General features: G+C 46.9%; 1 protein-coding gene across 1 annotated transcript in view; it reads right to left on the bottom strand.

Moving 5' to 3' along the window:
* Positions 1-125, bottom strand: part of LOC125510170 (proteasome subunit alpha type-7-B-like) — a 3316-nt gene extending 3191 nt beyond the window's left edge. Inside the window, exon 1 of the mRNA XM_048675270.1 lies at positions 1-125. This exon is cut by the window's left edge and continues 196 nt beyond it. The gene's annotated coding sequence lies outside the window, so the exon portion shown is untranslated.
* Between the last annotated feature and the right edge of the window lie 71964 nt (positions 126-72089).

Genomic DNA, 72089 nt, shown 5'->3' with positions numbered 1-72089 from the left:
TTAGGGTTTGTTTTGGGCTTCCCGGGCGGCGGGGGCGGTCGTGTCGTGCCTTGGCTGGGTTGCTCGATTGTGTGCGCGCAGGCAAGCTCGGCGGCTTTGGGGAGAAGTGGTGTTTCGGGCTGGGCTTCGGTGGTGTTTACTTGGGAAAGAAGAAGAAGGCCTACGTGTGATGGTATGGGCCGATTGCTTTATTGCCTCAGAAGAAAAAAAAGGTCTTCCGATCGCTTTATTGCCTCCCAAAAAAATCTGCCGAAATCAGTATAATTAAAAAGAAAGGGTGTCAATTGCAAAAGTCATTCTCACATTTTCTGATGACAAATTGTGCATCACGACACTTGTTGCAACACGGGTATTTCTTCCACGTACGGAATGTACGCGTGGGTTTTTCGTGTTTTCTAGAGAGATTTATCCTTTCAAGACAACATACTCTTGAATCGTGTGTCTAAATCACGATAAGTGTTCATCGTTGCATTCTTTGTGTCAATATTTTTAAAACTAGATTACATGTTGAAGGTTTGGATGAACATCTTTTTTTCAAACTAACATGTGCTTCCAACCAACACGTGAACTAACATGTGCTCCCGCCTAATATTAACCTGTACTCCCACTGTCCCATATAGTATTAACTCGTGCGCCTAACACGAAGCAGAAAATTATGTTTCCACGTGAGGTGCATTGTATCCACGGAAACCCAATAAAATGAGGGAAACCAATAATAATAATAATAATAATAATAATAATAATAATAATAATAATAATAAGGGTTTTTATCATTTATGCCATTCATTATGTTTACTCAGTTTTGCCATTAAGAATTTCAACTGCTCAAAAATACCACGCTTCGTTAGACGCATCCTCAAAAATGCCACTAGACACCATTATTGTCAGCTCAAATCTCGTTTTCATGTTATAATGACCAAAATTCCTATAGACCAACATGTCAGTTCTCCCTCTATCTCACTACAATAAAGTGTGGATCCCACTTGATCCAACAGCGTTTTTATTTTACTCTAAAATTATTTGGTTACTTACTCCTGACAAATGAGGTCCATACTTATCATTGTGAGATGGACAGAGCTGACATGTGGGTATAGGAGAATTTTTGTCATATAACATTGTCAACATGTTTGACCTCACAATGATGATGTGTAATGGCATTTTTGAGCAAACATCTAATGAAAAGATGGCATTTTTTAGATATCTAATGGCATTTTTGAGCAAGTATCTCAGAGCATCTCCAACAACCGCGCTAAACAAGTGTCGCGCCGCAAATTTGGCCATTTTAGTGCGCGCGCAACCCGGCGGGTGGCTCCAGCGGGCGCACAATAACCGCGTGCGCGGTATAAGGAGTTGGGCGCGCGGTTGGATTCGCTATCTTGCGCGGCGTATTTAGGGCGCCCGCTTCCGCGCGCGGCACACTCGAGCGCTCACGCCGCACTCTCTTCTCTCCGCCTCCTACGCCCCGCGCGCGCCGACGCCGGCGAATTGCACCCATGGACGCACGCGCCGGCACCCTGCTCACCCCATCTTATAGCCGCGACCCCTCCACCGTTGTCGCCGCCGCCGCAAACCCTAGTGCGGGTGGCGTTGGCCTCGCCTCCGCCGGAGCTCCTCCGACCATCGGCCTCGCACGCGGCCTCTTCATGCCGCCGCGGATGACCTTGGCGGCGGGTAGCGGCGCGCCGGCGCCGACTCGAGCCGCCGCCCCCTCCTCGAAGCTCCCCAATGCGGCGCAACCAAAGAAGGGTAAGACATCGGCGAAGAAGAACAAGGCAGCGGACGGCTCCGGCACCTCGAAGGCGAGGAGGAAGAAGCTTGCAGGGCGTGCGACGGGCGCGACGGCTACCGAAGCGCCGACGAGCTCACTCGTTGAGCCGGCGGCTGACGTGCGCAATGGGTGGCGGTGGCCTTGGCGCCATGAGTGGCATGGGTGGCTTCGGAGGTACCGTGGGCGGTTTAGGTGCCATGGGAGGCATGGGTGGCTTTGGAGCACCCCCCGACTCTAAGGCCGCCATGGGAGACATGAGTTTTGCTTCTCTCATGGGAGGCATGGGTGCACCTCCGGCCGTCATGGGCGAAATGTCTTTTGATGTGCCTCCTCACACACATTTCCATGAAGATGCCGTTGAAGATCTTCCAACACCGTCAGAGCTTCACGTGATGCGGTGCGCGATGAGGAGAGGGAGGAAGATTCATCTTCGGAGGCGGAAGAATCGTCTTCTGAAGATGAGGACGAAGACGAGGACGAGGATTGATGTGTCTTTCATTTGTGTCTTGAACTTGGTTTGCATTTTGAACTTGGTTGGATGAACTTGTGGGCATGAACTTTTATTCATCAACTTGTTTGTGTGAAATTTTATATGTCATGTTCATTGCATTTTGAATGTTTCAAATTCATTTTGTGTTCAAAATGCCATATATGCAATGCCCCGGCGAGTCGCGCTCGCTGCATTTTAGCGCGGCTGTTGGAGCCAGCGCAGGCGGCCGCGCAAAACAAGGCGAACGACGCGCGACAAACTATTTTTTAGCGCGTGGCGCGAAGCGCGGCTGTTGGAGATGCTCTCACAAAAATGATGGTATTTTTGAGCAGTTGTAATTTCTAATGACAAAACTGAGTAGTGAGACGCAACTAATGGCATAAATGATAAAACCCTAATAATAACTAGAGAAATTTGCGCAAAATCTGTAAACTTAATAAAAAATCCAAAAAAAAACTAGTAAAAAGATTACTGTGGAGGTGAGCGCCCTATGTGGCGACAGATGAACGCACCACGTGGCGTGGTCGCGCGCTCACACCCAGGAAAGTGCCCCTTGGGGGTACCCCTAATTTCGCTGCTTTGTAAGTAAATATAAAACAAATATAATGGGCCCATTCAGATCTCATCTAGCTCGAACTCCATGCATGAAGCCAGTTTGAACGCTCTAACTTTGTGGAGCTGGAATCCATCCTTTGCAAGAGGCCTAGTGCAATATTTTTGAAGCTAGTCTTTTCTCGTGATTTCAAATTCACTATGTTGTTGTACAAACAACTTTTTTTCAACCGGACAACCTCTTTTCCATTAACCGCTCAACAGAAAGATGACAACATCAATCTAGTTTTACAACCAAGCATCATTCACGACCACAGAAATACCAGGAAACTAGGAAAGAGGGAGCGCGTTGGGACACTGTCATGAAATCCGCTATAGAAGATCAACCTCGAAGCATCTATCATGGGGCAAAAACCTTGTACCACCACACCTACCAAACTAATAAGGCAATCAGACATCAAAATGGTAAATTTGAAGGCCCTAGAGGCAATAATAAAGTTGTTATTTTATATTATATTTTCTTATTCATGATAAAGGTTTATTATTCATGCTATAATTATATTGATCGTTAACTTAAATACATGTGTGAATACAGAAACAAATATTGTGTCCCTAGTAAACCTCTACTAGACTAACTCGTTGATCAAAGATGGTTAAAGTTTTCTAACCATAGACATGTGTTGTCATTTGATAACGGGGTCACATCATTAGGAAGATGATGTGATGGACAAGACCCATCCATTAGCTTAGCATTTTGATGGTTCAGTTTATTGATATTGCTTTTTTCATGTCAAATACTTATTCCTTCGACTATGAGATTATACAACTCTCGAATACCAGAGGAATACCTTGTGTGCTATCAAACGTCACAACATAACTGGGTGATCATAAAGATGCTCTATAGGTATCTCCGAAGGTGTTTGTTGAGTTGGCATAGATCGAGATTAGGATTTGTCACTCCGAGTACCGGAGAGGTATCTCTGGGCCCTCTCGGTAATACACATCATAAGCTTGCAAGCAAATGACTAAGGAGTTAGTCACAAGGTGATGTATTATGGAACGAGTAAAGAGACTTCACTGGTACGCGTCGGTGCTATACAAACGGTTTTAACCCCTTTCCACGATGGCATTTGGAACCGTCGCCTAGTGAGTGACGGCGATAGGGGGGTCCTTCCCACACGACCCAGAAAGACAGAAACCGCCGGGGAGATAGGGACCCTACAGTACTCCTACTCGTTTGTGCTCGCATTGCCATCATAGTCGGTATTCTGTGGTGCTACATTTACGATGCGCGGCCCATCACAAATGGTTCACTATTATAGAACGTGTATGATAAGCATACAATCACACACATTCACTTTTCTCAAATCATATGCGATAACTAATTAAGAAGATTAGCTAATCGTCGTACGACTGTCCGACAGGATTACAAAACGTCGGACCATCGTAACATCGTCATACACGACAACTATCGCACACACTATTCTATGATGCAACATTTACGATGCATACTTCATCAGAAACGATTCATGGTTGCGAATCGTGTACGATAAGGCAACTAACACAAACGTTTAGTTTGCCCGCATCGTTTGTGATATTGTTTGACATTGCACATGCTTTGCAAACGGCAATTGTGTGCATGCTTGCACATGTTTCCTCTCTATGAACCGTCTCAGATTATGGTGTACATCGCAAACGTTTGTGTTTTACCAACCGTGTGTGCCGTAACGACCTGGAGAGCATAATTTCACCGTAATTTAATTGCTGCTATTTCAAATTGTACCGGGTTTGAATTTGAATCTATGCTACAACTTTATTCATATCCATTAGGTTCAAACAACCAATGCATTATTCGATTCATAGGTACATATGTTCAAAAATTACATAAGAACCAAATAAAGAATGATGAACCACAATTGTATACTTGTACTATTAAAGACGGTAAAGAAAGAGGCGAAATACATTCTGGTTGCTGAACAAGGTGAATCGGAATGCCCATATTGTGCCCTCCTCCATGTAGAAGGCATGCACGACTCTAGTCCAACCCCTTATGATGGCCGACCGCCCATCCTTCACGGTCTTCATAAAAACATCTAGATAATCATCGTATTCTGGTAGAAATACTTTAACCTTTGCATGCCTACCAATCATGTAGTTTGCGAGGTAATCTTGAGTAAAATGTTTTGGCAACCACTGCAAAGGAAAAAGATTCAGACATTGTCATCTAGCACAACTCATTATGGGCAGTAAAAAGAAGACTGCAGAGTTCTTACTTACCATCCTGCAGTTCGTTGTTATCTTGGATAAAGTGTAAACAAAAAGTTTAATTGCATCTTTGGACCCATTTTACTAACAATCTTTATCATCTTCCTCACTTGATGCTGGTTCATCGATATCTCATTGCCCCATACGCAGAAAGGGTCGAAGCGCGGATCTTTACCAATGACATATGTACCTAAAAGCACCAAGTTAATATTAGAAGCTAAACAACAATTGCACAATGATGTAGCACAACACTCTTTTATAATATCTTATAACATCCAATATACTCACATATTAGATGAATAAACATCTTATATTATGGGTCGGAAGGAGTTTAGTGCATTATTACAAATTATCGGCTGATTAACTGCTGTTGTATCCATGGGTTACAGTTAGTTTGAGCTAGTTTGGGCTCAAATAACCCTAAAGTATATCTAAACATGGGGGCTAGTTTGAGCTAGTTGCATCTATAACCCACCCAAAAAAATTATCCAACCCAAGAGGCGCTAACTGGAGCTAGTTCTCCTAGTGCATTTATTGTCAATCTAACCTTGTCATTCAAACAATTGTATGGATGGAGTTAGTTCAGGGTTAGTCATGAGCTAGAAACTAACTCTAACCTCTAGCTAAGTTGAGTATCCAAATAGGGTCGTGTTGTTGTTGTTGTTGTTGTTGTTGTTGTTGTCGTTGTTGTTGTTGTTGCTGCTGCTCTTCTACGTATATCTAGACATCATCAAAACATTAATGTAACACACTTCCTTGTTGCTATGTAGCCTAGGATTGCATATTTAGACATTAAGTACAGTGCATGTTGCTATGTAGCCTCAGATATATTACATATGGTCCTAGTTAACCTAAAGATAAATGGGTTGCAGATATATCCAGTTAAAAGTCATGGTACCAACTACCGATATCCTGAACAGTGAGCATATATAAGCCATGGGATGAAACTAACCTCGATGGAAAACAACAGTCGTTCCCAAAATTGTCCTGTGTAGGTACATCGAGAAGCATGTTAAGCATAACAGGCTAAACATCAACCAAAATTATCCATGACAGACAAAATAATCTCCAAAAGATAGCTTCAGTGTGCAGGTTTAAGCACACTAGTAAAGCAAAACAAGTGGAAAGGTGTGTTAACTGCAACAGGCCTAACATTTAACAACAAGCAAATATAGTCATTCAAACTGGTATTGTGCCGGTCTAAGTACACTGGTTATTGTTAGAAAAATGAAAAGACGTGTTAACTACAAGATGCAGCAACCAAATGTAGTCATTCATAGTGGTATTGTTGAAACTGGTACTGATGAAATTGAACTGCATAGTTCATACTTGCACATATAGAACATCACGTTGTGAATAAACGAAATGAACAAGGCATACTATGAACAACCAAATATAGCATTTGAAACTGGACATATGCTAACTACAAACAACCGACAATCAAAAAACTTTAAAAGAGGCATATGCTAGGTATAACAGGCTTAACAGCAAGCAAATATATGCATCCCTATCGGTATGTTTAAAACTAGATTGATGAAATGTACTGCACAGTAAATAATTGCACATATAGAGCATCACATTGTGAACAACTGAAAAAACAAGGCATACTGCAAACAACCAGATATAGCAATTAAAACTGGACATATTCTCACTACACTACAAAAGGGACTCGGCAAAACAAATCATGGGTTTCCCCATGTGAAGAGGCACGACAAAACAAATCATGGGTTTCCTCACTTGTCACAGATGGGCTTGTTCCCGTGGGAAGAGCACGGACCCTGGATGCGCTCCATGTTGACGCAGATGGGCTCCTTCCCCTTGGAAGAGCACGACTATAGGGTGCCCTCCCCGATATCGCAGACGGGCGCTTTTCCCTTGGAAGAGTAGATGGTCTCTTTCCCCTTGGAAGATACGGAGAGGGTGCCCTCCTCGTGGTCGTCGTCGATGAGGTCTCACTTGGAAGCTGTGGATCCCAAGCCAGCAGCACAGAACGTGTCCTTCAGAAATGACAAAAGGGGCTCGATGGCAATGTAGGATGGCAAATTGTTGATAGCGAGCCAGAGGAGATCAGCGGCGGGGCCATGGATGAGATCGACGGCGGTTGAACCCGAGGGGTTGGGGGTGATGAAGACATGTACCTAGGGTAGGGGCACGGACCTGTCCAAGTAGCCCTACCCTAGGACATCCCTAGGAGAAGTCACCTTTCAATCGACTTGAAGGTATCCCACTCGATGGACTTAAGACACTCGACCAGAAAGCTATCACTCGACCATGGAGCCAACCACTCGACCGCCAGGAGACCTATAGTCACTCCGCAGGCAAACGGTCAGCTGTTAAATAGTCTTTATGGTCATTATAGCACTTTATTAGGGGCGTTACCAGTAACGCCCAACCTTGAATGTACCTTAATCCCTGCATTACTGAGGGTAGGAGGGGGCCGGCGGACTCTATATAAGCCACCCCCCTCCTTAGTATGAAGGGTTCGCACCCCTGTTATTCACACGCCAGTAATCCAGTCGACCGCCTCCGGGCACCGAGACGTAGGGCTGTTACTTCCTCCGCGAAGGGCCTGAACTCGTACATCTTGGTGTGTTTACAACTTCCCAATAGCTGAGATCTAGCCTCTCCATACATACCCCCCTACATCACTGTCAGAGTTAGAACCACGACAGTTGGCGGACTCTATATAAGCCACCCCCCTCCTCAGTATGAAGGGTTCGCACCCCTGTTATTCACACGCCAGTAATCCAGTCGACCGCCTCCGGGCACCGAGACGTAGGGCTGTTACTTCCTCCGCGAAGGGCCTGAACTCGTACATCTTGGTGTGTTTACAACTTCCCAATAGCTGAGATCTAGCCTCTCCATACATACCCCCCTACATCACTGTCAGAGTTAGAACCACGACAGTTGGCGCCCACCTTGGGGCGGGAACCTTAGCGCCTGATTGGAGAAGTTGCGATTTTTCCGATCCCTTTGATCATGGTTTCGTGCGGAGTTTTGGTGGAGGGCCGCGAGATCTGCCTCGGCGCGCTCACGTTCATCGCCGACGACTTCGCCTGGCTTCAGGAGGCGCCACTCGACATCGACGCGCTCCCCGTCCGCGGCGCGACGCATTTCCGCGCATGCGTTCGTGGCGTCCTCCTGCGGCAGCCGTCGACCCAATATCGGTCGGCCCCCGTATCGTCTCCCCGCTCTGTCTCCCACCGGCGTAAGCGCTCCGGTCGGTCGAGACTGCATAGGTGGGTGAGGCATGCCATGGCTCGCCAGTCGGCCGCCCCGCAAGTCACGGCAATCGAGCCTGACGAATCCCTCTGCGGCCTGTTCGACTGGCTCCGCGGAGACCGCATCTGAGTGCGACAGCAGCGACCCAGCGGCTGAGGTCCTGGCGGTCGATGGAACGCACAGTCCTCCCGGTTTCCCTCGCGCTGATGGAGGCGCGGGTGGGGGCGACCCGTCGCATCCCCACGATGAGTATCTCCCCGAACCTCTCACGTCATCACAGAGAGAGGAGCTTCCCCGCCGGAACACGGACACCCTCCGCACCCCTATCGTCGGAGAGTCCCCCGAGGCCCGGGCCTTGGAGGACGCACGCTTGGCTAATTTGGCCGAGCGCACTCGACTGGAGAATCTCCAGCGAGCACTCGACGAGCGAGCGCGTCAGCGGGCTCCCGAGTCTAGTCGACGCCAGCTCTTCCCGCCGACGCAGGTATATCGAACCCCAGTTCAGAATTTGGCCGCTGCGGCCCGTATAGCAGAATCAATTCAGCCCTCCCAGTCGGAGGCTGGCAGGGGCTTGATGCAGATCAGAGCGTTGCTCCGGGCGGCAGGAAACCAGAATTCCGCTGTCTCTCAGTCGCGGGACAGGATCCACAGTCGATCCGTCGCAACAGATACAGTCGAGTCGGCTCACAGCCCGAGATCGCCCCTGAGGCGCAAGGGACGTGGTGACCGGCATGATCAGTACAGGAGGAATGAGCAGTATGATCACCGATTCGATCGTGATGATCGACGTCGAGTGCCAACCCCTCCCCCGAGGAGTGGGTCATATGCGCCTCGACGGCAAGATGACAGACGCCCTCATAGTGTTGGGCAGAGGATTCCAGTCGACCCCAGGGACCCAGGCTTTGACGCGAGATCTGTCCTCGTTCAAGGCTTGGTTGGCAGGAACAGGGCTCATCGGGAAGGCCAAAACAGAGATGCGCCCGCCAGCAGCAGAGTACGTGTTTCAGGGCCAGAGTGTTTCAGTCGAGCCATCAGGGCCGCAGTGATTCCTCCCAACTTTCGGTTGGCGACTGGAGTCAGCAAGTTCACCGGTGAGTCTAAGCCTGACACTTGGCTCGAAGATTACCGAGTGGCTGTACAGATTGGCGGTGGCAATGATGAGGTGGCCATGAAGCATTTGCCTCTCATGTTGGAGGGCTCAGCCAGAGCGTGGCTGAATCAGTTGGCACCCAGCAGCATCTACACTTGGGAGGACCTCTCCCGAGTGTTTTTCACAACCTTTGAAGGAACATGCAAGCGACCTGCAGGCCTTACAGAGTTGCGGTCTTGCATGCAGAAGCCGAATGAAACTCTGAGGGAATACATCCAGAGGTGGATCACACTGCATCACTCGGTTGAGAATGTGCCAGACCATCAAGCAGTTTGTGCCTTCAAGGAAGGCGTTAAATACAGAGAGTTGAATCTGAAGTTCGGTCGAACTGGAGAGATGTCTCTGAATCGGATGATGGAGATTGCCACCAAGTACGCTAATGGTGAAGACGAGGACCGACTCCGGAGTGGCAAGCACAAGGCAGCCGCCCAAGAAACCGGAGGAAACTCCAGTCGGAAACAGAAGCGGAAGGCCGAGCCAGCCGCTCCTGGGGAGGCCCTGGCCGTAGCCCAGGGAAACTTCAAGGGAAAATCCAAGGGTGCCTGGAAGCCCAAGAAAGTCAAGGATCAGGATGGAAATGATGTTTTGGATCTGCCATGTCACATCCACACCAAGAAAGATGAAGAGGGTAATTTCATTTACCCAAAGCATACCACTCGACAGTGCCGGCTCCTGGTCCAGCAGTTTCAGGGCAAACAGTCCAAAGATAAAGAAAAAGAGTCAGACAGAATCGAGGACAAGGAAGACAATGACGATGGATACCCCCAAATCAATTCCACCCTGATGATTTTTGCTGATGTCGAAAGCAAAAGTCGACTGAAAGTCATTAACCGTGAGGTGAATATGGTTGCTCCGGTGACACCCAGTTATCTGAAGTGGTCTCAGACTGCCATCACATTCGACCAGTCCGATCACCCTACGCACATTGCCACCCCTGGGAGGCAAGCTTTGGTGGTCGACCCAGTTGTCGAAGGCACTCGACTGACCAAAGTCCTGATGGATGGTGGCAGTGGCCTGAACATGTTGTATGCTGAAACATTGAAAGGGATGGGCATTCCGATGTCCAGGCTCAGCGCCATCAACATGAGCTTCCATGGAGTCATTCCTAGAAAGAAAGCCGAGTCACTCGGCCAGATTGCTCTCGACGTGGTTTTCGGTGATTCAAAGAATTACCGCAAGGAAAAGTTGACATTTGAGGTTGTGGACTTCCAAAGTGCTTATCATGCTATTCTGGGCCGGCCAGCTTATGCACGCTTCATGGCTCGACCGTGCTACGTGTATCTCAAGTTGAAGATGCCCGGCCCCAAAGGTGTGATCACCGTTACCGGCAACAGGAAGAAAGCTGAAGAATGTTTTCAGAAAGGATCGAAGATTGCTGACGCTCAGATGGCAGTTGTTGAGCTGCAAGAGTACCAGAAGACTGCTGATCCGAGTGAATTGCTACGAGCCAAGAAGCCTGCTTCAGAATCTGCTTTTCAGTCGTCCGGCGAAACTAAGACAGCTCACATTCACTCGGCCGACCCCGACGCTGCTCTGACTCACATCTCGACGACGCTCGACTCCAAATAGGAAGAAGCGCTCATCCAGTTCCTCCGTGAGAACTGGGACGTCTTCGCATGGAAGCCTTCTGACATGCCCGGAGTTCCCAGGGGGCTGGCTGAGCACCGTCTACGAGTCGACCCCAAGTTCAAGCCCGTGAAAGAACATCTTCGACGGTCCGCCGTCCAGAAGAGGAAAGCTATTGGCGAGGAGGTGGCTTGGCTCTTAGCAGCGGAGTTCATCCGAGAGATTTACCACTCTGAGTGGCTCGCCAATGTTGTCATGGTCCCCAAGAAGGACAAGTCACTTCGCATGTGCATTGATTTCAAACATGTCAATCGGGCCTGCCCGAAAGATCATTTTCCTCTCCCTCGCATCGACCAAATAGTGGACTCGACTGCGGGGTGCGAGAGATTGTCTTTTCTAGATGCCTATTCCGGGTACCATCAGATCCGTCTGTATGGACCCGACGAGATCAAAACAGCTTTCATCACTCCATTCGGATGCTTCTGTTACGTCACCATGCCGTTCGGCCTCAAGAACGCCGGAGCAACGTTCATGAGAATGATTCAGACGTGTCTACTCACTCAAATCAGTCGGAATGTAGAGGCATACATGGATGATATTGTGGTCAAGTCACGGAAAGGTTCCGACCTGCGGGCTGACCTTGCTGAAACCTTTGCCAACCTCAGGAGGTATGATATCAAGCTCAGTCCATCAAAGTGCACGTTCGGAGTTCCAGGTGGAAAGTTACTCGGTTTTCTTGTTTCCGAACGGGGGATCGATGCCAATCCTGAAAAGGTTGGCACCATACTCCGGATGAAGCGTCCTGTACGCGTGCACGATGTCCAAAAGCTTACAGGCTGCTTGGCCGCTCTAAGTCGATTCATTTCTCGTCTCGGTGAAAAGGCGTTGCCTCTTTACCGACTGATGAAGAAGTCTGACAAGTTCGAGTGGACTCCAGAAGCTGACGCAGCATTTGCAGAGCTCAAAGCTCTGCTCTCCACCCAGCCGGTGCTTGCTGCCCCAATCAGCAAAGAGCCTCTGCTGCTTTACATTGCAGCCACAGGACAAGTTGTCAGTACAGTACTTACGGTCGAGCGGGAAGAAGAAGGAAAGGCCTTCAGAGTTCAGCGCCTAGTCTATTATTGTTGGGGAACGTAGCAGAAATTCAAAATTTTCCTACGTGTCACCAAGATCTATCTATGGAGAAACTAGCAAGGAGGGGAAGGAGAGTGCATCTACATACCCTTGTAGATCGTTAAGCGGAAGCGTTCAAGTGAACGGGGTTGATGGAGTCGTACTCGTCGTGATTCAAATCACCGATGATCCTAGTGCCGAACGGACGGCACCTCCGCGTTCAACACACGTACAGCCCGGAGACGTCTCCCACGCCTTGATCCAGCAAGGAGGAGGGAGAGGTTGATGGAGATCCAGCAGCACGACGGCGTGGTGGAAGTAGCGGGATTCCAACAGGGCTTCGCTAAGCGCTGCGGGAGGAGGGAGATGTGTCACGGGAGGGAGAGGGAGGCGCTAGGCCTTAGATTAGTTTGCTCCTCCTTTTCCCCACTATATATAGGGCCAAGGGAGAGGGGGAGGCGCAGCCCTTGCCCCTTCCTCCAAGGAAGGGTGCGGCCAAGGGTGGGGAGGAGTCCATCCTCCCCAAGGCACCTCGGAGGTGCCTTCCCCTTTTAGGACTCTCCTCTTTTTCCCATCTCTTGGCGCATGGGCCTCTTGGGGCTGGTGCCCTTGGCCCATATAGGCCAAGGCACACCCCCTACAGCCCATGTGGCCCCCCGGGGCAGGTGGCCCCACCCGGTGGGCCCCCGGGACCCTTCCGGTGGTCCCGGTACAATACCGATGACCCCGAAACTTGTCCCGATGGCCGAAACAGCACTTCCTATATATAATTCTTTACCTCCGGACCATTCCGGAACTCCTCGTGACGTCCGGGATCTCATCCGGGACTCCGAACAACATTCGGGTTACCGCATACTAATATCTCCATAACCCTAGCGTCACCGAACCTTAAGTGTGTAGACCCTACGGGTTCGGGAGACATGCAGACATGACCGAGACGTTCTCCGGTCAATAACCAACAGCGGGATCTGGATACCCATGATGGCTCCCACATGTTCCACGATGATCTCATCGGATGAACCACGATGTCAAGGACTTAATCAATCCCGTATACAATTCCCTTTGTCTAGCGGTATGTTACTTGCCCGAGATTCGATCGTCGGTATCCCATACCTTGTTCAATCTCGTTACCGGCAAGTCTCTTTACTCGTTCCGTAACACATCATCCCGTGATCAACTCCTTGGTCACATTGCGCATATGATGATGTCCTACCGAGTGGGCCCAGAGATACCTCTCCGTTTACACGGAGTGACAAATCCCAGTCTCGATTCGTGCCAACCCAACAGACACTTTCAGAGATACCTGTAATGCACCTTTATAGTCACCCAGTTACGTTGTGACGTTTGATACACCCAAAGCATTCCTACGGTATCCGGGAGTTGCACAATCTCATGGTCTAAGGAAATGATACTTGACATTAGAAAAGCTTTAGCATACGAACTATACGATCTTTGTGCTAGGCTTAGGATTGGGTCTTGTCCATCACATCATTCTCCTAATGATGTGATCCCGTTATAAACGACATCCAATGTCCATGGTCAGGAAACCGTAACCATCTATTGATCAACGAGCTAGTCAACTAGAGGCTTACTAGGGACATGGTGTTGTCTATGTATCCACACATGTATCTGAGTTTCCTATCAATACAATTCTAGCATGGATAATAAACGATTATCATGAACAAGGAAATATAATAATAATCAATTTATTATTGCCTCTAGGGCATATTTCCAACAATTATCTGTCTGAAGTTTTGACCCCTTGAAAACAAAGATACCCTCACTACCATAAGCTTGTATATGGGATTTACATGACCACGAGAAAGGTTGCACATTACTTCTCTGACCACTCCATTACAGTCGTCAGCGACGCCCCACTGTCAGAGATTCTGCATAACAGAGATGCAACGGTCGAGTGGCCAAGTGGGCGATTGAACTCCTTCCCTTAGATATCAAGTTTGAAGCAAAGAAGGCTATCAAGTCCCAAGCAATTGCAGATTTCGTCGCCGAGTGGATTGAACAGCAACTTCCGACTCAAGTTCACTCGGAGCACTGGACCATGTTCTTCGATGGATCTAAGATGCTGAATGGTTCCGGTGCTGGGGTAGTTCTAGTCTCCCCCCGAGGAGATAAGCTCAGATATGTTCTCCAGATTCACTTCGATTCCTCCAATAATGAAGCAGAATATGAAGCACTTTTGTACGGGTTGCGCATGGCCATTTCACTCGGCGTCCGTCGCCTCATGGTCTATGGCGACTCAGATTTGGTGGTTAATCAGGTGATGAAGGAGTGGGACGTCAGAAGTCCGGCTATGACTGGTTATTGCAACGCAGTAAGAAAGCTAGAAAAGAAATTCGAGGGGTTAGAGCTTCATCACATCCCCCGACTGAAAAATCAAGCAGCAGATGATCTGGCGAAGATAGGCTCCAAGAGAGAAGCCATTCCCAGCAATGTGTTTTTGGAGCACATCCGCTCGCCGTCAGTACAGGAGGATCCCTTCGCAGAAGAAGCCCCGCAACCAAAAAGTGCCACAGATCCGACTGAAGTCGAAATTCCTGCCATGGTCGACCTAGTCATGGAAGTCTTGGCTATCACTCCTGACTGGACGGTACCATACATCGCGTATATCTTGAGGAAAGAACTCCCGGAGGACGAGGAAGAGGCTCGACAGATCGTCCGCCGATCCAAGGCTTTCACAGTCATAAAGGGACAGTTGTATAGGGAAAGCGCGACTGGAACCGGTCAGAAATGCATAACACCAGAAGAGGGTCAGATGATCCTTAATGATATCCACTCGGGGACCTGTGGTCACCATGCGTCCTCTCGGACCATTGTGGCTAAAGCATACCGAGCAGGGTTTTACTGGCCAAGAGAAAATGAGATGGCAAACGAGGTAGTCGACAAGTGTGGAGGTTGCCAGTTCTACTCCAATATGTCACACAAGCCTGCATCAGCCCTGAAGACCATTCCACTCGTCTGACCCTTTGTTGTCTGGGGACTAGACATGGTGGGTCCACTGAGAACAGGAAGAAGTGGTTTCACTCACGTGCTTGTGGCAGTCGACAAGTTTACCAAATGGATTGAAGCTAAGCCTATCAAGAATCTTGATGCTTGCACTGCTATCAGTTTCGTCAGAGGGCTAACATTCAGATATGGAGTCCCACATAGCATCATCACTGACAATGGGTCAAACTTCGATTCGGACAAGTTCAGAGCTTTTTGCGCCTCTCAAGGCACTCGAGTCGACTACGCATCGGTTGCCCATCCCCAGTCGAATGGACAAGCTGAAAGAGCAAATGGTCTGATTCTCAAAGGACTAAAGCCTCGACTGATGCGTGATCTCAAGCACGCGGCAGGTGCTTGGGTCGACGAGCTTCCGTCAGTTCTGTGGGGATTGAGGACCACCCCTAACCGGTCGACTGGAAGAACTCCATTCTTTCTGGTTTATGGAGCCGAAGCAGTTCTGCCAAGTGATCTTCTTCACAACGCGCCCCGAGTCGAGCTTTACACCGAAGATGAAGCAGAACAGGCCCGGCAAGACGCAGTCGACCTCCTAGAAGAAGAGAGGGAGATGGCCATGATCAGATCGACCATTTATCAGCAAGACTTGCGTCGATTCCACGCCCGGAACATGAAGAGTCGAGCCTTCCAAGAAGGAGATTTGGTCCTCCGAGTGGATCAGCAGAAACCACACAAGCTTGCTCCTACTTGGGAAGGCCCCTTCATTGTCACCAGAGTCCTCCACAATGGAGCATATCACCTCTACAATGTTGATCACCAGATCGACGAGCCACGGGCTTGGAATGCGGAACTACTCCGCCCCTTTTACACTTAAGTGCTCCCTTGGACGAGATGTAATAAGAAAAAATTTCTGCTGTTCATTTTTACCAAAGACAAGAGCGTCCCAATAATTGCTGTCACTCTTGTTTGCATACGAAATCCCCCAGTGGGTGACTTAGCTGCGAATCCGTTTCACCTAAGTTTGAAAAAATCCTACCGAGTGGAGAGCAATCCTCCCACTCGGGGGCTTAGCTGCAGTCCAGTACTCGCCTAAGTTCTCCCACTTAGAGACTTAGCTGCAGTCAGGCACTCGCCTAAGTTTGAAAAAATCCTACCGATTGGAGAGAAATCCTCCCACTCAGGGGCTTAGCTGCAGTCCAGTACTCGCCTAAGTTCTCCCACTTAGAGACTTAGCTGCAGTCAGGCACTCGCCTAAGTTTGAAAAAATCCTCCCGAGTGGAGAGCAATCCTCCCACTCGGGGGCTTAGCTGCAGTCCAGTACTCGCCTAAGTTCTCCCACTTAGAGACTTAGCTGCAGTCAGGCACTCGCCTAAGTTTGAAAAAATCCTCCCGAGTGGAGAGCAATCCTCCCACTCGGGGGCTTAGCTGCAGTCCAGTACTCGCCTAAGTTCTCCCACTTAGAGACTTAGCTGCAGTCAGGCACTCGCCTAAGTTTGAAAAATCCTCCCGAGTGGAGAGCAATCCTCCCACTCGGGGGCTTAGCTGTAGTCCAGTACTCGCCTAAGTTCTCCCACTTAGAGACTTAGCTGCAGTCAGGCACTCGCCTAAGTTTGAAAAAATCCTACCGAGTGGAGAGCAAACCTCCCACTCGGGGGCTTAGCTGCAGTCCAGTACTCGCCTAAGTTCTCCCACTAAGAAACTTAGATGCAGTCAGACACTCGCCTAAGTTTGAAAAAATCCTACCGAGTGGAGAGCAAACCTCCCACTCGGGGGCTTAGCTGCAGTTCAGTACTCGCCTAAGTTCTCCCACTAAGAAACTTAGCTGCAGTCAGACACTCGCCTAAGTTTGAAGAAATCCTACCGAGTGGAGAGCAAACCTCCCACTCGGGGGCTTAGCTACAGCCCAGCGCTCGCCTAAGTATTTAAAAATCCTATCGAGTGAGAGCAAACCTCCCACTTGGGGACTTAGCTGCGGCCCAGTGCTCGCCTAAGTACAGACACAACCCAATCCGAAAGGACGATGAGGCGCAAGTCGACTGCTACCTTCTCCTTCGGAGTTGCGCTGCAAATACAAGGTTATTCCGAGTGAAGATCAAGTTCCACTCGACGAATCAAACCATGAAGGTATCCAACGAAAAATCAAGTTCAGATAAAGCCTAAAAGGTCCCAGACCTCAAAGTACTCGAGCCCTCGGCTCGGCAGAGTTTAACTGTTACAAGTCCACTCGGCATCCCGAGGCAAATTTAAGGCAAAGTTTAAACGGTTACAAATCCACTCGGCATTCCGAGGTAAATTCAAAGTTTTTCACTCCTCAGGAGGAGGACTGGAAGGGGCGACGAACTCATCCAAGTCGATCCCGTCGGCAATACGGGTGGCAGCGGCGATGAAGGTCTCCATGAAGTCTTGAAAGCTGTGCTTCCTGGTATTGGCAACTTGGATGGCCGCCAGCTTTTCTTCCCGCGCCTCCTTGCAATGGACGCGGACCAGAGACAGGGTGACATCGGCACCACATCTAGCAGAAGATTTCTTCCATTCCGCCACTCGACCTGGGACTTCGTTAAGTCGAGCCATCAGAGACTCGAGGTCGTTCTGAAGCGTCGTCCCAGGCCAGAGTGATGTGTCGATCCGTGACATCGCAACTTTCAGCCGAGCCAGATAATCAACGACGCTGGCAGTACGAGACTCTAGACGGAGCACGTTCATTGCAGCCTCGTCCTTCACAAGAGAGTTAGCAGGGTCCAAGCTTGGCTCCTCTCGACTGGTCTCCTCTTCAAAGTTCTGGCAGAATTCTGCAAACACGATTCAAGAGTAAGACAGTGGCCCTACGCAGGCTCGGTAAACTGCAAGACAGTCGGGGCAGAGTACTTACCTTCGAGCATGACAAACAGCTTCTTGGCGAGTCCACCGAGATAAGCCTCCAGGTCTTTGCCTTCCCCGCCAGCTCACCCACCTTGTCGTGCAGAGCCATCTTTTCTTTCTTCAGTCGACTGGCATCTCGATTAGCTGCCTCGAGAGCAGTTTTCAGTCTGGAGTTCTCCTGTTCAAGGGCTCCGACCGAAGCCAGTTTCTCTTCTGCGAGCTTCATTTTGCTCGAGGCCTCCTTCTGTGCCTCTGCAAGATCTTGGTCCTTCTTCTTCTTCAGAGCTTCCTCTAGTTTATCTGCGGCGCGTCGAGTGGAACCAACATCAAGAATGGACAAGAAAGAAAAGCCACCCGTTAAGAATGAAGAACCTCACCAGCCATACCTTTTTCTTCCTCTTGCGCACGCAGTACGTGGCGAAAAAGGCGACGCGGGGATCGAGGAGCTTCCGCTTTATCGCTTCCGATTACTGCGGTCGCTCTCGTCCCGCGCGCTTCCCAAAATCCGAATCCCGCGGCATCCGCGGGCCACAGAACAACTTGTCAAAACAGAAGACCCCGATCGCGCCGGCGCTCAGTATGTCACAAGCAAAGAAATTCACTCGACGAAAGGCCTGGAATGTATCAAGGCGACTGAAAAAGGTTGGCAACGTCATCCGTGACGATTGACCCAAAACGAGGCGCTCACGTCGCCCAAAGAACCAGTCGGAAAGGTCTCCAACTCTTTCCCCACTCTAACCTCGATCCATTCGGGGGCTACTGATGAAGACATGTACCTAGGGTAGGGGCACGGACCTGTCCAAGTAGCCCTACCCTAGGACATCCCTAGGAGAAGTCACCTTTCAATCGACTTGAAGGTATCCCACTCGACGGACTCAAGACACTCGACCAGAAAGCTATCACTCGACCATGGAGCCAACCACTCGACCGCCAGGAGACCTATAGTCACTCCGCAGGCAAACAGTCAGCTGTTAAGTAGTCTTTATGGTCATTATAGCACTTTATTAGGGGCGTTACCAGTAACGCCCAACCTTGAATGTACCTTAAACCCTGCATTACTGAGGGAAGGAGGGGGCCGGCGGACTCTATATAAGCCACCCCCCTCCTCAGTATGAAGGGTTCGCACCCCTGTTATTCAAACGCCAGTAATCCAGTCGCCCGCCTCCGGGCACCGAGACGTAGGGCTGTTACTTCCTCCGCGAAGGGCCTGAACTCGTACATCTTGGTGTGTTTACAACTTCCCAATAGCTGAGATCTAGCCTCTCCATACATACCCCCCTACATCACTGTCAGAGTTAGAACCACGACAGGGGGTGGGCCACTTAACCCGTGACATAGCCCGCCTCAAGCCGTTGCTGCCGATGACTGATACGTCTCCGTCGTATCTATAATTTTTGATTGTTCCATGCCAATATTCTACAACTTTCATATACTTTTGGCAACTTTTTATACTATTTTGGGACTAACATATTGATCCAGTGCCCAGCGCCAGTTCCTGTTTGTTGCATGTTTTTTGTTTCGTAGAAAATCCATATCAAACGGAGTCCAAATGGGATAAAAACCGACGGAGATTTTTTTGAAATATATGTGAATTTTGGGAAGTGAAATCAACGCGAGACGATGCTCGAGGGGCCCACGAGGCAGGGGGGCGCCCCTGACCCTCGTGGACACCCCGTAAGGCGGTTGGTGCCCTTCTTTCGCCGCAAGAAAGCTAATATGTGGATAAAAATCATGTCCAAAATTCAGCCCAATCGGAGTTACAGATCTCTGGGAATATAAGAAATGGTGAAAGGGCAGAATCTGGAACGCAGAAACAGAGAGACAGATCCAATCTCGGAGGGGCTCTCGCCCCTCCCATGCCATGGAGGCCATGGACCAGAGGGGAAACCCTTCTCCCATCTATGGAGAAGGTCAAGGAAGAAGAAGAAGGGGGGCTCTCTCTCCCTCTCTCCCAGTGGCGCCGGAACGCCGCCGGGGCCATCATCGTTGCCGCAATCTACACCAACAACTTCACGGCCCTCATCACCAACTCTTCCCCCCCTCTATGCAGAGGTGTAACCCCTCTTTTACCCATTGTAATCTCTACTTAAACATGATGCTCAATGCTATATATTATTTTCCAATGATGTATGGCTATCCTATGATGTTTGAGTAGATCCGTTTTGTCCTATGGGTTAATTGATGATCGTGATTGGTTTGAGTTGCATGTTTTATTATTGGTGCCGTCCTATGGTACTCTCCCTGTCGCGCAAGCTTGAGGGATCCCTGTTGTAGGGTTTGCAATATGTTCATGATTTGCTTATGGTGGGTGGCGTGAGTGATAGAAACACAGACCCGAGTAAGTAGGTTGTTTGCGTATGGGAATAAAGAGGACTTGATGCCTTATAATGCTATGGTTGGGTTTTACCTTAATGATCTTTAGTAGTTGTAGATGCTTGCTAGAGTTCCAATCATAAGTGCATATGATCCAAGAAGATAAGGTATGTTAGCCTATGCCTCTCCCTCAAATAAAATTGCAATAATGATTACCGGTCTAGTTATCGATTGCCTAGGGACAAATAACTTTCTTGTGACAAAAAGCTCTCTACTAAACCTAACTTAGTTGTGTCTTTATCTAACAGCCCCTACTTTTTATTCACGTGCTCTTTATTATCTTGCAAACCTATCCAACAACACCTACAAAGTACTTCTAGTTTCATACTTGTTCTAGGTAAAGCGAACGTCAAGCGTGCGTAGAGTTGCATCGGTGGTCGATAGAACTTGAGGGAATATTTGTTCTACCTTTAGCTCCTCGTTGGGTTCGACACTCTTACTTATCGAAAGAGGCTACAATTGATCCCCTATACTTGTGGGTTATCAAGACCTTTTTCTGGCGCCGTTGCCGGGGAGTTATAGCATGGGGTGAATATTGTCGCGTTTGCTTGTTTGCTTTATCACTAAGTAATTTTTATTTGTTGTTCTAAGTTGTTCTCTATCTTTAGTTATGGATATAGAACACGAAATACCAAAAAAATTAGGTTTACTTTCTACTCATGGAGATGGGGAACCTCCTAAAACCCTCGATGCTCATTATGTGAAAGATATTATGTCCTACTTTGATAATCCTGAGAAAACCCCATTCAACTTAATAATGGGAGTAACGTTGGATCAACGTGAATACTTTAGGTATTATCGCTTGACTCAAAAGGGAAACTATTATGGGATCAAATTTATATGTTGCATTGGTATGCTCGGCAACTATGCTTGAGATATGATTATACTTGTTGCTCTAGGATGAAGGCTCCACACCTTCCCTTTTTATGTGAATTTAGTGATGATGAAACCTTGGCTTCTTATGCTAATGGTATATATGATTATTATGATGTGGAACAAATAGAAGAATTCGTTGCTTTTATGGGTGCTTATGAAATTGAATCTTTGTTTAAAGAGTTTGAAGATTTTGATGATTCAGTTTATAGACCTGAAAATTTAGCTATCCTTAAATATTTCTATGAGAATTATAAATACAATTATGATATTGATGAATTTATTGAGAAAGTCTCCATTGTCCAAGAAGAGACTAATAATTTGCAGGAGTCTATGGAAGAAGAAATTGATGAAACTGTGAGCTCATTGGATGAAAAAAATGATGAGGAGAGCGAAGAACAGAAGGAGGAAGAGCGGATTAGCTACCCGTGCCCACCTTCTAATGAGAGTAACTCTTCAACTCATACATTGTTTAATGGGAAAACTTTGTTTTTGCCACTCTAGTTTTTGCCAGCTTTGCTTATGCCACTCTAGAATTTGACATGTCACTTTTGCCACTCTTAGCTTTTGACAATACATCACAAATGCCATTCCATGGCAAAAATGATAATTTTTCATTTCACTTTTGCCACTCTTGGCTTTTGACATGTATCACAATTGCCACTCTAAAATTTTTGCTTTTGCCACGGAATGGCAAAAGTGATATATTGTCAAAAGCTAAGAGTGACAAGAGTGAAATGTCAAATTCTAGAGTGGCATAAGCAAAGTTGGCAAAAACTAGAGTGGCAGAAACAAAATTTTCCCTTGTTTAATTTCCCTTCATGCTCACTGAAGGATGATTGCTATGATGATTGTTATGATCCCGTTGATTCTTTTGAAATATCCCTTTTTGATGATGCTTGCTATGCTTGTGGCCAAGATGTCAATATGAATTATGCTTATGGAGATGAACTTGCTATAGTTCCTTATGTTAAACATGAAATTTTTGCTATTGCACCCACGCATGATAGTCCTATTATCTATTTGAATTATCCCGACTACACTATATCGGAGAAGTTTGCACTTATTAAGGATTATATTGATGGGTTGCCTTTTACCATTGCACGTGATAATTTTGATGACTATAATATGCATGTGCTTGCTGCTCCTACTTGCTATTATTATGAGAGAGGAACTACAACTCCGCCTCTTTATGTTTCCAACACGATAGAATTGCAAGAAACTGCTCATGCTATGTATTGGCCTTTACTTGATGTGCATGAATTGTTCTTGTATGACATGCCGATGCATAGGAAGAGAGTTAGACTTCGTCATTGCTTGGTATATCTTACTTTGTGCTCACTACTAAATTACAAATCATTGTTGATTCAAATTGGCTTTGATATACCTTGGGATCCGGGTGGATTCATTACTTGAGCACTATATGCCTAGCTTAATGGCTTTAAAGAAAGCGCTGCCAGGGAGACAACCCGGAAGTTTTAGAGAGTCACTTATCTCTGTTGAGTGCTTTTGTATAGTTTAAAAACAAAAAATAAAGATGGAAACCCAAAACTTTTCAAAAAGGAAAGTGAAAGTGAGAGAGACAAGCATTGTTGAAGTGGGGGAGCTCCTTGAACTTTGTTCATGCTCACGGAAACTTTGTGAATCTTGATTACAGAAACTTTTCAATAAAAATAATTATCCCCTTGTACAATTTCATTGTATTATAAAAATAATGTGCCAAGATTTGCCTTTAGGATGTTTACATTGCTTGTTGGTTTGTGCGGTGCAGAACAGAAACTTTGGATGTAGTGCGCCCCTCCCATGCCATGGAGGCCATGGACCAGAGGGGAAACCCTTCTCCCATCTAGGGAGAAGGTCAAGGAAGAAGAAGGGGGCTCTCTCGCCCTCTCTCCCGGTGGCGTCGGAACGCCGCCGGGGCCATCATCATTGCCGCAATCTACACCAACAACTTCACCGCCCTCATCACCAACTCTTCCCCCTCTATGCAGAGGTGTAACCCCTCTTTTACCTGCTATAATCTCTACTTAAACATGATGCTCAATGCTATATATTATTTCCCAATGATGTATGTGTCGGATGTGGGGTTCTGGCAAACCCTTAAGGTTCGAACACTGGGGTGCGCGCGAAGTCTTTTCCTCCCACCGATCTACGCCCTAGCTCGCTAAGATCTCGCGGACGAACTTGATGAACTCGCAACACATAAAGACACAAGATTTATACTGGTTCGGGCCACCATTGTGGTGTAATACCCTACTCCTGTGTGGTGGTGGTGGATTGCCTCTAGGGCTGATGATGAACAATACAAGGGGAAGAACATCCTCCCGAGGTTGAGGTGTTCTTGTGCTTGGCTCACTTGTGTGTGTGGGGATGATCTTCAGGCCCTCTCTCTCTCTATCTCTCCATCGTCCTCCCCTTGACTATGGTGGTGGCTCGTCCTATTTATTATGAGAGAGGAACTACATCTCCACCTTTCTATGTTTCCCACACGAAAAAATTGCAAGAAATTGTTTATACTATACATTGGCCTTTACTTTATGTGCATGAGTTGTTCTTTTATGACATGCCAATGCATAGGAAGAGAGTTAGACTTCGTTGTTGCATGATATATGTTACTTTGTGCTCACTACTAAATTACAAATCATTGTTAATTAAAATTGGCTTTGATATACCTTGGGATCCGGGTGGATGCATTACTTGAGCACTATATGCCTAGCTTAATGGCTTTAAAGAAAACGCTGCCAGGGAGACACCCCCGGAAGTTTTAGAGAGTCATTTATTTCTGTTGTTTGCTTTTATATAGTATAAAAACAAAAAAATAAAGAGGGGAACTCAAAACTTTTCAAAAATAAAAGTGAAAGTGAGGTAGATGAGCATTGTGAAAGTGGGGGACGTCCTTGAACTTGTTCATGCCCATGGAAACTTTGTGAATCTTAATTATAGAAACTTTTCAACAAAAATAATTATCCCCTTGTACAATTCCATTGTATTATAAAAATAATGTGCCAAGGTTTGCCTTTAGGATGTTTACAATGCTTGTTGGTTTGTACGGCGCAGGACAGAAACTTTGGCTGTAGTGCTCAATTTTACATTTTTTGCTGGAACGTCAAATGGTTCTGATTCTTTTTGAACTGTCTTTATATACAAATTATTTATTTTCCTAATTTGGGTAGAATTGTTCAAGTATTATAAGTATGGTGAATGTTCAGATTATTACAGACTATTCTATTTTAGATAGATTCTGTTTTTGATGCATAGTTTGCTTGTTTTGATGAAACTATCAAATTATATCAGTGGATTAAGCATGGAAAAGTTATATTACAGTAGCTACAATGCCAAAACAAAATATGGATTGCTTTGCAACAGTACTTAGAGTAGTGATTTGCTTTATTATACTAACGGATCTTACCGAGTTTTCTGTTGAAGTTTTGTGTGGATGAAGTGTTTGAAGATCGAGGAGGTCTCGATGCGATGAGAAGGAGGAGAGGCAAGAGCTCAAGCATGGGAATGCCCAAGGCACCCCAAGTAAATATTCAAGGAGACTCAAGCGTCTAAGCTTGGGGATGCCCCGGAAGGCATCCCCTCTTTCTTCAACAAGTATCGGTATGTTTTCGGATTCGTTTCATTCATGTGATATGTGCAGATTTTGGAGCGTCTTTTGCATTTAGTTTTCATTTTTCTTTTATGCACCATGCTGGTATGAGATAGTCCTTGGTTGATTTATAGAATGCTCTATGCACTTCACTTATATCTTTTGAGTATGGCTTTATAGAATGCTTCATGTGCTTCGCTTATATCATTTGATGTTTGGATTGCATGTTTCTCTTCACATAGAAAACCGCCATTTGTAGAATGCTCTTTTGCTTCACTTATATTTGTTAGAGCATGGGCATATCTTTTGTAGAAAGAATTAAACTCTCTTGCTTCACTTATATCTATTTAGAGAGATGACAGGAATTGGTCATTCACATGGTTAGTCATAAAATCCTACATAAAACTTGTAGATCACTGAATATGATATGTTTGATTCCTTGCAATAGTTTTGCGATATAAAGATGGTGATATTAAAGTCATGCTAGTGGGTAGTTGTGGATTGTAGAAATACTTGTGTTGAAGTTTGTGATTCCTGTAGCATGCACGTATGGTGAACCGTTATGTGATGAAGTTGGAGCATGATTTATTTATTGATTGACTTCCTTATGAGTGGCGGTCGGGGACGAGCGATGGTCTTTTCCTACCAATCTACCCCCCTAGGAGCATGCGCGTAGTACTTTGTTTTGATGACTAATAGATTTTCGCAATAAGTATGTGAGTTCTTTATGACTAATGTTGAGTCCATGGATTATACGCACTCTCACCCTTCCACCATTGCTAGCCTCTCTAGTATCGCGCAACTTTCACCGGTACCTTAAACCCACCATACCTACTTATCATGGCATTTCCATAGCCATTCCGATATATATTGCCATGCAACTTCCATCATCATCATATACATGACTTGAGCATTTATTGTCATATTGCTTTGCATGATCGTAAGATAGCTATCATGATGTTTTCATGGCTTGTCCGTTTTTTGATGTCATTGCCACGCTAGATCATTGCACATCCCGGTACACCACTGGAGGAATTCATATAGAGTCATATTTTGTTCTAGACATCGAGTTGTAATATTGAGTTGTAAGTAAATAAAAGTGTGATGATCATCATTATTAGAACATTGTCCCATGTGAGGTTATCAAAATAAAAGAGGCCAAAGAAGCCCAAATAAAAAAAGAGGCCAAAGAAACCCACCAAAAAAAGAGAAAACAAAAAGGAAAACAAAAGAGAAAACAAAAAAATGAGAGAAAAAGAGAGAAGGGGCAATGTTACTACCCTTTTACCACACTTGTGCTTCAAAGTAGCACCATGTTCTTCATATAGAGAGTCTCTTGAGTTATCACTTTCATATACTAGTGGGAATCTTCATTATAGAACTTGGCTTGTATATTCTGATAATGGGCTTCCTCAAATGCCCGAGGTCTTCATGAGCAAGCAAGTTGGATGCACACCCACTTAGTTTCCAGTTTGAGCTTTCAGAAACTTATAGCTCTTAGTGCATCCATTGCATGGCAATCCCTACTCCACGCATTGACATCAATTGATGGGCATCTCCATAGCCCATTGATTAGCTGCGTCGATGTGAGACTTTCTCCCTTTTTGTCTTCTCCACACAACCTCCACCGTCATATTCTATTCCACCTATAGTGCTATATCCATGGCTCACGCTCATGTATTGCGTGAAAGTTGAAAAGGTTTGAGAACATCAAAAGTATGAAACAATTGCTTGGCTTGTCATCGAGGTTGTGCATGATTTGAATATTTTGTGTGGTGAAGATGGAGCATAGCCATACTATATGATTTTGTAGGGATAACTTTCTTTGGCCATGTTATTTTGAAAATACATGATTGCTTTATTAGTATGCTTGAAGTATTATTATCTTAATGTCAAATGATAGACTATTGCTTTGAATCACTCATATCTTAATATTCATGCCATGATTAGATATGTGATCAAGATTATGCTAGGTAGCATTCCACATCAAAAATTATCTTTTTATCATTTATCTACTCGAGGACGAGCAAGAATTAAGCTTGGGGATGCTGATGCATCTCCATCATATCTATAATTTTTGATTGTTCCATGCAAATATTCTACAATTTTCATATACTTTTGGCAACTTTTTATAATATTTTTGGGACTAACATATTGATCCAGTGCCCAGTGCCAGTTCCTATTTGTTGCATGTTTTTGTTTCGCAGTAAATCCATATCAAACGGAGTCCAAACGGGATAAAAACTGACGAAGATTTTTTTGGAATATATGTGATTTTGGGGAAGAAAAATCCACACGAGACGATGCCCTAGGGGGCCACGAGGCAGGGGGGCGCCCCAGGGGGGCAGGTGGGCCCCTGACCCTCGTGGCCACCCCGTAAGGTGGTTGGTGCCCTTCTTTCGCCGCAATAAAGCTAATATCTGGATAGAGATCGTGTTAAAATTTCAGCCCAATCGGAGTTACGGATCTCCGGGAATATAAGAAACAGTGAAAGGGCAGAATCTAGGAACGCACAAACAGAGAGAGACAGAGAAACAGATCCAATCTCGGAGGGGCTCTCGCCCCTCCCATGCCATGGAGGCCATGGACCAGAGGGGAAACCCTTCTACCATCTAGGGAGAAGGTCAAGGAAGAAGAAGAAGGGGGGCTCGCTCCCCCTCTCTCCCGGTGGCGCCGGAACGCCGCCGCGGCCATCATCATTGCCGCAATCTACACCAACAACTTCACCGCCCTCATCACCAACTCTGCCCCCTCTATGCAGAGGTGTAACCCCTCTTTTACCCGCTATAATCTCTACTTAAACATGATGCTCAACGCTATATATTATTTCCCAATGATGTATGTGTCGGATGTGGGGTTCTGGCAAACCCTTAAGGTTCGAACATTGGGGTGCGCGCGAAGTCTTTTTCCTCCCACCGATCTACACCCTAGCTCGCTAAGATCTCGCGGACGAACTTGATGAACTCGCAACACATAAAGACACAAGATTTATACTGGTTCGGGCCACCGTTGTGGTGTAATACCCTACTCCTGTGTGGTGGTGGATTGCCTCTAGGGATGATGATGAACAATACAAGGGGAAGAACATCCTCCTGAGGTTGAGGTGTTCTTGTGCTTGGCTCACTTGTGTGTGTGGGGATGATCTTGAGGCCCTTTCTCTCTCTATCTCTCTATCGTCCTCCCCCTTGACTATGGTGGTGGCTCGTCCTATTTATAGAGGCCCTGGTCCTCTTCCCAAATATTGAGCGGGAAGGGAGCCAACAATGGCATGCTAATTTGAAGGGGGACAACTAGTACAAGCCATCCTGACAAAAGTGGTCTTCGCCTGCCAAAGGCTCTGGTGGTGACGCCGTCGTGGGCTCCACGATGACCTCCGTCTTGCCGTCCTTCCGGTCCTGGTCTTGTTGCACCAAAATGGCAACCTTTGCCTGATGCCTCGATACTCCTTGCCTGCGCTGGCCTCCTTAGCACCAAAGAGGAAACAAGGACGCTGCGCACGCTGGCGCCCGCCTGGTGTCGATCGTCATGGCTCATGTCACGAGAGCCTCGTGAGGTTTGCGTCGCCTTGTTATCTCCGCCCCTCATGAGCCTGCCCGACTAGGCCACTCCAGAGGAGGTCTTGTGTCGTACGCCTCGCGAGGCTTGGCCCCTCGCAAGGGTCTTGGATGCCTTGTTGATGAAGATGGGCTGTACGGCCTGTTGGCTTAGCCACGCAGCGGGCTGCAGGCAGGCAAGTCTGGGGACCCCCGTTCCCAGAACGCTGACAGTAGCCCCCGGGCCCAAGGTGCGCTCGGGCTTGGCTTCGCGGCGAAGCCAAGGGTCAAGTATGGAGCACCGCGGGCCCCCAAAAGCCCATGGCCTCGGTTGACGCGTGGCGGTTGATTGGACGTGGGCATCTCCGCTTCCCCATGCTGCCTTTGAATCCGCCTGGCTATGCGGCCTCGGTCTTTGGTTCTTCTCCAAGCGGCGAGCCCCGATCATCTTGGGCTCCTCACGAGGACGGGCTGACGTCAGGCGCGGCGCCATCCCCCAGCCCCCCGCCGGGAGGTAGCGCGCCACTTGATGCTCCACCCGCTGCCCCTGAGGTAGAGGACAAGGCGGGTCGAGCGTTCGAGCTCAAGCGCGGGCGGAGCGTTGTTCGTCATGAGCTCTTCCAGGAGGCGATGGGCGCGATGAGCCGCCTCGGTGAAGAGCTCGCCGATGTCGACTCGCGTCTTGAGGCCGAAGGTCTCCGGCTGGTGGAGGAGTGGCGCAAGCTGAAGGTGGCCATCAACCTCGGTCGCTATCAGCGCGACCTCAAGAATGCGAAGGCCGAGGCGTCCCTCAAGATCGCCCATGAAGCCCGCTCACGAGCCTTGGAAGAGGCTCGTGAGGCTGACCGCCGTCGCGAGGCTGCGAAAGAGCGCGCGTGGGGGCTCTAGGCCTGGAGCGCGAGGCCCCTCTTGCATCGCTGAGGGGGACGCCCGCGGAGGAAGAGGAGGTCCGGAAGCACGAGGAGGCGTTGGCCCTGGAAGCCGTGGAGCGCAGCCTTGAGCTCGAGCAACTGGAAATGAGGGAGCGTCAAGTTGCTCAAGCAAAGGACGCCGTCGGGGCCCGCGAGGCCGGAGTCGAGGAGGAGATCAATCGTCGGGTGGTCGAGGTTCGCGCAGATCTGGAGGGCAGGTACGACTTGAAGCTGAAGCTCGCGGGTCTGGAGGATGCAGACAGGGCCGCCGCCCTCAGGCCTAGGTTGGATGAGGCTGAGAGGCGTGCGAAGGCCACAGCCGCCGTCCTGGTTATGGCGCAGGCGGACTTGGCCTCCGCCCGCGCCGATCTACTTTCCCTCCGAAAACGAGTTGATGATGTCGAGGCCGTCGCACGGCTAAACAGGGAGGAAGTGCTCCAGCTCCGGACGCTAGAGCGCGAGCATGCTCCTATGCTTCAAGACCTCCGGAACAAGGCCAACACCGCCCTGGGTTACATCTGCGACGAGAACGCCCCGGCCCCTCACTCGAATGACTATGCCAGCCACCTGACCTTCTTCACCGAGGTGGTGACGCGCCTGGAGGCTCGATCCGCCAGAGCTCGCCAGCTTGTGGAGGAGAGGGGTCGTGGCCTGCTTCAGCACGCTTTCTCCTGTGTCTTCAGCCACCTTCTGAATGCCGAGCCCAACTTTGACTTCGATGCCGCCATTGCCCCCGTACCCACGGCCGTCCGAGGTGACCTGGCGCGTTGGGTAGAGGACCATGTGGACGCGTTGGTCAGGGCCTTCACCTCGGAGGATGACGCGGTGGTGGTCATCGCAGACGAAGGCAACATGGTCGATGACGGCGATGGGGGCGTCGCCGACGGCGATGATGACACCGACGAAGATGACGACGACGCGAGCAACGCGTCCGCGGGTGATGTAGCGAGTGATGTTTCGGGCTGATCCCATGTTCTCCTATCGTTTCATCCTGCATGCAAAACTTGGGCGTGGCCATTGGAAGACTTGTAAGAGCATTTTGAGAGGGGGAGCCCCTCATGTAAGCAAATTGCAGTTTTTACTTTCCTATATTATGTGGGTATGTGTCCTAGTGAACTCATGGAGCCGGGGCGAGCTTCCCGTCGTGGTTTACCTTAGTCAGCGCCTGCTTCGGGCTGGGTCGTGAAGCGACAAGCTTCTGAGAATCCTGTGGAGCTTATCGCCCCGTCTGAGGGGGCCCCTCAAGAGGTGAGTGCCAGGCGCAGCGCTGGCGCGTGCTTGACGAGCGTGCGCTTTGCGCGGTTCGGCTCGCGAGGATTGTGAGGGAAAGGCGATGGACATGAGTCCCAAACCAAACGAGATCCAGAAGGCTAGAAATGGCTCGAACGAGAAAAGGCACCCCCCGCGCGCATCGATAAAAATTCAGCTTCAACTTAAATCCAGATCCAGAAAGCAAAGCCAGAGAAAGAGAGAGATCCAAAGCAAAAGGCGGCACCTAGTCTAGTCTTCGGGTCTTCAAGTCTTCTCACCAGCGCAGAGCTAAGTGCTGCCACTGGGTGTGGGAGGGAGCCCTAGGGCCTGAGGTTGGCGCTCCTGAGACTCCGGGGCATGTACAGCCCCAACTCATTATTACGTGAGAGTGTCACGGGCGGCGAGCTTCACAGGCACTGGGCCTTCTTCACAGGAACCGACCTTGCTTCATATCACCAGACGAGGGCCCCGCCTTGCGCCGCCCTTGACCTCCTCTGTGCCGACCGGTCACCAGGACGACACAAAAGAGGGAAAGGGGATGCCAGCAGTTCCCTCGGTGACCACAGGCCCTCTGCCGGGGGAAGGGTCGTTGAAGCCTCCCCGACAGAGGGCCTACCTCCGGGTATCCCCTGGCCTTGCACGCTTTGTGGAGGGGCCTGGCTCCCGACCCCTCTCCTGCAGCCCCCAGCGCGATCCTTCCGCTGCCAGGGGGGCCGTCGAGCTGGGCCGCCTGCCGCTGCGGTGACCTGCTCCTCTTGCGACTCATGGTTAGCGTAAGCTTGCTCCTGAGGAATTAGGGGTACCATGTAGTGGTCGTCGCACATGCGGTCGTGGTGGTTCCCCGGCGGCTCCTGGAAGGCTTCGACTCCTAGTGTCCCTTCTTCCCAATCTTCTCTAACGAACGAGCCGGGGTCGTCCTCCGGCGTGTACTCCTGGTCCGTCATGCGGGGCACTGTTGGGGAACATAGTAATTTCAAAAAATTTCCTACACACACGCAAGATCATGGTGATGCATAGCAACGAGAGGGGAGAGTGTTGTCTACGTACCCTCGTAGACCGAAGCGGAAGCGTTGACGCAACATAGAGGAAGTAGTCGTACGTCTTCCCAGTCCAACCGATCCAATCACCGTTACTTCGGCACCTCCGAGTTCTTGGCACACGTTCAGCTCGATGACGCTCCCCGGGCTCTGATCCAGCAAAGCTTCGGGGAGGAGTTCCGTCAGCATGACGGCGTGGTGACGATCTTGATGTTCAACCGTCGCAGGGCTTCGCCTAAGCACCGCTACAATATGACCGAGGTGGAATATGGTGGAGGGGGGCACCGCACACGGCTAAGGAACGATCACGAAGATCAACTTGTGTGTCTATAGGGTGCCCCCTGCCCCCGTATATAAAGGAGCAAGGGGAGGAGGCCGGCCGGCCCTATGGCGCACCAAGGAGGAGGAGTCCTCCTCCTAGTAGGAGTAGGACACCCCTCTTTCCTACTCCTACTAGGAGGGGGAAAGGAAGGGGGAGAGGGAGAAGGAAAGGGGGGCGCCGCCCCCCCCTCTCCTAGTCCAATTCGGACCAGAGGGGGAGGGGGCGCGCGGCCCACCCTGGCCGCCCCTCTCTCTCTCCACTAAGGCCCATAAGGCCCATTACTTCTCCCGGGGGGGTTCCGGTAACCCTGCGGCACTCCGGTTTTCTCCGAAATCACCCGGAACACTTCCGGTGTCCGAATATAGTCGTCCAATATATCAATCTTTATGTCTCGACCATTTCGAGACTCCTCATCATGTCCCCGATCTCATCCGGGACTCCGAACTCCTTCGGTACATCAAAACTCATAAACTCATAATATAACTGTCATCGAAACCTTAAGCGTGCAGACCCTACGGGTTCGAGAACAATGTAGACATGACCGAGACACGTCTTCGGTCAATAACCAATAGCGGAACCTGGATGCTCATATTGGCTCCTACATATTCTACGAAGATCTTTATCGGTCAGACCGCATAACAACGTATGTTGTTCCCTTTGTCATCGGTATGTTACTTGCCCGAGATCCGATCGTCGGTATCTCAATACCTAGTTCAATCTCGTTACCGACAAGTCTCTTTACTCGTTCCGTAATACATCATCTCGCAACTAACTCATTAGTTGCAATGCTTGCAAGGCTTATGTGATGTGCATTAACCGAGAGGGCCCAGAGATACCTCTCCGACAATCGGAGTGACAAATCCTAATCTCGAAATACGCCAACCCAACATGTACCTTTGGAGACACCTGTAGAGCTCCTTTATAATCACCCAGTTACGTTGTGACGTTTGGTAGCACACAAAGTGTTCCTCTGGTAAACGGGAGTTGCATAATCTCATAGTCATAGGAACATGTATAAGTCATGAAGAAAGCAATAGCAACATACTAAACGATCGAGTGCTAAGCTAACATGGGTCAAGTCAATCACATCATTCTCCTAATGATGTGATCCCGTTAATCAAATAACAACTCTTTGTCTATGGTTAGGAAACATAACCATCTTTGATTAACGAGCTAGTCAAGTAGAGGCATACTAGTGACACTCTGTTTGTCTATGTATTCACACATGTATTATGTTTCCGGTTAATACAATTCTAGCATGAATAATAAACATTTATCATGAAATAAGGAAATAAATAATAACTTTATTATTGCCTCTAGGGCATATTTCCTTCAGTCTCCCACTTGCACTAGAGTCAATAATCTAGTTCACATTGCCATGTGATTTAACACCAATAGTTCACATCATCATGTGATAACACCCATAGTTCACATCGTCATGTGACCAACACTCAAAGGGTTTACTAGAGTCAGTAATCTAGTTCACATCTATATGTGATTAACACCCAAAGAGTACTAAGGTGTGATCATGTTTTGCTTGTGAGAGAAGTTTAGTCAACGAGGTCTGCCAATCAGATCCGTATGTATTTTGCAAATTTCTATGTCAACAATGCTCTGCACGGAGCTACTCTAGCTTATTGCTCCCACTTTCAATATGTATCTAGATCGAGACTTAGAGTCATCCAGATCTGTGTCAAAACTTGCATCGACGTAATTTTTTACGATGAGCCTTTTGTCACCTCCATAATCGGGAAATATTTCCTTATTCCACTAAGGATAATTTTGACCGCTGTCTAGTGATCTACTCTTAAATCACTATTGTACTCCCTTGCTTAACATAGTGTAGGGTATACAATAGATCTGGTACACAGCATGGCATACTTTATAGAACCTATGGCTGAGGCATAGGGAATGACTTTCATTCTCTTTCTATCTTCTACCGTGGTCGGGCTTTGAGTCTTACTCAATTTCACACCTTGTAACACAGCCAAGAACTCTTTTCTTTGACTGTTCCGTTTTGAACTACTTCAAAATATTGTCAAGGTATGTACTCATTGAAAAAACTTATCAAGCGTCTTGATCTATCTCTATAGATCTTGATGCTTAGTATGTAAGCAGCTTCGCCGAGGTCTTTCTTTGAAAAACTTCTTTCAAGCACTCCTTTATGCTTTGCAGAATAATTCTACATTATTTCCGATCAATAATATGTCATTCACATATACTTGTCAGAAATGATGTAGTGCTCCCACTCACTTTCTTGTAAATATAGGCTTCACCACAAGTCTGTATAAAACTATATACTTTGATCATCTCATCAAAGCGCATATTCCAACTCCGAGATGCTTGCGCCAGTCCACAGATGGATCGCTGGAGGTTGCATATTTTGTTCACACTTTTAGGATTGAAAAAACCTTCTGGTTGCATCATATACAACTCTTCTTTAAGAAATCCATTAAGGAATGCATCTTTGTATATCTATTTGCCAGATTTCATAAAACGCGGCAATTCCTAACATGATTCGGACAGACTTAAGCATAGATACGAGTGAGAAAATCTCATCGTAGTCAACATCTTGAACTTGTCGAAAACCTTTTTGCGACAATTCTAGCTTTGTAGATAGTAACACTACTATCAGTGTAGGTCTTCCTCTTGAAGATCCATTTATTTTCAATTGCTTGCCGATCATCGGGCAAGTCAACCAAAGTCCATACTTTGCTTTCATACATGGATCCCATCTCAGATTTCATGGCTTCAAGCCATTTTGCGGAATGTGGGCTCACCATCGCTTCTTCATATAGTTCATAGGTTCATCATGATCTAGTAGAATGATTTCCAGAACAGTATTATCGTACCACTCTGGTGCGGATCTTACTCTGGTTGATCTATGAGGTTCAGTAATAACTTGATCTGAAGTTTCATGATCATCATCATTAACTTCCTCACTAATTGGTGTAGGTGTCACAGAAACCGTTTTCTGTGATGAACTACTTTCCAATAAGGGAGCAGGTACAGTTACCTCATCAAGTTCTACTTTCCCCCCACTCACTTCTTTCGAGAGAAACTCCTTCTACAGAAAGGATCCATTCTAAGCAACGAATATCTTGCCTTCGGATCTGTGATAGAAGGTGTACCCAACTGTCTCCTTTGGGTATCCTATGAAGACACATTTCTCCGATTTGGGTTTGAGCTTATCAGGATGAAACTTTTTCACATAAGCATCACAACCCCAAACTTTAAGAAACGACAACTTTGGTTTCTTGTTAAACCACAGTTCATATAGTGTCGTCGTCTCAACGGATTTAGATGGTGCCCTATTTAACGTGAATGCAGCTGTCTCTAATGCATAACCCCAAAACGATAGTGGTAGATCGGTAAGAGACATCATAGATCGCACCATATCTAATAAAGTACGGTTATGACGTTCGGACACACCATTACACTGTGGTGTTCCAGGTGGGTGAGTAGTGAAACTATTTCACATTGTTTTAACTGAAGGCCAAACTCGTAACTCAAATATTTTACTTCTGCGATCATATCGTAGAAACTTTTATTTTGTTACGATGATTCTCCACTTCACTCTGAAATTCTTTGAACTTTTCAAATGTTTCAGACTTGTGTTTCATCAAGTAGATATACCCATATCTGCTCAAATCATCTGTGAAGTCAGAAAATAATGATACCTGCCGCGAGCCTCAACACTCATTGGATCGCATACATCAGTATGTATTATTTCCAATAAGTCAGTTGCTCGCTACATTGTTCCGGAGAACGGAGTCTTTAGTCATCTTGCCCATAAGGCATGGTTTGCAAGCATCAAGTGATTCATAATCAAGTGGTTCCAAAATTCCATCAGCATGGAGTTTCTTCATGCGGTTTACACCAATATGACCTAAACGGCAGTGCCAGAAATAAGTTGCACTATCATTATTAACTTTGCATCCTTTTGGCTTCAATATTATGAATATGTGTATCACTACGATCGAGATCCAACAAACCATTTTCGTTGTTGTGTATGACCATAGAAGGTTTTATTCATGTAAACAGAACAACAATTGTTCTCTAACTTAAATGAATAACCGTATTGCAATAAACATGATCAAATCATATTCATGCTCAACGCAAACACCAAATAACACTTATTTAGGTTAAACACTTATCCCGAACGTATAGGCACTAGTAGAAAAAGGGTCAATCGTGAAGCACATTAGTGCCGGTTTGTATTTGAGCCGGCACTAATGTATACATTAGTGCCGGTTCCAATGGCTAGCCGGGCCGCTTTCATTAGTACCGGTTCGTGGCGAACCTTTAGCACCGGTTCGTGCCACGAACCGGTACTAATGAGAGTGGTGGCAGGATGTTGCCAGAGTGGGGCCCCTCCAACACCTTTAGTACCGGTTCGTGCCACGAACCGGTACTAAAGGTCGTCCTATATAAACCCTTCGTCCACCAGCACTCTGTTCTTCCCCCTTTCCCCTCTCCGGCCCTCTCCTCTATTCTTCCCTTCTTCCTCTCGAGTTCATCACAAAATTTGCCCAAAATTTGTCAAGGTTTGAAGGCCCTCATCCATTCAAATGATCACAAAGGTTAGCAACTTTGTCCTTTCATCTCTCATTGCTAGATTAGCTCTTGCATTGGTTTATATAGTGATTAATTTGTGAGTTTAGTAATTTGGGAGGATATATATATATATGCTAGTATTTGATTTATATGCAATTTGAGGTCAAAAATAACACTTAGTTTGCATATGTAGGTGTGGTTTACTTAGTGCCTTCTAAATCTCCATCGTAGCCACCGTCGATCGCCCGCACCGTCCCGTCGCCGGCACCACCTTGTGGTGAGCCTCTTGTTCATGAAATTTTATATAAAAATTGATGTTTGTGATTTGGATATATAGTTACTCGTATAATTATCTTACCCGTACGTTGTTTGTTATACATATAGTGCCATGGTTTTGATATCCGTCCCCGTCGGCCCTAGTCCTTGTTATGATTCGGATGTGGTATGTATATTCTCTTTTAAAACTAGTTGCATTTCGTGTTTATGACAAATTATGCCCATCAAGTTGACATAGAAATTTTTTCTAGGAGGTATCTGAACCTGAAATTCCAACCGACCCTATTGCCGAGAGGTTAAATTTAGTTGAAAGAGAAAACGAGTACTTGAAAGAAAATTTGAAAAGAATTGAGGGGGAGAAGATGGAATTGGAGTTGCATGTTGCCGATGTCGTCGATGATCACAAGATCAAGATGGAGAAAATGCGCTTGAAGATTAGAAAGATTAGAAAATATGCCATCGATAGTGAGGCTTGGTATCATTATGCTGTTGGATCCATTGTTACCTTAGTTGCGATCTTGATCGTATTTGTTGTTGCATTTAAATGCTTTAGCTAGAGAGTTATTTGTTTGTTGCATTTAAGTGTTGTATGAACTTTATGTATGAACTTGTGTTAATTTGGTCTATTCGGTGTTGTGTAATGAAGATGAGCCGGCAATGGATGTACGATGACCGATGCTCTCCCCAGTTCGTTGAGGGCGTGCGTACTTTTCTGCTTGCGGCTGAGGCAAACAAGCGGGCGGATGGTTTTATGCCTTGTCCATGTGCTCGCTGTAAGAATGGTCACAATTACTCTACGTCAAGAACCATTCACGTCCACCTGTTTAAGACCGGTTTCATGCCCCATTATAATGTTTGGACCAAGCACGGAGAAAGAGGGGTTATGATGGAAGACAATGAAGAAGAAGAGGATAACGACAGCTATCCTGGCCATGGGTTCCCTGAATACGATGATACAACAATGGGGGAAGAAGCTGAGCCGGTAATGCGGGAAGAAGCTGAGCCGGCAATGCGGGAAGAAGCTGAAGAAGAGGCATCAGATGAGCCCGTTGATGATCTAGGTCGGGCCATTGCCGATGCAAAGAGAAACTGCGCAAGTGATTTGGAGAAGAAGAAGTTGCAGCGCATGTTAGAGGATCACAAAAAATTGTTGTACCCGAATTGCGTAGGTGACAAGAAAAAGCTGGGCACCACACTAGAATTGCTGCAATGGAAGGCAGAGAATGGTGTATCTGACAAGGGATTTGGAAAGTTGCTGGTAATGATAAAGGATATGCTTCCAGAGGACAACGAATTGCCCGAGAGTACGTACGAAGCAAAGAAGGTTGTCTGCCCTCTAGGGTTAGAGGTGCAGAAGATACATGCATGCCCTAATGATTGCATCCTCTACCGCGGTGAGTACGAGGATTTGAACGCTTGCCCGGTATGTGGTGCATTGCGCTATAAGATCTGCCGCGATGACCCTGGTGATGTCGAGGGCCGGCGCCCCAGGAAGAAGATTCCTGCCAAGGTGATGTGGTATGCTCCTATAATACCACGGTTGAAACGTTTGTTCCAAAACAAAGAGCATGCCAAGGCGATGCGATGGCACAGAGAAGACCGTAAGAAAGACGGAAAGTTGAGAGTACCCGCTGACGGGTCGTAGTGGAGAAAAATCAAAAGAAAGTACGGGAAGGAGTTTGCAGATGACGCAAGGAGCGTATGGTTTGGTCTAAGCGTAGATGGAATTAATCCTTTTGGGGAGCAGAGCAGCAACCATAGCACCTGGCCTGTGACTCTATGTTTGTATAACCTTCCTCCTTGGTTGTGCATGAAGCGGAAGTTCATTATGATGCCAGTGCTCATCCAAGGCCCTAAGCAACCCGGCAACGACATTGATGTGTACCTAAGGCCATTAGTTGAAGAACTCTTACAACTGTGGAATGGAACAGGTGTACGTGCGTGGGATGAGCACATGGGGGAAGAATTTGACCTAAAGGCGTTGTTGTTCGTGACCATCAATGATTGGCCTACTCTCAGTAACCTTTCAGGACAGACAAACAAGGGATACCACACATGCACACACTGTTTGGACGATACCGACAGTATATATTTGGCTAATTGTAAGAAGAATGTGTATCTGGGACATCGTCAATTTCTTCCGAGCAGGCATCCCGTAAGAAAGAAAGGCAAGCATTTCAAAGGTGAGGCAGATCACCGGACGAAGCCTCGCCACCGTACTGGTGCTGATGTACATGATATGGCCAAGGATTTGAAGGTGGTCTTTGGAAAGGGTCCTGGTGGACAACCTGTTCCGAATGACGCTGACGGACGCGCACCCATGTGGAAGAAGAAATCTATATTTTGGGACCTGCCCTATTGGAAAGACCTCGAGGTCCGCTCCGCAATCGACGTGATGCACATGACGAAGAATCTTTGTGTGACCCTGCTTGGCTTCTTGGGCGTGTATGGGAAGACAAAAGATACACCTGAGGCACGGGAGGACCAGCAACGTATGCACGGAAAAGACGGCATACATCAGGGTCATGCAAGCTACGCTCTTACCAAAGAAGAGAAGGAAATCTTCTTTGAATGCCTGCTCAGTATTAAGGTACCATCTGGCTTCTCGTCGAATATAAAGGGAATAATAAACATGGCAAAGAAAAAGTTCCAGAACCTAAAGTCTCATGACTACCACGTGATTATGACGCAACTGCTTCTGGTTGCATTGAGGGGGCTTCTACCGGAAAATGTTCGATTAGCCATTGTGAAGCTATGTGCATTTCTCAATGCAATCTCTCAGAAGGTAATCGATCTAGAAATCATACCAAGGTTACAGAATGATTTGGTGCAATGTCTTGTCCGTTTCGAGTTGGTGTTCCCACCATCCTTCTTCAACATCATGACGCACGTCCTAGTTCACCTATGCGAAGAGATTAACGTTTTGGGTCCTGTATTTCTACACAATATGTTCCCCTTTGAGAGGTTCATGGGAGTCTTAAAGAAATATGTTCATAACCGTGCTAGGCCAGAAGGAAGCATCTCCAAGGGCCGTCAAAATGAGGAGGTCATTGAGTTTTGTATTGACTTTATTCCTGACCTTAAGCCGATTGGTGTTCCTGAATCGCGGCATAAGGGCAGACTGGATGGAAAAGGCACGCTAGGAGGGGAACAAATAATATGTATGGACGGACATTCTCTCACTGAAGCACACTACACAGTTCTACAGAATTCCGCCTTGGTGGCTCCGTATATGGATGAACACAAGAATTTGCTACGCTCCAAACACCCGGAGCGGTCTGATGACTGGATTACACGTGAACAAACCAGGAGTTTCGCCAGCTGGTTGCAAGCACATACCATGCATGACACCTCTATTGAAGATGACCTGTACTTGCTGTCCCAGTTACCATCTTCGAATATAATGACTTTCAAAGGGTACGAGATAAATGGTAATACATTTTACATGATCGCCCAAGATAAGAAGAGCACCAACCAAAACAGTGGTGTCCGCTTTGATGTAGAAACCAAGACGGGAAAGGAAACATATTATGGTTATATACAGGACATATGGGAACTTGACTATCGACGTGGTTTGAAGGTCCCTTTGTTTCGGTGCAAATGGGTCAATATGACACGAGGCGGGGTAACGGAAGACCCGCAGTACGGAATGACAACAGTGGATCTCAACAATCTTGCGTATGCAGACGAACCATTCGTCCTAGCCAATTATGTGGCACATGTTTTCTATGTGAAGGACATGTCTACCAAGCCAAGAAAAAGAAAAGATAAGGAAGCGAATGCATCGTACGATGAGTCAAAGCGGCACATAGTTCTTTCTGGGAAGAGAAACATCGTGGGAGTGGATGACAAGACAGACAAGTCAGAAGATTATGAAAAGTTTGATGAAATTGCTCCATTCACAGTGAATATTGACCTGAGCATCCCGTTAAATGATGAAGATTTTCCATGGCTACGACGCAAAGGGACACACGCGAAGAAAAAGTTTCACACCCAAAGATCTGGGATGTGATCGGCTTAGCTATCATCACTTTCTTCTGTGTTTCACACCCAGGAGGGAATCTCTGTAATAGTTAGGGTAGCTAGTTATGTGTTTTGGCATTTGAAACGCGAAGAAATTTTATGTGCAAGCAAATTCTTTCATGCATTTATTGATTTTTTCAGCTAAATGACATTGAAAAGCATTTCAAATGAACTCAAAAAAGGATGAAAGTTGGCATGGTATCATAATTTCACCCACATAGCATGTGCAAAAAAGTAGAGAGGGTTATCGCAAAAACTGGATACACTTCGTGTACAAAATGGACAATCTGTTTCGAAGTATCAGGGTTTCGGACGAAAACTCATCCGTTACAAAGGCATTTCATTTTTAAATAACTTAAGCATTACCAAATTGAATATAATGATAAAACACACTAATATTAAACATAATAAAAAAGAATCACTGGAAAATGTATTTTTAAAGTTAAGTTATTCACAAACTAGTGATTCACACAAATTTCAAATAATTCAAAATTTAAACTATTCAAATTTAAAAACTACCGGCACTAACTGAAAGTTTCTAAAAACTATCAAAAATATTCACAAAGAAACTCTAAATACAGCAAAAAACAACTAAAAATAAATAAGACAAAATAAATAAAGCAGAAAAGAAAAAACTAAATGAAAAAAGCCCACCTACCGGGCCACAGCGGCCTACATACGACTAGAAACCCAACTTGTTGTTGGGCCAGGATGCAGGCCCGCAAGCCCAATAGGCCCCACAGGGCAGAGTAGCAGAGGTAGGCCCAGAAGGCCTGCTTTAGAGAGGAGCTCGAGACAGCAGCGGCGGCGGGGCTTATAAGCAGGTGTGAGCGCCCTTCGGCTAGCGAGGTGGGACTAAACTTCTGCGCCCCTCGCCTGGCAGCGCACCCCCTTTAGTACCGGGTCGTGGCACCAACTGGTACTAAAGGGGGGGCCTTTAGTACCGGTTGGAGCCAGGAACCGGTACTAAAGGGGGGTGCTTCCCCCCGCTTGGCCTGGCCAAAACTGGCCTTTAGTACCGGTTGGTGGCTCCATCCGGTACTAAAGGTGTCCCCTATATAAGAAACACTTCGAAAATTTTCAGTTTCTCATCTCCCACTTCTCTCTGCCGCCGCCCCGTCCCGCGCCGTCGCCGCCCCCGTCGCGCCGTCCCTGTCGACTCCGCGACGCCCCCGTCCTTGTCACGTCGTCCCCGTCGACTCCGCGGCACCCCCGTCGCCGTCCCGATCGCCGATCCCCTCGCTTCGCCGTCGCCGTCGCCTTTGGATCGACCTCGCCCTCGCCGTCGCCGTCGCCTCGACCTTGCCCGCACGCGCTGTGAGCCCCTCGCCCGGCCCCTCTCCTCCCTCCAATCGATCGTAGCACACACCGGCGCCGGCGCCGGCGCCGACCGTGCGCACACACACGCGCGCACGCACACACACACTACATGCACACACACACACACACACTACACACACACTAGACGCGCACACACACACAATTTTTCTGTTTTTAGCTTTTAGTTTTTTCTGTTTTTCTGTTTTTCATACAAAGTTTTAGATGAATTAATTAATTAGATTAGATTAATGTCAAATAGTATGTAGAAATGTTAGTTATAATATATATAATGTCAAATGTTATAGAAATGTTAGTTATATAGAAATGTTAGAAATTTTGGAAATGTTAGTTTTAGCTAGCTAGATGAATTAGATTAATTTCAAATTGTTAGACGATGATCGATGTTTTTTTAGTTTCTTATATTTTTAGTTATAAAATTTAGAATTTGCATATATGAAATCATCACAATCCATCATTTAAAAAATGTTACTTTACTTTTGCGGCATATAGTATTTTGTTGTCGACGATGCCCGGCCCGCATCCTTGCCGTCGACACGTCCGCGACGACGTCCTGCTTCAGAGGACCCATGTCCGGGACTGGGCTCCGCCGGGCTGGCACTGGGAGGTGCTACCTTTAGGGGCGCGACGCTTGGTGAGGAACCCGGCCCCGGGTCCCGTCGTCGACCCTCATCTCCTTTGGTGGCATTCACGTGGGCCACTTTCGGTGCGGAGGGAGCCGGCCCCGCCGGAGGTGGTACGTCGCCGTGTCAGGGAGGAGGACGAGCACGTCCATCGCTACATGGCTGCTATGGACGTCAGGTTCTCCAATACCGGGCAGGTTCTTTGGGGAGATCACCCGAGCTATGATCCAGTGATGGTTCCTTCTCTTTGGGTGTCCACCGCCCACACCTCAGGAACCGCGAGTGGCCTAGATTACTCTGTACTATTCGATATTTATTAGCTTGCTAGCTAGCTAGCTAGTGATGTATTCAATATTATATCTATTATTCGAGATGATGTATTCGAGATTATATCTATTATTCGAGACGATGTATTCGAGATTATATCTATTATTCGAGATTATACTAAATTGTTTTATATTTCTTTTGGCATAGTTAAATAAAAGCTATGGCGGACAATACCGACAGAGATAGAGAACAGACCATGCTCGATATCATACGCGGGCCAGATGATGATCAGAATGAAGAATATTTTGACGGCTTCGAATTTCTAAACAACACCGGAGAGGGTGATATGATATTCGATCGCGACGACCGAGAAGATGAAGTCATGAACTACGACGAAGAACTTGTTGATCCTGAAACAACAAACACCGGCGAGGTATATATATTTATATAAGCAGGAATCTGGTGATCATCGCATGTTTTAAATGAGTTGAAGATATATTAACGAATCGATCTTTCTTCTTTCAGCCATCCGGATCGAGCAAATCTTCAGGCAAAAGGACGAAACGAGGCCCGAACAAAAAGTTGAAGGAGGGCGTAAAGTACAATATCGAGGCAATCAGACCTAATGGTGAACCATTAGCGCCTAAGAAGATTGCGGACAAGTTTGTTCGTCAGTGCGGAGTTATTGTGAAGGACCAACTCCCGATCTCCCTTCAAGAATGGAGAAAGCCAGCAAATCCACGTCCAGATGTTACTTTTGTCGACGAGAAGCAAAAAAATCTGCTTTGGGATACTCTCATGGAACATTTCACCTTACCAGATAATTTCACAGAAGCAGATGTGCAGAAAGTCAAGGACGCTGCTTTTAGGAAGATGGCAGTTGCATTCAAGAACCACAAGAGAATGACGTGGGAGAAGTACGTCAAGGGAGGAAGGAAGACTCCAGTATTCGAGGGGATACTAGAGAATCAAAGTGCTCATTGGGACGATTTTGTGAAATTCAAGGATTCAGAATTAGCTAAGGAACGGTCGAGAATAAACAAGAAGAATGCCGAAAAAAAGGATAAGTTCCATAAGCTGGGGCCAGGTGGCTACGCGGTGGCAATGCCTAAGTGGGATAAGTCTGAGAAAGAGATGGAGGATGCAGGTGTCACTCCGGTTAGTAAGAGCTGGCCCCCCAGGTGCAGGACTTGGTTCTATGCGCATGGGGGGGAGTTGGACCCGAAGACAGGCAATGTTTCGACGAAGGCATGTCTGAATGGAGCCGACGATGCACTACTTGTTGCAATAGAAGAGGCTCGATCGGGGGTGTTCCAGCCCAACAGAGAGAACGACGAGCTTACGCGTGCCCTGGGAAATCCTGAACACCCGGGAAGAACACGAGGCAAGGGCGCTATTCCGTGGTATGAGGGGTTTTCGGACTGGAACGCCGACTACAGAACCCGTGCGAGAAAGAAGATTGCGGAGGAGAAGAAGAGGAAGATGGAGGAGGAGCAAAGGAAGCTCGACTATGAACGCCTTCAAGGCCTAGAAGCAAGTCAAGCGGAATTGGCAGCTAAATTCCAGCGGTAGCAGGAGCAGATCGACTCACTTAGCTAGCAAAGGGGGTCTCAGCAGCTGCAGCAGCTAGCGGATGATCCAGCATCGGATACCACCGCCCCATCCATGCCGAGAAGCAGCGTGGGTTCCGCCCCGGGCGACGCAGTAGTGCTGGATAGATACCCCGTGGATGACATCACGGAGAACACTAACTGCGAGCTACACTTCAAAATGAAGAACATATCCATGAAGGTGGCAGACGCCGTTGCTTTTTCAAATTCCCCCGAGGCAACCTTCCATTGCAACCCGATTCCAGCGGGCTATGCTCGTGTCTTGGTTGATGAGGTGGTGGACCAATATTCGGGGCTAGAGCTTGACATTCCTGGAGGTGATGAGGAGCACACACTCGGAGATGCCAAACATTGTATCATCCTATGGAGAAAGGATTGCATCATTTTTCGAAGGCCACCGACACCGCGTCACCCGACTCCTCGTCGAAGTCCGCCACCGAGTCAGCAGACTCCCGCTCCTCCAAGTCCACCAATGCGTGAGGCCACTCCTCCTCCTCCAAGTCCGGCAAAGTGTCAAGCCACTCCTCCTCCAAGTCCGGCACAGCTTCAGGCCACTCCTCCTCGTCCAACTCAGCCCCGTCAGCCGTCTCCGCCGCCTCAGCAATCGCAGAAGAGACACCCCGCAGCTATGGTGCGTAGCGGTACCAGTCGAGGTCATAGTACAGGAAGTACAAGCGGAGGCAAGCGATATAAATATGGTCCAAACCTCACTACTCCTCTTCCTGTGAGGGCTTACGACAGGACCGAGGAGCAAACCAATGCCATAGTGCGGGCAGAAGTCGACGCCCATTTTGGACCGAAACCGCCACCGCCGCCAAGGGAGAAAGTGCCTGTGGAAGTAGTTGACCACTTCATTCGTATGGCTCAACCACCAGCTCCTAAGCCTTTTGACACAGACTATGAGCGCCACATCAGGAAGTTACATCGACAACGTCTATAGAAGGAGGCGAGCTCGAGCTCGAGCAAACAACAAGCAGCTGTCGAAAAATGCGGGAAAACCGTTGCCCAGCTGGGAGAACAGGCGGCGCAATCGACCCCCCCGCTTGTTGTGCCGACAACACATGACAGTACGCGCGCCCAATATTATTGTGGCCAAACAGTTTACGTTCCCGAGGTGGGCGATGTGGTAATAACCCAGGAGCATATAATGCAGGCTGAAGAACTCAAGATCACTGTTGGACAACTCCTCAAGATCGAGGACATGCCTGTGATTACAGAGGAGGAAATAAAACGGAAATATGTCCGGGGCCAACCTTTGGTCAAGCCAGAAGATGTCAAGAAGCTCCCAACGAGAATGTATGAATTGCATCAATGGTACATGGACATTACCAAGAGATCCGATCGAGAGTCCCTCATGGTGTATGTCAAGAAGGATCATTACTACCATGAGAAAGCTGTGGCCGTTGAGTATTCTGAACTGCTTCAGTTATACAATCAAGACGCACTCGACAAATCTATCGTCAGTTGCTATTGTCTGTAAGTGATTTCTTTCTGTAATTAATTTAAGTCTCAAGCTAGTTGTAGTGATCCTTTTGATCAATCATTACCTGTAATTATCCTCACTATATTCTTTTCTGTGGTATTATGCAGGATGAAGATGTATGAAATGAGAAAAGGTGGACGCTATGGCATTGGGTTCATTGACCCAAACACCGTTAATCAATACACATGGAAAATGAGCAAGTATTATGAAAAGCAGGTAGAGGACAGCATGCTAGAGTTCTTGAAGGGCCTCAAATACAATGAAGATATACTACTTCCTTACAACTTCGAGTGAGTCACACTTTCTTGTACTACAAATTCTCTGTTTTTGCCTACTAGCTAGCTACATGTTTTTCCTTACATATGCCCGCTTAATTAAGACATGCAAACGTGTGTGCATGCAGATTTCACTGGATCTTGTGTATCATTAAAGTTGACGCCGGAACAGTTGAAATACTGGACTCACTACTCAAAGCAAATAGTGACTACAACATCTTGTATGGGATAGTCAACAGGTAATTTCAATCATTATTAACTATATATCTCGGCCTATTTAGTTCGTCATTTCATGATATGAACTATCTAATAACCCCTTTATTCATTTTGTTTGTCGGCGGGCAGGGCTTGGGCAAGGTTCATCAGCGTCATGGAAGGCGAATGGAAACCACAGCTGAAATGGTTTCGATCCAAGGTAAGTAATTAAGTAGTACTAGCTAGCTAGCTAGCTGCCATCTCTTTAATTATCATGCTTGATTAATTATTATCTGATCAAATTAAATTCCATTCTCGTAATAAAGGCCCTGAAGCAGGCACAGGGGACTAATCTGTGTGCATACTGCGTTTGCGAGAACATTCGCATGATGGCGTCCGAAAGGAGCAGATCTCAAAGACAGGAATGGGTACGCTTGTCAGAACACTATTCACAATTTTTACACCATTATCGATATCTAGTCACACAACTAATACACATTCATATTGATCTCCTTCTTAACAGTTCAAAGAGGTGCGGGACAAGCTCCTAGAAACGGAGCGCGTAGAAGCACTTCAAGAGGAAATAGCGGGATTTTTGCTCGACCAGGTCATAAATCCGAAGGGAGAATACTATTACCCGCTACCGCCCCCATCGAACATGTCATGAACCACTTCCAATTGTCATCGTGCTCCGAAGGCACCAATTAGGCTAATGCCACTGGCTCCGAAGGCAACATGCATATGTAGGAGAAATTGTATATAGCTATACATGTGTGTATGTGTAAATTAATATGGTGGTTTGTGAGACATTGATGATGTATATATATATGATTGGTTCTACTAGAAATTCTATTTATATATATATATATGCATAACGTGTACAATGTGTAGTACTGTAAAATACCAGCAAATGAAAAAGAATTAAAATGGAAAACACAAAATTAAATGAAAAAGAAATCATAAAACCAAAAATCCCCCAAACATTTTAGTACCGGTTGGTGTTACCAACCGGTACTAAAGGGCTCCCGGCCCCCGGAGCTGGCTCGTGCCACGTGGTTGCCGTTTAGCACCGGTTCGTGCTGAACCGGTACTAAAGGGGGGGGCCTTTAGTGCCGAAATGTTAGTGCCGGTTCCGAAACCGGCACTAAAGGGCCTTACGAACCGGTGCTAATGGCCCGTTTTCTACTAGTGAGGGAGTGTGTGATGATGATCATATCAATCTTGGAACCACTTCCAACACACATCGTCATTTCACCCTTAACTAGTCTCTATTTATTCTGCAACTCCCGTTTCGAGTTACTAATCTTAGCAACTGAACTAGTATCAAATACTGAGGGGTTGCTATAAACACTAGTAAAGCACACATCAATAACATGTATATCAAATATACTTATGTTCACTTTGCCATCCTTCTTATCCGCCAATCACCTGGGGTAGTTCCGCTTCTAGTGACCAGTCTCTTTGCAGTAGAAGCACTTAGTCTTAGGCTTAGGAACAGACTTGGGCTTCTTCACTTGAGCAGCAACTTGCTTGCCGTTCTTCTTGAAGTTCCCCTTCTTCCCTTTGCCCTTTTCTTGAAACTAGTGGTCTTGTCAACCATCAACACTTGATGCTCTTTCTTGATTTCTACCTTCATCGATTTCATCATCATGAAAAGCTCGGGAGTCGTTTTCGTCATCCCTTGCATACTATAGTTCATCACGAAGTTCTACTAACTTGGTGATGGTGACTAGAGAATTCTGTCAATCACTATCTTATCTGGAAGATTAAATCCCACTTGATTCAAGCGATTGTAGTACCCAGACAATCTGAGCACATGCTCACTAGTTGAGAGATTCTCCTCCATCTTTTAGCTATAGAACTTGTTGGAAACTTCATATCTCTCAACTCGGGTATTTGCTTGAAATATTAACTTCAACTCCTGGAACATCTCATATGGTCCATGACGTTCAAAACGTCTTTGAAGTCCCGATTCTAAGCCGTTAAGCATGGTGCACTAAACTATCAAGTAGTCATCATATTGAGCTAGCCAAACGTTCATAACGTCTGCATCTACTCCTGTAATAGGTCTGTCACCTAGCGGTGCATCAAGGACATACTTCTTCTGTGCAGCAATGAGGATAAACCTCAGATCACGGATCCAATCCGCATCATTGCTACCAACATCTTTCAACTTAGTTTTCTCTAGGAACATATCAAAATAAACACAGGGAAGCAACAATGCGAGCTATTGATCTACAACATAATTTGCAAAATACTATCAGGACTAAGTTCATGATAAATTTAAGTTCAATTTAATCATATTACTTAAGAACTCCCACTTAGACAGACATCCCTCTAATCCTCTAAGTGATCACGTGATCCAAATCAACTAAACCATAACCGATCACCACGTGAAATGGAGTAGTTTTCAATGGTGAACATCGCTATGTTGATCATATCTACTATATGATTTACGCTCGACCTTTCGGTCTCAGTGTTTCGAGGCCATATCTGCATATGCTAGGCTCGTCAAGTTTAACCCGAGTATTCTGCGTGTGCAAAACTGGCTTGCACCCGTTGTAGATGGACGTAGAGCTTATCACACCCGATCATCACGTGGTGTCTGGGCACGACGAACTTTGGCAACGGTGCATACTCAGGGAGAACACTTTTTATCTTGAAATTTAGTGAGAGATCATCTTATAATGCTATCGTCAATCAAAGCAAGATAAGATGCATAAAAGATAAACATCACATGCAATCAATATAAGTGATATGATATGGCCATCATCATCTTGTGCTTGTGATGTCCATCTCCGGAGCACCGTCATGATCACCATCGTCACCGGCGCGACACCTTGATCTCCATCGTAGCATCGTTGTCGTCTCGCCAATCTTATGCTTCTACGACTATCGCTACCGCTTAGTGATAAAGTAAAGCATTACAGGGCGATTGCATTGCATACAATAAAGCGACAACCATATGGCTCCTGCCAGTTGCCGATAACTTGGTTACAAAACATGATCATCTCATACAATAAAATTTAGCATCATGCCTTGACCATATCTGTTGGGGATATTACTAATGGGCGTAAACCGGCCTATCTGGGCCGGGTTAACTTCGTCAGTAGTTAAGTAAGTTAAAGCCCAAGAAGACAGAGGAGGGCTCAAGGCCCATGGTCGGCTCAGAGCCTGCAGCCGTAAACCGGCGTTAGTAGTTAACCTGTATTGTAAGTTAGGAATAAGAAGAGACCAAACCGGACACATCTATGAGCCGGTATTGGGACTCCGTAAGCCGACGAGAGTCACCCGTGTATATAAGGGGACGACCCGGCGGCGGTTCAGGGACAACAGACAACAACTCGAGACATAGGCGAAGCTTGTTTGCTCCCTAGTCATCTAAACCCCATCAATTCCATCACAACTAGACGTAGGCTTTACCTTCATCGAAGGGGCCGAACTAGTATAAACTCTTTTGCGTCCTTGTGTCCGCTTTAACCCCTTCAAGCTAACCCGTCGCGATGGCTCCATGACTAAGTCCTTTCTCTAGGACATCTGCCGTGACAAAACAACGATAGTTGGCGCCCACCGTGGGGCTCTCGCACGATGGTTTCCGGTTCTTGGAGGGCCGCTTTGAAGGACTCGAGGGCTACGCTGTAGGCCGGATGACTAAGAGTCGTCGCGGCAAGCTCTACATCGACGACGCAGGCTGGGGCCCCGAGGCCGGCTCAATTGAGTACGGGTACCGGGTCCCCTTTGGTAGCATTCACGTTTTCATTGCCAAGATCGGTGAACCGGGTCCTGAGCCGGACATCTGCACCGACCTCGTCGAGACGGCTCAGCGTGCGCAATCCGCCCGGGTTAAACCGGCCATGAAGCGTGCCTTCGTGGGAGTCATCCATGGAGGAAGTTATGAGGACGGATCGGAATTTCGCGGGGCGACTGTCGTTTCTTCCGGTGACGAATCTTCGACCGGAGAAACCGAATCTCTTTATCAGCTACAAGATGGCCGGATTGGGAGCTGTTCCGATGGCAACAGTATTCCGGACCCCTCTGATCTGCCCAACCGGGTTGGAATATTCATGGCCGAAACACAAGCAGCGCTTCATTCTTCGACAGCTGCGGCAACGATCTCCGGTTCAGCAGCGGCGACGGCTGCCGGGGCAGGAGGCCCTGTGCGCCCGCCGGCTCAGGTTCTATCAGAACTATTTGATGCGTTGGCTGTGCTTATGGCGGAAGTTAATCCGCCAGATCAGGACGTTCACAACACGGAGATTGCAAAGGTAAAAGAACAGATCACCCAGGCCAAGGCGGATCTGGCAGCTGAGGACACAAGGATGGCCGCAGAGCGGGCCGCTTTAGACGCACAGGCCTACAGGCTTATGTTGGACTAGAGCGCGTCGCATGAAGTCATGAGGAGGAAGCACCGATCCCGCTTACCTCCGGTTTTCGAGGCCAGAGACCTTTTCAACACTCCAGGACCAAGAGCCGGCAATCCGCTGGAGGGGAACCGGGCAGAAGCCCCTGGGACCGGTGCACCGGTTCAGCCTCGTCAGATGGACCCGCCTCGTCAAAACACCGTTATACCTCAGGATGCTTTAGCACCTCCGGGTCACTACTCCAACCCAATGGACAATCTTGTTGCCGCTGCTGCACGGCTGGAGGCCATTCCAATTGAAGGTGACTCACCGTAGGCAGTAGAGACGCGATGGGTCAAGGAACTTCTGAGGACAGCTTTGGCCCAACAGGACGCGTACTCGTACAGCCGCGACCGGATCCACTCGACCCCCCGTCCAAGCCGGAGCTATAGCATACATATGGATGAACCAGCAGTGTCGAGTAATGAACGACGTGGAGCACCCCGTGGCAACAACCCGACGGGTGGTGCTGATGACGCTCAGGAAGTGGTGAACCGGGCCCGAGCGCGCAGGGATGCCGAGTTAGCCGCACAGCATCAGGCTCGGCAGCTCACGCCGGTTCGTCCAACCATCTCGATCGAACCTGGTGTTACTTCTAGTTCTTTGGGGGTGCCTTGCCTTATCCCCGCTTTACGCAACGTGCGCCTGCCCAAGGATTTCAAAGGCCCGCGCAAGGTACCAAATTACACGGCGGATCAACCTCCAGAGACATGGGTGGAGAGCTATGAGATGGCCATGGAGATGCTTGATGTGGATGACACGGCGTGTGCGAAATACTTCACCATGATGCTTGAAGGAATGGCCCGTACTTGGTTAAAAAGCTTGCCAGCTAATTCTATCAGTTCATGGGCCCAATTACGAGCCCGGTTTATCAGCAATTTCAAGGATACCTGTAAATAGCCTATGTCGATAGTGGACTTAGCTGCATGCGTCCAGGAGGAAGGAGAATCACGACTCATTGGGTGCGCTGGGTTTCACAAGTGTTGCACTCCTCAGACCGCATCAATGCTGACACCGCAGTATTAACCCTAGAAGGCAACTGCCGGTTTGGGCCCCTGAAGTTGAAATTGGGACGGATGAAGCGTCATTGCACCGACATGGGGACCCTCATGGCCGCTTTGGTGAAATATGCTGATTCTGATAGTACCAAGGATCCCGAATCTGATGATGACAAGACAGGGAAAGGGAAGAAGAACAGCAGCTCCAAAGGTCAGCAGCATCACTGGGTAGGCAATGGCGGAGGAGGCAAGCATAAAGCGGATGGTAACATGGACTTTGTGGCTAATACCAACGCACAGGACAATGGCCAACGATGCAAGGGTAGGCCGAAAAATCGTAATGGAGCACCCAACCCTAACCCAAACCGCCTAAACTATCTGCTAAGCCAGCCCTGTCCAAGACATGGGACGAAGGAGGCGCCAGCAAACCACTTTTGGAAGGATTGCTTTATTATGTAGGACTTCAAGAATTCTAATAATTTCCGGTATGATCACGAATCTGGCGGTGGCTCAGGATCCGGGCCGGGTTACGGTGGAGGAAGTTCCGGTTCAGGATTTAATGGTAATCCGGGCGGACATAATGGTCAAAATAGTCAAAACAACCAGGGTGGTTACAACCAACAGCAGCAACAGTCAGGTTACCAGAGCAACCCAAAGCAGTTGAGTAGTGGGCAGTACCATGTCTTCACCACTAGCTTGGACAAGCGAGACCTGAAGGTTCAGAGGCGGGCAGTCAACTCTATTGAACCGGCCATACCCCGTTATCTATGTTGGTCTGAACAACCAATCATATGGAGCAGGATCACCCACCCCAGGTTGATAATCCGGGTCAGTTGGCTCTGGTGGTGGCGCCTCAGGTGGGAGGTTATAAGTTCACCAAGGTGCTCATGGATGGAGGGAGCAGCATTAACATCCTGTACTATGAGACCTTCCGTCGTATGGGACTAACAGATAAGAATCTCAAACCGTCTAATACAGTATTCCACGGTGTAGTGCCTGGCAGATCAGCATATCCCGTTGGTAAGATAGCTCTGGAAGTGGCCTTTGGGGATGATCATGATTCCAGGTCGGAGACATTGACGTTTGAAGTGGTGAAAATCCAAAGTCCATATCATGCCCTGTTTGGGCGACCGGCATACGCCAAGTTTATGGCTCGGCCCTGTTATGTGTATTTGCAGCTCAAGATGCCGGGGCACAAGGGGACAATAACGGTTCACAGAAGCCGCAAAATCGCTTTGGAATGCGAGGAAGGAGATGCGGCTTATGCAGAGTCAGTTTGTGCCACCGAGGAGTTGAAGTACTATAAAGAGAATGTTGATCCGGCGGACATGACTCCGTTGAAGAAGCCAACTACGGAGCATGATCTGGCCCTGAATTTCAAATCGGCAGCAGAAACTAAGCTTGTTGACTTCGTACCTGGCGATTCGTCCAAGCAGTTCAGCATCAGTGCCAACTTGGATCCGAAATAGGAAAGCGCGCTCATCGAGTTCATCCGTGAGAATCGGGACATTTTTGCATGGAAGCCCTCCGACATGCCAGGTGTACCGAGGCAACTTGCTGAGCACACACTTAATGTGGATCCTAAATATAAACCGGTGAAACAGTTCCTCCGCCGGTTTAACGAAGAAAGACGCAAGGCGATTGGAGAAGAGGTAGACAGGCTCTTAGCAGCTGGCTTTATTGTTGAAGTTTTTCACCCTGAGTGGCTTGCCAATCCGGTGCTGGTCCTCAAGAAAAACGGCACCTGGCGCATGTGTGTGGATTACACAGATCTTAATAAAGCTTATCCATCAGATCCTTTTGCCCTCCCCCGTATTGATCAAATTATTGATGCTACGGCGGGTTGTGAGCGTTTAAGTTTTTTGGATGCGTATTCTGGCTATCATCAGATCAAAATGGCAGTTAAGGACCAGGAGAAGACAACATTTATAACTCCCTTTGGAGCCTTCTGCTATGTGTCTATGCCCTTCGGGCTCAAGAGTGGCCAGGCAACTTACCAACGGCGTGTACAAAATTGTCTTCACAAGCAGATTGGCCGTAATGTACATGCTTACGTGGATGATATCGTGGTTAAATCCAGGGAGAAGGAGACTCTGATTGATGATTTGAAGGAAACCTTTGATAACCTGAGAACATACAAGATGATGCTTAATCCGGACAAGTGTGTCTTTGGTGTACCGGCGGGCAAGCTATTGGGTTTTCTAGTGTCCAACAGGGGAATTGAGGCTAATCCGGAGAAGATCACGGCTATCACCTCCCTGGCTAAACCGAAGTGTATCAACGATGTTCAACGCCTGGCAGGCCGGATTGCTGCGCTAAGCCGGTTTATCAGTCGCCTGGGTGAGAAGGCAATCCCTTTGTATCAGATGTTGAAAAAGATGGATCAGTTTGTGTGGAGTTCTGCTGCTGATGAAGCATTTGAAGACTTAAAGCGGCAATTGGCCAATCCGCCTGTGCTCGCCGCTCCCATTGACAAGGAGCCGTTACTGCTATATGTTGCTGCTAATGTTCAGACGGTCAGCGTAGCTATTGTGGTGGAGCGAAAGGAGGCAAGTAAGGAGCATCCGGTTCAACGTCCGGTCTATTATATCAGGGAGGTGCTCATTGAGTCCAAGCAAAGGTATCCGCATTGGCAGAAGCTGGTGTATGGAGTTTTTATGGCAAGCCGGAAGCTTAAACAATATTTCCAAGGGCACTCAATTACGGTGGTCAGTTCTGCTCCTTTGGGAGATATCATCCAGAACCAGGAAGCAACTAGCCGGATTGCAAAGTGGGCCATAGAGCTGGGGCCATACGGTTTGAAGTATGTGCCTCGGACAACGGTTAAGTCTCAAGCACTTGTTGATTTCATCAATGATTGGACGGAAATGCAAGCACCTGAAGAAAAGCCGGATCATACGTATTGGACCATCCATTTTGACGGATCCAGACAGTTGGAAGGCTCGGGGGCTGGAGTCGTATTAACTTCCCCACGAGGTGATAAGTTTTGTTATGTTCTCTGTTTAATGTTCCCTTGTACTAACAATGCAGCTGAGTATGAAGCCTTGCTCCATGGTCTCCGAATGGCTAAGGAGATGAATCTAAGTCGAGTTAAGTGCTTCGGTGACTCGGACCTTGTGGCTCAGCAAGTGTCTAGCACTTGGGACTCCAAGGACCCACTCATGGCAGCATATCATCGTGAGGTGGATACTGTCGCAGGTTATTTCAAAGGCTATCAGGTGGACCACGTGGACCGGCGGAAAAATGAAGCGGCAGACGCTTTAAGCCGGCTGGGCTCTCAGTGCAAACCGGTCCCACCCAATGTTTTTCTGGATGTGCTGCACAACCCGTCGGTCAAGATCCCTGGTGAAGAGGATTTGGCTATTCCTGATCCGGAGGCTCAATTGGTGGCGGCTCTTCATGTTATTCCAGATTGGACGCTTCCTTACCTGGCGTACAAGAACCGGGGTGAGTTGCCAGAGGATGAGATTCTAGTCCGGCAGATAATCCGGTGATCCAAGTCCATGGATATCATCAACGGCGAGTTGCATCATTGCAGTATATCAGGAGCTTTTCAACGTTGCGTGTCTCCTGAAGAAGGCCGTGAAATTTTGCGTGAGATCCACGAAGGAGATTGTGGTCACCACGCCAGTTCAAAGTCTCTGGTGGCTAAAGCGTTTCGCCATGGTTTTTATTGGTTAACTGCTCATGCTGATGCGGAGGATCTGGTCAGACGATGTGATGGTTGCCAAAGGTTTTCAAGGCGTGCTCATGTACCGGCTCAAGAATTGAGAATGATTCCAATTACTTGGCCGTTTGCGACTTGGGGGCTGGATATGGTTGGGCCTTTCAAAAGGTCCAAAGATAAGAAGACCCACCTCCTAGTGGCGGTTGACAAGTTTACAAAGTGGGTGGAGGCAGAACCTGTTAGCAAGTGTGATGCGGCCACGGCGGTTCAGTTCATCAAAAAGGTGATTTTCCGGTTTGGCTTTCCGCACAGTATTATCACAGATAATGGTACCAATTTGTCCAAAGGTGCTATGAAGGAGTTCTGCGAACGGGAGCACATCCGGCTCGACGTTTCATCAGTGGCACATCCACAGTCCAATGGTCAAGCAGAAAGAGCTAATCAAGAGATCTTGAGAGGCATCAAGCCCCGGCTCATGGTTCCTTTGCAGAGAACGCCGGGTTGTTGGGTAGAAGAATTACCATCTGTGTTATGGAGCATCAATACAACACCCAACAGATCAACAGGATACACACCGTTCTTCATGGTTTATGGAGCGGAGGCGGTTCTCCCTAGTGATATCCGTCATGATTCACCTCGTGTCACGGCTTATATTGAAGCGGACAATGAGACAACACGACAATATGCTTTGGACCGGTTGGATGAAGAGCGTGACATCGCAGACGCCCGATCGGCGATTTACCAGCAGGATCTTCGTCGTTATCACAGTCGCCGGGTCAGAACCAGAACCTTTCAGGAAGGAGATTTGGTGCTTCGACTCATCCAAGATCAGACTGATATGGATAAGCTATCCCCACCTTGGGAAGGGCCTTTCGTGGTTAGCAAGAATCTGCACAACGGGTTGTACTATCTGATCGACATTCGAGAGCATAAGGACTCACGTACATCAAAGGAGGAGACTAACAGGCCGTGGAATATAGCTCATCTTCGGCCTTACTATACCTGAGCCATTGGCTATACTTATGTACATATTACGACAATGTATATATTATGATTAAATATAATAAACCGGAACCTCAGCTAAAGCGGGGTATCTGTTCTTTTACATCATGTGAGGTTACACGGAGTTGCTCTAAAGCGGCCTCCGGTTTACCCCTTGAGTTCGCTTTGCTAAAAGCATCATGTTATATCACTTGGAGGATTGGTCGCGTCCGAACCAATACCATGCCTCTTGATAGGCGAGAGCCACCAGATCACTTGGGTACTTGGTCATGTCTGAACCAGTCATGCCTCTTGATTGGCCTAAGGCCACAGAATCACTTGGGGGCTTGGTCGAACCCGAACCATGACCATGCCATTTGGTCGACATAAATGCCACGGTTTCATTTGGGGACCTGGCTGACTAGAACCATAGTTACACCTAACGGGAGCTTGGTCGTGTTTGGCCATGGTAACGCCATTTGACCAGCTTAAATAAACCTTTTTTGGCAAACGGTTTTGTCATTGCTTTTGCTTCACACTTTTCTTTGAAGGGGGGGTTTTTGCTTTTCATTGTGTTTTTTAAACCGACAAAGTTTTTTTTAACCAATCAATTGATGGAACACAGTTCACGTCAATCCGGAGACTATTTGTCCGGTTTGATCCTTGTTGTTAACATCCTCTTATGGAGTAACACGGTGTTTATTATAACCCAGCACGGTTTACATGGTAAACCAACGTCATATATATATATACAGGAGCTGTTATCTCCTCGAACAGTGTGGGTTTGCAAAACTCCGCTTCAAGATTGGCCAAGCCAACTTCACACTCAATGATGGCAGGTATTATGTATCTCAAAAATTTGATCATATACTTAAAATTTTGTTTTGATTTCATATATGCAGACATCATATTCCGCCTGACGGTACAACCGCGGTGGCACTTGACGAATTTTTCATTTCAGAAAGTGTTTTGGAAAGTTCATTACCACAGGAAGAACAAATTATGCACGAAGGCATATCAACATCAAAGGTATCAGCTAGCCTATTACAAGGCAACATGGTGCCCATAATAATATAATTGTTTTTCGCAAAGGAGAGGCAGTTTAAAACCGGCTTCCGGTTCAAGTTTGGTCACCAGCCTGGCCTGATGGTTGTGGGTCATCCTGCGCCGCTTCAGCCTCCGTTTCTCTACCCAGTGGCTGGAAATTCATAGTTGTCCAGTCGATTCCCATTAATGCTTGAAAAACAGCTTCATCATGGATCAGCAATGACGGATCAATATCGGGAGCGTAAGTATGCTTACGGATTGGAGGGATTAGATTTTCTGATTCATGGATTGGTGCAGCTATTCGCTTGTTCTGACTGTCATATTGGGCTTGATAATGAGACAAGTCTGCTTCCTCAGCCAGTTGACAAGCTAGCGAACGTACTTCCCGGTTTATTGCTCGCAGATCCGCTTCGCCAAATTCTGACCCATCTTCCTTGAAGCTGGGATAGCCCCGAGCCGCTTCAATAGGATCAAAATCCGGCACCCAGGCTTTTGCCCGGATTAAGGCATTGATTGCACCGGTTCGAGCAGCAGATTTCTTCAGCTCTTCAACCCGGGCAAGAAGCACCGACAGTTTCATCAGAGTATCTTGAATCAAAGTGGACGCCGGTTTGTTATGAGATGCGGTACAGATGATCCGCTGGGCACCAGTATACAATTGTTCAACCAATGTATAGGCGGCTTTTAGTTTCTTCCGCACATCTGACCCCAAGTGACCAATGCGTGTCCCTGAAATACCATAAAGGGTTAATAAACCGGCGACTCTGTCAGAAGGCAGAGCCAATTCAGAAGGCAAACTGGCTTACCAAAGATAGCAGTAGTGATGGCATGCACGTGCCGCTTTATGCTGGTCAGTTCATCCGCCACTGGTTTTAGTGCAGCCTCGGCATCCTCTGCTCGTTTGATCAAAGCGGACTTCTCAGTGGCCCAATCCACCCGCTTCTTCTTGAAGCTCTCCTTAAGCTGTTCCATGGCGCTTAAAGCGCTGGCCAATTCCTCTTTTGCTTTGGAGGTTTCAGCCTGTTGGGTTTTCAGGTTTTCTTGGAGATCGGTGACTTGGTTTTCTTTCATCTTCAGCTCCGCCTGCATGCATACAGATATATGCTTCAACAAATCGGTATAAGGATTCAAGTACCAATCACATAACAAGTTATGCACTTAGCACTTGGGGGCTAATGCATATTCGGTCTTCATCTTTCAATTGCTTACAAAGTCCCAAGATCAATACAAGTATTCAACTTGGCACTTGGGGGCTAATGGCTATTTGCTCGTATATATTCTGATGCGGCAATTTCAATTACTTAAAGTACCGGTTTAACTACGTTAAGTTGAACCGGCCCTTGGGGGCTACATCAGCGAATTTCAAAGCATCAAGATTTATATTGGTAAGTCCCGGTTTGAAAGAATATTACAAACCGGCCCTTGGGGGCTAGGAGAGTCAGCAAGAATGGAAGCATACAAGCAGGAAGGAGCATATGGAAGTTACCTCATATTTCTCTTTCATCATATTAACCAGACCGGCTTCATAGTCGCGACTGGTATACAACCGGTTCAGATAGCCGGAATGGATATCTTGGGCGTTCAGAGCAGCATAAGTCGTCAGATCAGCGTTCCACTTGCCTTTGCCAAAGGCAGCAAATTCTTCCTTGGCAGAATGTTTGGATAAAGTGACAAGATTGATTGGCTCAGTATGGCCAGTGCCAGTAATGACAACCTCATCATCCTGGGTACCGACGGTTTGCACTAGGGCTGTTGGCTTGTTAGTAGGTTTTGCTGGACCGGTGGAACTTTCAATCCGAATGGAACCTGTGGCCCGATTGACAGGACCTGAGGCGTCAGTAGATCTCTCTTCAGCAATAAGATCATCGTCCTGCTGTGGTGGATCGTTGGGTATATCCTCAGGAATAGCCGCTTCAAGATTGGGTGTCTTGCCTGGTTCAAGAATGACATCTTCTTCAGCCGCTTTGTCCAGGCGAGCCTTCTTGCTTGGCCTAGGTTTGGCCCTGAGAAGAATAACAAAATCAAATACAACATATGTTCTAAGGCAATGTACTGCAAACATCACAATAAGTATAGCTTACCCAAGCACCGTTTTGAGCGGTGGGAGCTGAGTAGCCGATGACTCGCCAGAAGATGAGTGGGAAGTAACCTGGTAATCGGAGTCAGACGGATTAAGAGGTTGACGAAAGCAGCCCGCTTTAGGACAAGCACTGACAAGCAAATTAGAGACCTCTGAATGGCGTTTCCGAACCGGACTGTTCGGTAAACCGGCGGAGGTAACTACCTGGCCGCTGTGCCGGGTGGTGCGACGAGCTTCGTGTTGTTGGGTCTTCATAAGAAGTTTAGGATCCAAATAAGCAAGAGGATGAGAAAATTTAACTTTCCGGTTTGCCTGACGGATTTTTTGTGAAGGTAAAGTTTCTGAATCGGAAGAGAGAATAATTACCTCTGCAACATCCGCGTGGCTGGCTTCGGCATCATCCTGACAAATATCATCATCAATAAGACGCATGAAAAATAAACCAAGTGAGCCAAGCTCTACCTCAAAGTCCGGATTATCCACCTCATCATCAGGGGCCGGATTAGAAGATGCAGTGGTTCTTTTCCTGTGGGCAGTCTTCTTCACAGCTTTAGTCTTTTGCCGGGTTGCTCTTTCCGGTTTGTCTGGTTTCTCATGCGGCAGTTTTTTGCTCCAAAACGGATCATTGCCCTGATTATGCAGACACTGATATTAAAAACAATGACCAGACATATCAATAACAGATTCAGCAAATAGAAAAATCAAAGTCTTACAGCTAGCAGTTTGTTGGTGGCACAGAAGGGAAGCAGGCCGGTTCTAGCACAGACATGTTCCGGTTCATTCAGTATCTTATGCACAGCCTCTGTGATTTCTTCATCGGAGAGCTGGAGTTTTGAATGTCGCAGTGGGTCATCAACACTGTCAGTATACTCGCACATCAAACCAGAGCGCTGACTAAGGGGCAGTATGCTCCATGATATCCAACAGCGAGCGAGATCAACCCCTGTTAAACCGTTGGCCATAAAGTCTCTGAGCTTTGACAGCTGGGGAGCATATTTGCTTCTCTCCTGGGCAGTCAATCTTTGAGGAAAAGGGTGTGTATTGCTGAGCCGCTCCGGATGAAAGCCAGGCAAGGGATTCTCACCAGCAGAGGAGGTGTCTTTGCAGTAGAACCATGTCTGATTCCACTCCTTGGGGTGACTGTGCATCTTGGCGTGAGGGTATGTGACCTCTTTCCTTTTCTGAATCGCCATGCCACCCAACTACGTATTAGAGCCATCAGTAAACTCAGTACGGCGGTTTAGATGGAAAAGGTCTCTGAACAATTCCACTGTGGGTTCCTCTTGAAAGAACACCTCACAGAGCACTTGGAAGTGGCACATATTTGTAACAGAGTTGGGGCCAGTGTCTTGCGGATGGAGTTGGAAATCGGCTAAAACATCCCGGTAAAATTTAGAACCGGGCGGCTTAAAGCCCCGGGCTAAGTGATCTACGAAAACAACAACCTCTCCTTCTCGAGGTGTGGGAGGGCATTCTTTGCCAGGAGCCCTCCAATGGATGGTATCTTTGCTTCCTAAAGCGCCAATCAGGACTAAATCGTCCAGTTGATCCTCTGTGATGCGAGAAGGAACCCAATTGCACTCATATACTTGCTTGGCCATGATGGAATCTACAAGGTAGAAGATCCCAGTTAAAAAATGCATTTGATCAAGGTACGTTGGTATGGGCACTGTTAAACCGGAGACAGAACTATCTGAACCAGAGTTTCATGAAGTAACCAACATCTGGCGGTTCAACAAGGGGACTAATGGCATATACCGGTTTGGAAAATTTTCTATAAGGTTAAACCGCCTGATCTAAGCATTGAAAAGCTGAGATTGCGGATGGACAAGTACGCACAAACAGGTTTCACACGATTTCTTTACAGCATTGGATTTGAAGTAAGTTCAGAGAAGAGATAAATACTTAGAGGTTCAAAGGAGCAGTACCGAACCAATGAGCAAAACGTTCATATAGACCCATGGTTTGAGATGCATAAGTAAAGGCGAAGGTCAAACAACTATCATTGCACAGAATAAAGATTTGCCGATTCATCTAAAGATCTATTGTATGAGCAAGAGGCAGACGATGAACACTGAAGAACTGCGAAACCCTAGGCTAGATCTGTGGGGGAAAAGATAGAAGATTTACCGGAGCTGAGGAAGATGCGGAAGGTTGCCACAATGTTCTGGTGCGCTCAGGTTGATGCAGCGGCCAAGGATGAGGCAGAGGTCGACGGCGGCGGCGGAGCTCTGAGGCTGGCGACGCGAGGAAGATGAAGAAGGCACGAAAGGAGAAAAGAAATGACCCTTCGGTCCTATTTATAAGGCGAAAGAACATGAGTCAGGCGCGACAATCAAGGGGCCACAAAACGGAGCTGTCGCCTCGATTTCCGCCGATCTATTAAACAAAGAAGCATAATGGATAGCTTCGTTATGACAGGTGACGTCACTCCGGTTTACAGCAATCAGAGAAGATGACATCATGGCGGTTTACCAATTTATAAGAAGATGTTGAAGATGAAGCTTTTATTAAAGGATTGACATGAACCCGTTCAAATCAATCTGGGGCCTAATGTTGGGGATATTACTAATGGGCGTAAACCGGCCTATCTGGGCCGGGTTAACTTCGTCAGTAGTTAAGTAAGTTAAAGCCCAAGAAGACAGAGGAGGGCTCAAGGCCCATGGTCGGCTCAGGGCCTGCAGCCGTAAACCGGCGTTAGTAGTTAACCTGTATTGTAAGTTAGGAATAAGAAGAGACCAAACCGGACACATCTATGAGCCGGTATTGGGACTCCGTAAGCCGACGAGAGTCACCTGTGTATATAAGGGGACGACCCGGCGGCGGTTCAGGGACAACAGACAACAACTCGAGACATAGGCGAAGCTTGTTTGCTCCCTAGTCATCAAAACCCCATCAATTCCATCACAACTAGACGTAGGCTTTACCTTCATCGAAGGGGCCGAACTAGTATAAACTCTCTTGCGTCCTTGTGTCCGCTTTACCCCCTTCAAGCTAACCCGTCGCCATGGCTCCACGAGTAAGTCCTTTCTCTAGGACATCTGCCGTGACAAAACAACGACAATATAACATCACAACATGCCCTGCAAAAACAAGTTAGACGTCCTCTACTTTGTTTGTTGCAAGTTTTACGTGGCTGCTACGGGCTTAAGCAAGAACCAATCTTACTTTACGTGGCTGCTACGGGCAACAAGAACAATCTTACCTACGCATCAAAACACACGATAGTTTGTCAAGTTGGTGCTGTTTTAACCTTCGCAAGGACCGGCGTAGCCACACTCGGTTCAACTAAAGTTGGAGAAACTGACACCCGCCAGCCACCTGTGTGCAAAGCACGTCGGTAGAACCAGTCTCGCGTAAGCGTACGTAATGTCGGTCCGGGCCGCTTCATCCAACAATACCGCCGAACCAAAGTATTGACATGCTGGTAAGCAGTATGACTTATATCGCCCACAACTCACTTGTGTTCTACTCGTGCATATAACAAACGCATAAAACCTGGCTCGGATGCCACTGTTGGGGAACGTAGTAATTTCAAAAAAATTCCTACGCACACGCAAGATCATGGTGATGCATAGCAACGAGAGGGGAGAGTGTTGTCTACGTACCCTCGTAGACAGCGGAAGCGTTGACGCAACGTAGAGGAAGTAGTCGTACGTCTTCCCGTCCAACCGATCCAAGCACCGTTACTCCGGCACCTCCGAGTTCTTGGCACACGTTCAGCTCGATGACGCCCCCGGGCTCCGATCCAGCAAAGCTCGGGGAGGAGTTCCGTCAGCACGACGGCGTGGTGACGATGATGTTCTACATCGCAGGGCTTCGCCTAAGCACCGCTACAATATGACCGAGGTGGAATATGGTGGAGGGGGGCACCGCACACGGCTAAGAACGATCACGAAGATCAACTTGTGTGTCTAGGGGTGCCCCCTGCCCCCGTATATAAAGGAGCAAGGGGGAGGAGGCCGGCCGGCCATGGCGCCAAGGAGGAGTCCTCCTCCTAGTAGGAGTAGGACTCCTACCTAGGAGGGGGAAAGGAAGTGGGGAGGGAGAAGGAAAGGGGGGCGCCGCCCCCCCTCTCCTAGTCCAATTCGGACCAGGGGGAGGAGGCGCGCGGCCCACCCTGGCTGCGCCCCCTCTCTCTCCACTAAGGCCCATAATGGCCCATTACTTCTCCGGGGGGTTCCGGTAACCCTCCGGACTCTCCGGTTTTCTCCGAAATCACCCGGAACACTTCCGGTGTCCGAATATAGCCGTCCAATATATCAATCTTTATGTCTCGACCATTTCGAGACTCCTCGTCATGTCCGTGATCACATCCGGGACTCCGAACTCCTTCGTTTCGAGACTCCTCGTCATGTCCCCGATCTCATCCAGGACTCCGAACTCCTTCGGTACATCAAAACTCATAAACTCATAATATAACTGTCATCGAAACCTTAAGTGTGTGGACCCTACGGGTTCGAGAACAATGTAGACATGACCGAGACACATCTCCGGTCAATAACCAATAGCGGAACCTGGATGCTCATATTGGCTCCTACATATTCTACGAAGATCTTTATCGGTCAGACCGCATAACAACATACGTTGTTCCCTTTGTCATCGGTATGTTACTTGCCCGAGATTCGATCATCGGTATCTCAATACCTAGTTCAATCTCGTTACCGACAAGTCTCTTTACTCGTTCCGTAATACATCATCTCGCAACTAACTCATTAGTTGCAATGCTTGCAAGGCTTATGTGATGTGCATTACTTAGAGGGCCCAGAGATACCTCTCCGACAATCGGAGTGACAAATCCTAATCTCGAAATACGCCAACCCAACATGTACCTTTGGAGACACCTTTAGAGCTCCTTTATAATCACCCAGTTACATTGTGACGTTTGGTAGCACACAAAGTGTTCCTCCGGTAAACGGGAGTTGCATAATCTCATAGTCATAGGAACATGTATAAGTCATGAAGAAAGCAATAGCAACATACTAAACGATCGAGTGCTAAGCTAACGGAATGGGTCAAGTCAATCACATCATTCTCCTAATGACGTGATCCCGTTAATCAAATAACAACTCTTTGTCTATGGTTAGGAAACATAACCATATTTGATTAACGAGCTAGTCAAGTAGAGGCTTACTAGTGACACTCTGTTTGTCTATGTATTCACACATGTATTATGTTTCCGGTTAATACAATTCTAGCATGAATTCTAAAAATTTATCATGAAATAAGGAAATAAATAATAACTTTATTATTGCCTCTAGGGCATATTTCCTCCAGTCTCCCACTTGCACTAGAGTCAATAATCTAGTTCACATTGCCATGTGATTTAACACCAATAGTTCACATCATTATGTGACCAACACTCATAGTTCACATCGTCATGTGACCAACACTCAAAAGGTTTACTAGAGTCAGTAATCTAGTTCACATCTATATGTGATTAACACCCAAAGAGTACTAAGGTGTGATCATGTTTTGCTTCTGAGAGAAGCTTAGTCAACGAGTCTGCCAAAATTCAGATCCGTATGTATTTTGCAAATTTCTATGTCTACAATGCTCTGCACGGAGCTACTTTAGCTAATTGCTCCCACTTTCAATATTTATCCAGATGAAGACTTAGAGTCACCGGATCAGTGCCAAAAACTTGTATCGACGTAGTCCTTTTACGACGAACCTTTTGTCACCTCCATAATCGAGAAACATATCCGTATTCCACTAAGGATAATTTTGACCGATGTCCAGTGATCTACTTCCTAGATCACTATTGTACTCCCTCGCTTAACACAGTGTAGGGTATACAATAGATCTGGTACACAGCATGGCATACTTTATAGAACCTATGGCTGAGGCATAGGGAATGACTTTCATTCTCTTTCTATCTTCTGCCGTGGTCGGGCTTTGAGTCTCACTCAATTTCACACCTTGTAACACAGCCAAGAACTCTTTTTATTTGACTGTTCCATTTTGAACTACTTCAAAATATTGTCAAGGTATGTACTCATTGAAAAAACTTATCAAGCGTCTTGATCTATCTCTATAGATCTTGATGCTTAATATGTAAGCAGCTTCGCCGAGGTCTCCCTTTGAAAAACTTCTTTCAAACACTCCTTTATGCTTTGCAGAATAATTCTATATTATTTCCGACCAATAATATGTCATTCACATATACTTGTCAGAAATGCTGTAGTGCTCCCACTCACTTTCTTGTAAATACAGGCTTCACCACAAGTCTGTATAAAACTATATACTTTGATCATCTCATCAAAGCGCATATTCCAACTCCAAGATGCTTGCACCAGTCCACAGATGTATCGCTGGAGCTTGCATATTTTGTTAACACTTTTAGGATTGACAAAACCTTCTGGTTGCATCATATACAACTCTTCTTTAAGAAATCCATTAAGGAATGCAGCTTTGTTTATCCATTTGCCAGATTTCATAAAATGCGGCAATTGCTAACATGATTCGGACAGACTTAAGCATAGATACGAGTGAGAAACTCTCATCGTAGTCAACATCTTGAACTTGTCGAAAACCTTTTTGCGACAATTCTAGCTTTGTAGATAGTAACACTACTATCAGCGTCCGTTTTCCTCTTGAAGATCCATTTATTTTCAATTGCTTGCCGTTCATCGGGCAAGTGAACCAAAGTCCATACTTTGTTTTCATACATGGATCCCATCTCAGATTTCATGGCTTCAAGCCATTTTGCGGAATCTGGGCTCACCATCGCTTCTTCATAGTTCGTAGGTTCATCATGATCTAGTAGCATGATTTCCAGAATAGGATTACCGTACCACTCTGGTGCGGATCTTACTCTGGTTGATCTACGAGGTTCAGTAATAACTTGATCTGAAGTTTCATGATCATCATCATTAACTTCCTCACTAATTGGTGTAGGTGTCACAGAAACCGTTTTCTGTGATGAACTACTTTCCAATAAGGGAGCAGGTACAGTTACCTCATCAAGTTCTACTTTCCTCCCACTCACTTCTTTCGAGAGAAACTCCTTCTCTAGAAAGGATCCATTCTAAGCAACGAATATCTTGCCTTCGAATCTGTGATAGAAGGTGTACCCAACTGTCTCCTTTGGGTATCCTATGAAGACACATTTCTCTGTTTGGGTTTGAGCTTATCAGGATGAAACTTTTTCACATAAGCATCACAACCCCAAACTTTAAGAAACGACAACTTTGGTTTCTTGTTAAACCACAGTTCATATAGTGTCGTCTCAACGGATTTAGATGGTGCCCTATTTAATGTGAATGCAGCTGTCTCTAATGCATAACCCCGAAATGATAGTGGTAGATCGGTAAGAGACATCATAGATCGCACCATATCTTATAGGGTCTTTTACATCTGTGTCCCTAACTCGAACCCACTACTCACATTTGCCCCTAATTCGAAAGCCTGCTCAAAAATGCCCCTCCGCCGTTACGTGCCTTACAGAAATGCCCTTTTGCGCCGTTACCGTCCGGTCAAAGCCGGTCAAAGGGCATTGACCGGCCCCAAAAAAATAGCAAAAAAAATCTAAAAAATCTGAAAATTTGTGAGATCAAAGATACTCAGGTTCGCAAGGTGCTTGCAAATTTTCGTGCTGTTTGGGCATTCCAGGAGCTCGTGTCAAAGGAAAAACAGTAAATATGTAAGCCTGTGAACAGTAAATTCAAAAAAATAGCAAGAAAATTCAAAAAAATATGAAATTTTTTGGCATCAAAGAGGCTATGGTCTAAAAGCTGCGTGCCAATTTTTGTTGTGTTTGGACATTGGAGGGGCTTGTGGAGAAAAAAACAAAATCTGGCCCGGGAAAAAACTTGGGAAAAAATGACTATTTTGTTTTTTCTTGCGAGAGCTCCTTGCAAGTCATTTGATCACAAAAACTTGCAAGCACCTTGTGCACCCAAGCCTCTTTGATGCCAAAAAATTTCATATTTTTTTGAATTTTCTTGCTATTTTATTTCAAATTTACTGTTCACAAGCGTGCATATTAACTGTTTTTCCTCGCCACGAGCTCCTGGAATGTCCAAATAGCACAAAAATTTGCACGCACCTTGCGCACATGAGTATCTTCGATCTCACAAAATTTTAGATTTTTAAAATTTTTTTTGCTATTTTTTTCAGGACGGTCAAAGTTGTTTGACCGGACGGTAACGGCGCAGAAGGGCTTTTCTGTAAGGGCACCTAACGGCGGAGGGGCAAATTTGAGCAGGCTTTCAAATTAGGGGTATATCTGATTAGGTGGTTCGAGTTAGGGACAGAAATGCAAATGGCCCTATCTAATAAAGTACGGTTATGACGTTCGGACACACCATTACATTGTGGTCTTCCAGGTGGCGTGAGTAGTGAAACTATTTCACATTGTTTTTAACTGAAGACCAAACTCGTAACTCAAATATTTTACTTCTGCGATCATATCGTAGAAACTTTTAATTTTTGTTACGATGATTCTCCACTTCACTCTGAAATTATTTGAACTTTTCAAATGTTTCAGACTTGTGTTTCATCAAGTAGATATACTCATATCTGCTCAAATCATCTGTGAAGATCAGAAAATAATGATACCTGCCGCGAGCCTCAACACTCATTGGATCGCATACATCAGTATGTATTATTTCCAATAAGTCAGTTGCTCGCTCCATTGTTCCGGAGAACGGAGTCTTTAGTCATCTTGCCCATAAGGCATGGTTCGCAAGCATCAAGTGATTCATAATCAAGTGATTCCAAAATTCCATCAGCATGGAGTTTCTTCATGCGCTTTACACCAATATGACCTAAACGACAGTGCCAGAAATAAGTTGCACTATCATTATTAACTTTGCATCCTTTTGGCTTCAATATTATGAATATGTGTATCACTACGATCGAGATCCAACAAACCATTTTCGTTGTTGTGTATGACCATAGAAGGTTTTATTCATGTAAACAGAACAACAATTGTTCTCTAACTTAAATGAATAACCATATTGCAATAAACATGATCAAATCATATTCATGCTCAACGCAAACACCAAATAACACTTATTTAGGTTCAACACTTATCCCGAACGTATAGGGAGTGTGTGATGATGATCATATCAATCTTGGAACCACTTCCAACACACATCGTCATTTCACCCTTAACTAGTCTCTGTTTATTCTGCAACTCCCGTTTTGAGTTACTAATCTTAGCAACTGAACTAGTACCAAATACTGAGGGGTTGCTATAAACACTAGTAAAGCACACATCAATAACATGTATATCAAATATACTTATGTTCACTTTGCCATCCTTCTTATCCGCCAATCACCTGGGGTAGTTCCGCTTCTAGTGACCAGTCTCTTTGCAGTAGAAGCATTTAGTCTTAGGCTTAGGACCAGACTTGGGCTTCTTCACTTGAGCAGCAACTTGCTTGCCGTTCTTCTTGAAGTTCCCCTTCTTCCCTTGTTGAAGTCCCGATTCTAAGCCGTAAAGCATGGCACACTGAACTATCGAGTAGTCATCAGCTTTGCTCTGCCAGACGTTCATAACATCTGGTGTTGCTCCAGCAGCAGGCCTGGCACCCAGCGGTGCTTCCAGGATGTAATTCTTCTGTGCAGCAATGAGGATAATCCTCAAGTTACGGACCCAGTCCGTGTAATTGCTACCATCATCTTTCAACTTTGCTTTCTCAAGGAACGCATTAAAATTCAACAGAACAACAACACGGGCATTATCTACAACAAACATAAACAGCAAAATACTATCAGGACTAAGTTCATGATAAATTTAAAGTTCAATTAATCATATTACTTAAGAACTCCCACTTAGAAAGACATCCCTCTAATCTTCTAAGTGATAGCGTGATCCAAATCAACTAAACCATAACCGATCATCATGTGAAATGGAGTAGTTTTCAATGGTGAACATTGCTATGTTGATCATATCTACTATATGATTCACGCTCGACTTTCGGTCTCAGTGTTCCGAGGCCATATCTGCATATGCTAGGCTCGTCAAGTTTAACCTGAGTATTCTGCGTGTGCAAAACTGGATTGCACCCGTTGTAGATGGACGTAGAGCTTATCACACCCGATCATCACGTGGTGTCTGGGCACGACGAACTTTGGCAACGGTGCATACTCAGGGAGAACACTTTTATCTTGAAATTTAGTGAGAGATCATCTTATAATGCTACCGTCAATCAAAGCAAGATAAGATGCATAAAATATAAACATCACATGCAATCAATATAGGTGATATGATATGGCCATCATCATCCTTGTGCTTGTGATCTCCATCTCGAAGATCTATCACCATCAGGACTGATCTCCATCGTAGCATCATTGTCGTCTCGCCAATCTTATGCTCCACGACTATCGCTACCGCTTAGTGATAAAGTAAAGCATTACAGCGAGATTGCATTGCATACAATAAAGCGACAACCATATGGCTCCTGCCAGTTGCCGATAACTCGGTTACAAAACATGATCATCTCATACAATAAAATTTAGCATCATGTCTTGACCATATCACATCACAACATGCCCTGCAAAAACAAGTTAGACGTCCTCTACTTTGTTGTTGCAAGTTTTACGTGGCTGCTACGGGCTTAGCAAGAACCATTCTTACCTACGCATCAAAACCACAACGATAGTTTGTCAAGTTGGTGCTGTTTTAACCTTCGCAAGGACCGGGCGTAGCCACACTCGGTTCAACTAAAGTTGGAGAAACTGACACCCGCCAACCACCTGTGTGCAAAGCACGTCGGTAGAACCAGTCTCGCGTAAGCGTACGCGTAATGTCGGTCAGGGCCGCTTCATCCAACAATACCGCCGAACCAAAGTATGACATGCTGGTAAGCAGTATGACTTATATCGCCCACAACTCACTTGTGTTATACTCGTGCATATAACATCAACACATAAAACCTAGGCTCGGATGCCACTGTTGGGGAACGTAGTAATTTCAAAAAATTTCCTACGCACATGCAAGATCATGGTGATGCATAGCAACGAGAGGGGAGAGTGTAATCTACGTACCCTCGTAGACCGAAAGCAGAAGCGTTATAACAACGCGGTTGATGTAGTCGTACGTCTTCACGGCCCGACCGATCAAGCACCGAAACTACGGCACCTCCGAGTTTTAGCACACGTTCAGCTCGATGACGATCCCCAGACTCCGATCCAGCAAAGTGTCGGGGAAGAGTTCCGTCAGCATGACGGCATGGTGACGATCTTGATGTTCTACCGTCGCAGGGCTTCGCCTAAGCACCGCTACAATAATATCGAGGATTATGGTGGAGGGGGGCACCACACACGGCTAAGAGATCTCACGGATCAATTGTTGTGTCTAGAGGTGCCCCCCTGCCCCCGTATATAAAGGAGCAAGGGGGAGGGGCGGCCGACCATGATGGGGCGCGCCAGGGAGGAGTCCTACTCCTACCGGGAGTAGGACTCCCTCCTTTTCCTTGTGCAAGTAGGAGAGGGGGAAGGAAGGGAGAGAGGAGAGGAAGGAAAGGGGGGGCACCGCCCCTCCCTCCTTGTCCAATTCGGACTAGGGGGAGAGGGGCGCGCGGCCTGCCCTGGCCGCCCCTCCTCTTCTCCACTTTAGGCCCATGAGGCCCATTAACCCCCCCGGGGGGTTCCGGTAACCCCCGGTACTCCGGTTTTATCTGAAACTTCCCCGGAACACTTCCGGTGTCCGAATATAGTTCGTCCAATATATCAATCTTTATGTTCTCGACCATTTCGAGCTCCTCGTCATGTCCCGATCTATCCAGGGACTCCGAAACTCTTCGGTACATCAAAACTATAAACTCATAATATAACTGTCATCGAAACCTTAAGCGTGCGGACCCTACGGGTTCGAGAACAATGTAGACATGACCGAGACACGTCTCCGGTCAATAACCAATAGCGGAACCTGGATGCTCATATTGGATCCTACATATTCTACGAAGATCTTTATCGGTCAGACCGCATAACAACATACGTTGTTCCCTTTTTCATCGGTATGTTACTTGCTCGAGATTCGATCGTCGGTATCTCAATACCTAGTTCAATCTCGTTACCGACAAGTCTCTTTACTCGTTTCGTAATACATCATCTCGCAACTAACTCATTAGTTGCAATGCTTGCAAGGCTTATGTGATGTGCATTACCGAGAGGGCCCAGAGATACCTCTCCGACAATCGAAGTGACAAATCCTAATCTCGAAATACGCCAACCCAACATGTACCTTTGGAGACACCTTTAGAGCTCCTTTATAATCACCCAGTTATGTTGTGACGTTTGGTAGCACACAAAGTGTTCCTCCGATAAACGGGAGTTGCATAATCTCATAGTCATAGGAACATGTATAAGTCATGAAGAAAGCAATAGCAACATACTAAACGATCGAGTGCTAAGCTAACGGAATGGGTCAAGTCAATCACATCATTCTCCTAATGATGTGATCCCGTTAATCAAATAAC

This window comes from Triticum urartu, chromosome 5 (genome assembly GCF_003073215.2).
Source record: "Triticum urartu cultivar G1812 chromosome 5, Tu2.1, whole genome shotgun sequence".
Lineage (NCBI taxonomy): Eukaryota > Viridiplantae > Streptophyta > Magnoliopsida > Poales > Poaceae > Triticum > Triticum urartu.
Note: the sequence above shows the minus strand (reverse complement) of the source record. Positions and strands in the feature narration are given on the sequence as shown.